The 61,699-nt window shown below is 39.8% G+C and overlaps 4 protein-coding genes across 6 annotated transcripts; 3 read left to right on the forward strand and 1 right to left on the reverse strand.

The window, feature by feature from the left end:
* The first annotated feature begins 9,929 nt into the window (after positions 1-9,929).
* Positions 9,930-16,437, forward strand: emc10 (ER membrane protein complex subunit 10). Of its 2 annotated transcripts, XM_085272049.1 has the most exons (8): positions 9,930-10,085; positions 10,221-10,287; positions 11,066-11,178; positions 11,785-11,898; positions 13,509-13,693; positions 13,933-14,026; positions 14,909-15,006; positions 16,128-16,437. In XM_085272049.1, exons 1-7 carry the CDS (start codon positions 9,996-9,998, stop codon positions 14,993-14,995), a joined length of 750 nt encoding a protein of 249 aa, XP_085128175.1. In that variant the 5' UTR covers positions 9,930-9,995; the 3' UTR covers positions 14,996-15,006; positions 16,128-16,437. The 2 variants fall into 2 exon arrangements, with proteins under 2 accessions (XP_085128175.1, XP_085128174.1); XM_085272048.1 differs by lacking the exon at positions 14,909-15,006.
* Positions 16,438-24,324: 7,887 nt separating this feature from the next.
* LOC146576634 (tripartite motif-containing protein 16) lies at positions 24,325-34,411 on the forward strand. The gene is made up of 5 exons (XM_085272051.1): positions 24,325-24,581; positions 28,879-28,905; positions 29,016-29,078; positions 33,110-33,249; positions 33,663-34,411. Exons 1-5 carry the CDS (start codon positions 24,341-24,343, stop codon positions 34,065-34,067), a joined length of 876 nt encoding a protein of 291 aa, XP_085128177.1. The 5' UTR covers positions 24,325-24,340; the 3' UTR covers positions 34,068-34,411.
* Positions 34,412-34,525: 114 nt separating this feature from the next.
* Positions 34,526-42,971, reverse strand: akt1s1 (AKT1 substrate 1 (proline-rich)). Its single transcript, XM_085272050.1, has 6 exons — positions 42,832-42,971; positions 40,735-41,476; positions 40,375-40,642; positions 39,050-39,133; positions 38,789-38,964; positions 34,526-36,656 (listed from the first exon to the last, which is right to left on the reverse strand). The coding sequence occupies exons 2-6, from the start codon at positions 41,125-41,127 to the stop codon at positions 36,519-36,521; spliced, it is 1,059 nt and encodes a 352-aa protein (XP_085128176.1). The 5' UTR covers positions 41,128-41,476; positions 42,832-42,971; the 3' UTR covers positions 34,526-36,518.
* Positions 42,972-46,619: 3,648 nt separating this feature from the next.
* Positions 46,620-58,016, forward strand: tbc1d17 (TBC1 domain family, member 17). 2 transcript variants are annotated; one of them, XM_085272053.1, is made up of 17 exons: positions 46,620-46,740; positions 48,384-48,479; positions 48,570-48,647; positions 48,742-48,853; positions 48,928-49,111; positions 49,267-49,378; positions 51,911-52,081; positions 52,172-52,297; positions 53,126-53,229; positions 53,657-53,751; positions 53,838-53,954; positions 55,044-55,144; positions 55,771-55,870; positions 56,519-56,616; positions 56,777-56,893; positions 56,978-57,064; positions 57,262-58,016. In XM_085272053.1, exons 1-17 carry the CDS (start codon positions 46,714-46,716, stop codon positions 57,421-57,423), a joined length of 1,887 nt encoding a protein of 628 aa, XP_085128179.1. In that variant the 5' UTR covers positions 46,620-46,713; the 3' UTR covers positions 57,424-58,016. The 2 variants fall into 2 exon arrangements, with proteins under 2 accessions (XP_085128179.1, XP_085128178.1); XM_085272052.1 differs by lacking the exon at positions 46,620-46,740 and adding an exon at positions 48,098-48,196.
* The last annotated feature ends 3,683 nt before the right edge of the window (positions 58,017-61,699 follow it).

Below are 61,699 nucleotides of genomic sequence, written 5' to 3' on the forward strand. Positions count from 1 at the left end.
CATCAAATGCATTTTATGATGCATCAACGCTGACGTGCATTTCTAAATACGGACTTTTGCAGACGCATGTCGCTTTCAGCAAAACGGCTTTTTTGGTCTGATCCACATGACTTTGAAAGAGCTCAATGAGTAAAACAGATATCGGAATTATATATCTGAGAAAATGGGAGTTCTGACTTTTACATAACAGCAGTGATATGGTGAACTTCATGCAGATTGGCGAATGGGGAGATTGATGCCAGCAGAGGAGACAGTGTAATAGAATGAGGGAGGCAATCAGGGTCAGATAGATAAGGTGTCTGAGGTGCAGAGATACGACGGCAAGGCAGTTACACCTGACTTGACAGAGGTCCCTCTAACAAATCATTCCCCTCATCTCTCCGCTTTTATCTGTTACCTCTTTCTTCCCTCGTGCCCTCCTTCACTCCTTCCCTCATGCATGCTCTCATTTCTCCCGCTTAGAGCTGCAAGATGATTTACAGTTTGAGGTTGTTGCTGACAAAGGCGGCGGAGCATATTTCAGACCCAGTGACTGATAGAAACATTACAGCATACACTACATCACAGTGCTGTGGTGATGTTTCAGCACTGAGATTACCAAATGTTATGCCACATGCATGGGAAGATTATCCGCTGGAACCACATACTTCCAGTTTATGGTGCAATGAAAGGGCTTATTATCAGTAATAAAAGAAGGCATTTACTGCCATTTACAGCCTCTGTTTTTCTTTTAATTAAATAACTTCAGTGTATATAAAATGTATGGAGTTTTGCATAATTATATGACACTGGATTTAGTGTAAAAACAAAGCGCATGCACTCTGTCTCTGTAATAAAACATAGTCACTTAAGATAATTGCATATGACGTGCATTTTCATCAGTTATAACTATGAAACTCACATCAGACGTCACTATAAGTTTGCCAACTTTTACCGTCTTGCTTTCTTCAGCTTAATTAAACGTCATGTATACAAAACACTTTTCCTATAAGAAAATACAAGTTCAAGCAGCTAAAGAGAATATATTTTTCTTTATCCATAACTTTGGATTGTTTTATTTTTGATTACCAACATTTAGGCAAAAAAAAACCCTAAGTGCATTTAACTCTGAAAGTATTTTTAAATATTTGTTTAGCTTTCATTGAACTCAGTTGCAGTTTCGCACTATACCTCAGAACAGTTGTTTGGGAAAGAGAAAGCAGCACAGTGATACCAAATGAAGGCATGCACCTATAAACCTAACACTCATGCCACAGATTATTAAACAGCTTTAATTTGCATGCCCACTAATAAATTGTAGTCTATATTAGGTCATTCATTACCAACGACATTATAAAACTCCTGATTTATTGTGATTGAAAAGATAATTTTATCAAGAATAAACACTAAGGGTTAAAATTAGTTAGAAGTGCCTTGATTTTTCTCTTCCCACACATCTGCTCCTTGCACAGAATCACTAGCTTCCACGTCTGTTTTTTTCTGTTCTAATCTCACAGGATGGACCAGCTTACCTGGGTTCTGGGGCTCAGGCATGACTGTGTCTGTTTACAGCGATTCCTCTGAAAGCGTCTTCGTCCCTGCTTGGCAGTGGCTCTGCCTGCATTTCCAACTCTTCCATCCCTTTTTATGACCTCCGCCACCCCCACCCATACCACCACTACCACCGCCTTATCCCCCTCATGCCCACCCAACACTTTTACTTTGTACCACTGCCATGCCCCCCCTTAACAAGCAGAACAAGGAAGGAGGAAGAGAGTGACAGAGATGTTGTCACTTGAAACCTTAGTGGTAGCTGCAGAGCCCTGAGGAGGCACTGAGACACCATGAGGGGTAAAAGTGGTTCAGAGCCATAAAGAATTCCAACCCATGGGAAAACCTGCCAGCTGATTAACTCATTAGGCCCTGTAGGCAGAACATTAATAAACTTACTGATGCTAATGAGCTCTGACTGACAATTTGACTGAGGGATGCCGCAGTGGTAAAACTCCACAGATGTTTTGTGTTATTAGAGGGGAGGATAATATGTTTTGCCACTTTAATGAGGGTTAGGAGGTTTAAAAAATGAAGAGTGAATCTTTTCCTTTTTTCCATGCCCTAAATCTATAATTAAGCATAGCTTAAGCTTGGGAAGGCCACAAAGTCAAGCTCAGCTGCAGTGCCAGAAGATCAGACGATCTCAGTCCCTGGCCACATCAGCTGATGGCTCAAAGGAAACCCCTCTACACTTCCAATTGACAAATAGGGCATGCTTTTTAAGAAGTTTTAGCTCGCTGACAGTCGCTGCACATCTGCAACCTCCTTTGCAACCCGTCTCCTCACTTCCTCCCGTATCAGACTTAATCAGTGTCATGTCTCTCAGTGATGCCTGCTCTTTTCTGTCTTCTTGCAGCTCTGCCTGCCTCCAGCTCTCCGTGTATGCACATGGAAGGGTTGTGGGAGAACTATGTCACCATGTATAAATCACTGCAAATGCAAGTATCAGCCTTGCTTTCACTAACGGTCTTGAAATTAAGGCTTCTGTGACTCTAATCTTTTTCACTAGCCAGCACTTGCCTCACTTTATTCCGTAGCACAACAGACTGATCATGTAGAATTAACTTGTTATATAATGCATGTTTACCACAAATATATGTTATGCTGTAGTGAATACCCATTTAGCATTGCTTAGCTACAAAATAAGGAGTATTTGGCAATTCTTTCTACTCCTAATGGGCTGTGTTGTTCCATTAACATAGGTTGTGTTGAAAAATTATTGTAAGAGGTGTTCCAGTATTTTTCTGTGTCATGAAAAGGGGTCTAAACTATATATCAATAACCCTGCGGAGGGTGTTGCTCTTCTGAAAAGCCTACCCTAAGGTTCTTCTCCCCCTCTTCCACCCAGTGATTTTTTCACTGTCCCCAGCTGACAAGAAAGGGAGAGGGGGAAGGAAATCAAAAATGAGAGCAAAACAGCGGCAGCCGTGCGTTCCTATAGGCAATGACAATCCCATTTGTTCTTTTGTAGGCATAGCTGTCAACTAGCTGTACTTTGTGAGAGAGGAAAGCTTCATGCAGGGATTTACGGAGCAAGGTCAGAATAGAGAGAGGTCACCTTATGAGTTCCTGAACTATGTATGCTCACACTAGGATTTGTTCTTCACATGTGTGACATATGACGTAATCAATATATTTACGAAAAAAAGACAGGATTTAAATGACAGAAAAAGGACAGTAAGCTCTTACTGTAGACCAAATTACAAACATCAGTGTTAAATTATGCATTTAATAAGCCTTTCACTTTCCATTTCTTCATCCATATGCAGTTCTCTTTTTTCCTTTGGTTTCTGCGCTCATTTTTTTTTGCTTTCAAAATTACTCAGGCAGCCCTAACCTTGCATAATAATACGTATTCTTTGAGACTTTAATTTTGGAGAGAGAACTTAAGCCAGAAAGAGAGGCAGAGATTGAAGAACAGCTATTTAAGGTAAGTGCAACTTAAGATTCATATGTTCAAGGAGAACAAAATACCCCAGAGGAAGATTATGGAGAGCTGTTTGAATAGGACATAAAAGGTCCTTGAGTCTGTTAGACTTACTGTATATCATAACTTTACATTACTTTACTTTAAAGCTGAATTATCTTCAATAAATCTTTTTTACGCATTCACAGGTCATCAGTTGCAATTTATAATGTGACTAAACTCTCTGAATGAGCTGAAATTATTCATATATTGTGGATTCAAAGTGGCTATAGAAGACTTACTATAGGTGTCCTAAATGATCCACTGATTCCCTACAGAGGATGACACCAGAGTTATTTAACGCTTGCATTAGTTAAGCCTCACTGAAAAACACTTAATGCCAGCTGAAGCAGGTCCCCTCCATTCTCACAGCAGCTTTCCCAAGACAGCGTCATAGCACTATATAGAGGTTAAAGCTTTTAATGGATGTCATTTAGCAATAATTTAAAAACAAATCTGTTAAGTAAATATATTTTATTGTGTTTGAGAAACTACATTCAGGGTGATATGAGAGTATTTTATGGAAAATGGCAGTAAAAAGACAGAAAATGGTCAGATGAGTATAGCTCACCAATAAACAAAGGAGTCTCTAAATGTCTCATCCTGGTGTGTCAAATACTGTCATTCTGTCAGATGCATGTAGTGTCCGCATAGGTTGAGTCAACAGCCACAACAAGTTTTCTTTTTAATATTGTAGGGTCTTTACCTTATGAAGCACCTTGATGCAACTGTTGTGATGAATTGGTGTTATATAAATAAAACTGAACTGAAAAACTGAACATGTGGTTGGATTTATAGTCTGGGCGACAGGTGCAGAGATTGCTCAGATGAAGATAAAAAAGCACAGAATTTGCCATCCACCACATCATACGAAACATTTTCAGAGGTGGAGCCAATGCAGTGTTAATTGCATAGTAATGGTCGCTAAGTAACTTATTTTCCTTACCAACTGGGAAATAGGAGGCCTAAATACAAATTTTGCTAATCAATAGCACTGAAGTTTCTAGCAACCAAATAAATTCAGTGGCTCCACTACTTAAAATTACTAATATGCTTTGGAAAATATTTGTGTTAAGGGTTTATCACTATGTTGGCAGTTCTGGCTCTATTTTGCACCCATCACAAAGACTACAGGAGGATATCCTGATATGAGCTAAAACACCTTCTTCCCAACAATAGTCCTACATATTTTAAATGTTATGTTTATTATGCAGACCTATGACACGTTTCCTTGATTTTTATTAGACAGAGGCAAACTTTGAAATAATAAGGTGTATGTACAAGTACTTCCGGTGAGCCACAGGTTCAGGGTCACTACTCTAAATCTTCAGTTTCTAGTAGACTTTTTCTTCTCTTGAATCTGTATAGTGCCAATAAGATTTATAGTATGTCATCTCAGGTACAGTGCTCTGTCTATGGGCACAAGAAGCACCACCCAACTGTTATTTTTAAGAGGTGGAACCAATTAGAAGAAAAAGCAGGATGATCTTAAAAGGAGCTAAAATAACTCCTTTCAGTAAATTAGTGAACCAAGGGTTTGCATCAAAGCCTAATATAAGATAAATAAGGATTATTCTGAACTGTAACTCAATCAAGTACAAAAATGTGGAGTTATTAATGAGCCCCCTTTAAGGGTGCACAGTGTGACGCCATAAGCATGTACTTTATAAGCATCCATAGCAGTGAGTGACAGCACATACACCAAAGGAAAACCTTATGCATAACTGTCAGATGCCAGTGGCTTTGACAAAACAGCAGTATTTGAAAAAACAAGCTAGTTATTTCACCTGTACAGATAACGGATTTCCTGGTATGGTGGTTAGTGCTGTTGCTTCACCGTAAGAAGGTCCTGGGTTCAAATCTGCAATCTGGCTAGTTTGTAGTGGTTTCTTTCTGGGTATTCTGGTTTCCTCCCACAGTTAAAAGTCATGCAGTTATTAGAGTTAGGTTTATTGGTGATTCTAAATTACCTGAGAATGTGAGTGCAAATGGTTGTTTGTCTCTATGTGATAGACTGGTGAGCTGTCCAGGGTGTACCCTGCCTCATAACTTATCACTTCAGGGTTATGCCCCAGCCCCCCCTGCAACCAGGATAAAGATAGGAGGATGGTAGTTGCTGTAGATCCATTCACTTTTTATGTTAGCCAGACTCTAGACTTTGTTGAACATTATGTAATATGAAGACAACATGTAGTATTTAAGTGACCAAGTAGTATTGGGGTAAAAGTTTGTCATGGTCCCCGTGCCTGCTCGGCTGGCCCTGTGTGGCTACATGTTATGTTTTGTCTATTCTCTCTCTCCTCTCTCTCTGCTCGCTGCCTGGGCGGAGCTCATTGTGAGCTCCCGGCCTCCACCACCTGTAGGCAATCACCTGTGGCTCCTCACCTTGTTTGCTCCCGCTACTTAAGGCAGTGACTGAGAGCACCTCACCGCTGGACTACTGAGTAACGCTCGTCAGTGCTACTTTAGCCTCAGCCAGTTTTGAGCTCTGTCCGTGAAAGTTCCGTGCTAACTCTTGTTCTCTGTATGCAGATTTCTCGTGCTTGGTTTGGGGACTCTGGATGCTTTTCCCGACTCCTCTCTGCACCCCTGGGAACCCTGGCCCCCTTCTCCTTCACCTGTATATAGTGCACCTGGAGTGTGTAAATAAACCTGTTTTTCTGAGATTTCAGTCTGCGCCGAGTCCTCCCTGCTCCTCCGTGACAAAGTTATTGAATAGTGTTGAAACAAAATGACAAAATTGTGAAGGATTCAAACATTCCAAGAGCTCAACTTACTTCATCTAAACATGTTTCAATCACGTTTATTGAACACAAATTGCACAGGTTTATTGAATATGAAAAAGTTGTGTTGATTTAACTCAGTTGTTTAAGTTTCTGCCAAAGCAAAACATTTGTGTGCAACCAATGTCCATTATTGAATTAAGTAAATCCAACATGGCCTTTTTTCAGTGTAGATAGAGCAGTGCTCATAAGTTTTAGACTGCTGTAGATTGCTGTAATATGTTTAATTTGCTATGTAGCCATGGGATGGATGGATGGTTGCATAAAATTCAGTTCTGGAATATTAGAATGAAAACCCCAACAATCAGTTGGCTCTCTATGAGAAACACTTGGCAACAGTGGGAACGAAAAACTTCCTCTTAGAACAAAGAGCCTCAGGCAGAACCAGCATAAAGGAAAATCTCACATGATCCTCGTGGTGTAACTCTACATGGAAGTCATACCTGCGCTGCACCACCCCGATGTAGGATCAGCTTGACAGCCTCTAAAAAATTGTCTAGCGCAGCCACACTCAGTAAACAGAGGAAAGAGGGATTCTTAGCACGGCGGTAAAAAACTGAAAACAATTCAATTTTAATTTCTATAATTATCTGATTTGTCTGATCAGTTGTAAACACTGCAGTATGAAAAATTTATTCACAAAGACTACACTGCTGAGGCTTGGAAGAAAATGTTTTCTTTAGTGAAACTGTGGTAACATATTTACAACTTTGGATGTTTTTTTCTTTTTCCTCACATCTTGTTCGCTTCCTCTCTCATTTGTCACCCTGCTCCATTTTTAACAGCCCGCAGGCAGACAGGACATGACAGTGTCTTCCTTCAAAGTGAAAGTCCTGTTGTCATTTCACATAAATATACATGCTTTCATATTTGACTAAGAATAGTAAGGTGACACCGTTGTTTAGGGCTGTGACAGAGAGTAATGGGCTCTCCCACTGGGGGGGGGGGATACTGTATAGGGCTGCATGGTTTCAAAGGCAAAGCCGGGGGGGAATCACATGCCACAGTCACCATATGTTCCATACTGAGCTCTGGCTCCTTTAAGCTGAAGACGAAGCCCAGAGAGACAGATCGTTTCCATCAACAGAAATGTAATAGCAGTATGTGCACATCTATAATTTATGATCAAATAACTGGTTTGAATACATCATAAATACAGTTCATACAATATATTAATATATTAATGTTGGCATATAAGATGTGGAAGGAATTTGTGTGTAAATTAAAGCAGGTTTCGAGCGAACTTTTAAGGAGATCCACACAACTGTTTTGGGACAGCAGGAAAATATCAATTTTGTAAATGTAGTAATTATTTAGCCATTTTTGCACATTATTTCTTCGTTTCAGCTTAATTGTAACTCTTATAAATGTCTGGAATAATAAAGGAATAGGCTTTTTTTAAACAAAAAAAAGAGTTCTGTTTCAAAGAGTTATATGAATAAATAAATAAGTTAAGATAAGTTGGATGTCCAAAAGTAACCTTGACTTCTTGGTATTCCAAACTTTAATGGATTAATGATGAATTCAAAACTCCTTTTCAGCACTTTGATGCTGAAATGTGAAGTTTAAAATGATTGATGCCTTTCACTTGTATCCACAGAGGGTTTATTGCATGTCAGCAGAACTCTTCAGCCAAGAATAAGCATTGAGAAATAAATCGCATCAATCACATTTGGCAGAAACGTGCAGCTGTTTTCTCTTTTCTCTGGTTTGATACTTTTATATTTGGCGGGTACCTCTAATCAGTCAAGTCACAGCTACAGTGCTTCTTGTACCTAACCCTTGGATTGTCCAACAGCATTTCAGCACCTTCAAGCCTAGTTAAATTAGCAGCTGGAGCCAGAATCCAGTGCTCACAGGCACAGAAAAGAGCAGCAACGATCCATAAATTCTGACTTGGAGGTGCCACATTTTGCAGCCTTTACTCACTGAGCCTATTGAGCTGAAGGAACACTGCTATGTGCTAACAAACTGAGGCAGGACCTCTGAGTTTATAGAGCACTCACAGAAAGCTGAGCCCTTCATAAAAGTCCCATTCAAAATTAAATCTAAATAAATGATTAAAATACTTCTAAATCTTATCATACGCAAGCAGCTCTAAATGTAGATGTCCAAACACCACCATGAAAACCCTAGGATTGAATACTTCATTCTGGGGAAAGAAGTGTGCATTCCTCCACCGAAAAAAAGAAAGTCAATATATGCATATTTTAAGTATTCATGTAGCCCCCTCTCTGTATTTGGTTTCTTTTAATTTAGCAGGAGCACAAGGGAAATAATTTGAAATGAGAGAAACACCGCTAAACAGAAACACTGTAACTGAATTGTCAGGCACTCAAACCCCTGCATCAGAGGGTTTGAGTGCCCATACCTGGCACTGGGCAAAGTACATACTACCAACTTTAATAATATTGAGAAGGTACTGGAGCCAGACTTAAGTCTTCAAATAGCCACTGCAATCCTCATTTCCAGTTTTTTTGGTGAGTTCTAATTGCAGTAGTCACAGTTTTGCAAAGATTAAAAAAAGGGAAAAAAAAGTCTAGCAGGGAAAAGAAATCTGATGATAAGAGGTCACTTGAGACACATTCCAGTGCCAGATGTGAACTGCTGCCAGTTATGACTTGATGTAAAACCCTGATCTAGCTCTTTAGATTAGTGCAGGAGCGGATCTAAAGAGCTTTATTTGTTTCATCAAAGACTTACCCCTAAGCAGGGCATTTACCTAAATAAAACTCTGGCTGAGGTAGAGCATGAAATGCTGACTAAAAGATGTAACACATGAATTACCCCTTAAATATTTATTATTCAGCTGATAAAAATTGCACTTTTCGGGGCACTTCTGTGGAAGTAATGGGGGTGAGAAGAAGGTCGAGGCAGTGTTTTATGATCTGTTAGCAGCCTCTGCTGGCGTTGGATGTGTCAGTACATGTTAATCTCACTCACAAGAGATCTCTATCATGTTTGTTTCAGTATTTCTGTTTTAGAATGCAAAGGAGAGTAAATTGGCATGTTTGGCATATTGTGACAGATATTAAACGTATATAAAATTGTTATTCCAATACTAATTATACCCTAAATAATGTCAGAAGTATACTCTGACATTAAATTAATATCTTAATTTAAATAGAAAAGATTTTGGGGGGTTGTTGGCTCATCTCTAAAGTAAATTTTCCATCTCTCATTGCACATGACAAAATATAAAGAAATACTAATTTAAAATGTTTACAGCACGAAATAGAAATTAAAACTCGTTTATGTGGTAAGAGGAATTCATTATTGCTGACATTACAAGGTATCACCAGAAATACAGACAGATTATTAGAAGCATTCTGTCAACAGGTGTGTGTGTGTGTGTGTGTGTGTGTGTGTGTGTGTGTGTGTGTGTGTGTGTGTGCAAGCAATGACGTTACCTACATATAGAGCACATGAAGGTCTCCAATCATTATTAGGAATGATGCAGACAACGTAGGATTACTTGATAATGATTAATTGATGGTAAGTAATTAAGCTGTCTAACAGCTTAAAGAAAAAAGAAAAAAAAACACTTGCATGTGATTACATTTTATGTTGTTTGTTAACCCTTTGTTTGAAATCGTAATTACTTTTTGAAAAAGAAAAGAAAAGAAAAGAAAAGGAGCTTTTGTTATGAAAATCGCCGGAAGTTAATGTGTTATGCCACTTGAGGCGTTCTTCCGGTGTCTGTTTCTGTCAAAATGGCTCGTGTGGTACAATCTAAGGTTGCTGTTGTTTCCACTGTTTTCTTCGTATGTTTACATTTCGCATGTTGTAATAACGGAAGAAGGGTAAGTGTGAAGTGTTATAACATAGACGACATCAATTTAAATGCAGTGAAGTGGATGCTGTACCTGTTAGCTATTTAGCATTAGCTGTGTATGACCGACTGAAAGGCTAACAGTGGATTTCATGTTCATTCTCAGGTTGGTGATGCCTTGGAGACTGAGTTCAGTGGTTTCTCTGTGCCTCTTGAACACTCATTTGAAGTTGGTGAGAAACATATTTAATTCTTTTCTTACTGTAACGTTGTATGATACGACATTGATTATGTTGGTAAGCTAACTAAGCTTAACGCAACAAGAAAATTGTCATGGTAAACGCCAGACTCCATTTAAAAATGTCTGTTTAATATGTTTTTGCATTTATTAATGAATGTACCTGATTTGCTACAAATGTACATATTTTTCAGAATTGTTTTTTTGCGTTTATAACAACCTATGAACGCCTACACTTCACACCTACAGGAGCTTTAATGACATCCATTCTAAATCCATTGGCATTAATAAGGAGTTGGTTCCCCCGTTAGCAGCTATAACAGTTTCCATTCTTCTCGGAAGGCTTTCTACGACATTTCTGTCTGTTTAAAATTAAATTATTCTCAATAATGCGTGCAGCTGGGATAAAGTCAGCTATAACAATACAAACAGTTAAAAGTCATTTCACAGCCCAGAATTAAACACCCTTTGAAATCATAGCATTTGGATGGGCAAATTCAGTATTTATTATACTCTCAAAATGCAAAATCAAAACATGCTGTCAATCAAATAAAAAAAGAAAACAGGCAGTTACAGTTTATTCCTTCATTTAACAATAATAAAACACTCTGCTTTGATGACAGACTTCTACCTTCATTTTATGGTTAACTATGAACTATGTAGAGGTACAATGTGTTGGTTCTTTTTTTTTTACCCAGATTTTTACAAGTCTCCAAGCAGGGAACGGTTTGTTATCATTTGTAATTTATTTATTTATTTATTTATTTTTCCAGATGATGTAGCAAAGTTTCAAGTGCGTGGAGCTCTGCTGTTAAAGCCTGGAAGAGAGCCGGGTGTCTCACTAAGTCAGAACCCGCTGTCAGATGAGGACAGGACCAAATTGAAGGTGAACCATGTTAACCATTGATTTAGTGATGTTTTCTACACATTTCCAAGATGGCCCAGTGATGGAGAGATTTCCCCTGTTTCAAATAAATATTTAGTTGGGGGGTTTTTGGGGGTTTTTTTGGGTGCCGGGGGGGGGGGGGACAAGTACTTGTCGGTACTTGCAGTGCACACTGCAGTCACCTATTCTCACGCTCACTCATTCATTCTGTTAGCTTCAGACATTTTTTACCTGTCACTTAATCACATATGAATCGAGGTAATTTGGGGTTCAGCATTTTTCCTGAAGAGCTGTAAATCAAATAAGCAGTCTTCATATAAGTAGACAACCTTCTTCTTGAGCCACCACCTCCTCATCTGTAGAATTACCTGTGACTGAAAGTCACCCAAAATGTTGGTACCAACGTGGGTAACATCACTCACTTGTTCCACTGGTGTAGGATGTGTTTGGATGTTTAGCCAAGTAAAACAATAGGTGAACTTTCCTAGATTTATACTACATTAACCATAGTATCAGTTCAGGATGTGTTAATGTATCCTCCTTATAATGTTTCTGTATGAACATGCGTTTCTAAATTACTTGTTTTTAACTTGGCTATCCCCACAGGAAGTGGCTGCAGTAGACGGTCTATACAGGATCAGAGTGCCTCGTGTTTTCCTGCAGGCTGACAGACAGACAGAGCGGCAGATGGAAGGCTACCTCACAGCATTCGTCAGAGCTGTGTGTATTTCCTTCAAATTCTCCAGAAATTACAGATAAGATTAAAAAACAACACCTCCTGTAAAATTGAGCACATGTTTATTGACGGCTTTTGAGGGTAGTTTTCACTGCATGGTTAAACTTAGCTTTTAGATGGAGACAGGAAAAAGGTAATGACTTGGAGAAAAGTGAGTAAAATCATAGGATGTAATGATAGGTTCTTAAAATATATTACTGTAACTTGATTCCAGCTCCTATTTCTCCTCGTTCTTTTGGCTGTTATTGGCAAATGTTCATGGGTGTTTAAAGCAAATTAATTCACATGATTATTGTGAGGCAAAATTTTGCTTTACTCACGAATCATGAAAATTACTCTAGACCGGCTCACCACAAAATATAGAAACTTTTTTCTTAATACAAAATTATATTAAACATTTTCTTCCAGCTATGAAAGAGCAGCTTTGAGCAAACATTTTGGCTCTGAATGAGGTTTTTTTATGATGTGGTTAATCTGATGTGTTTTCCCCCAAATAATTTACAGTCTAGTTGTTGCTTTTTTTGCTCTTCTATGCTGGAAAAAATACAGTTGGTTTAGAAATGTTATGTTTTTCCACAAAGGATAGAACAGAATATTTATACAGTTATATGTTATACATATTCTAATGTGAGTTCCTCGACCAATTTGACTTGATAAACTCGTCATAGTGGCCTTATCAAAGGCAGTAAAGTTAATGGAAGTTAACTTACTTGTGTTAAAGAACAAATTTCTCACAGCAGGAGGTCGGCCGTTGAAAGAAAAGAATTGAAATAAAATAAGATGAACCGACACAAGGAGTGGGCGAAGTAGCCTCAAAGTTATATCACCGTATTTCAAGGAATATGTGTAATGATATTTGACAATGACGTTTTATTGATGATTGCAGCGGGCAGCATTTATTAGTGCAAACAAAATAAATGGATTTTTCATGTTCGTGTACAATGAGCAATGATGATAGACTACCTAATTCCAAGTTTGAAGTTGTCAGCAGCAGCAATATAATACTACGTACAGTAATGGCACAGCAAGCACAAAAGTCACCTGGTTAGTGTTTTAAGTATAACAAAACTACTTAAAACTTAGCCTTGTAAGTTTTCATTAGACAAGTTTATTGTTTCCATCTTTAGCTATTTTTTTACATTTTGCAAAGTATTGCACATGTTGGAGGTCTGACTTCTTGTAGCCCAACTACTATTTGCATTCCATTGAAGTAGCCTCTTTTATAATTGCCACATGTTCATCTGAGGCTGGTGCGCTGCTCTCACTCTTAGACAGGAAAGGCGTGGTTCTTTTTAACATGTAAACATTTATACACAGATTATGTGATGTATCATATATGAATGTATGAAGTAGAGTCCCTCTATCAGTGGAAAGGTATTATGATAGTATAATATCATGAGTTACTTTGTGATCCTGTCAATAGAAATTAAGAAACAAAAACACATTCACACTTTAATAATATTGAGAAGCAATATTTGATCAGTGCTAGTTTTGACCTAAAGCTTCTCAAACGGTGTGTAATTAGTGTAAATTGTAAATATTTCTAAGCAATAAGCTGTTATATATTGTTTTAACATTCTCCTGTGATCCTCAGTGTGCCATGGTTGAGTCCCATCTGAGCGATGTGATCGCGCTCCACACTGACGTCTCCGGGTACCTCATCGGTGTCTCCATAGTGACGTTACCTGGGGCCTGCAGGGGCACTGAGGTCGAGGATGAGGTCGACCTTGAGATTTTCAACACCACTCTCAGCATAATGGCTCCAGTGAATGCACCTGGGTCAGTCACACTGCTTTTACCTGTGATTTTGTCCTTTTCTCCTTTACAGCTTCTTTACAATCTGACATTGTTTCAATCTCTACTTGTGGTTGTCTCTGCATAAGTCAAGGCCTCCTGCAGGTTTTTTCCACATCCTTTGGTTTAGCTTTTGCCTTGGCTTAGCAGCTCTATGTCAGTTGTCCTGGGTGGCACAAGTCTTTCTATACCTTTCACAACACTAATTGTCACCTTTCTTCCAGACCTGAGACGGCTTTCTTCCTTGAACGGATGGAACAGGAATCTGAGAAGAAAGGGAAGAACCCACAAGAACAGAAATCTTTCATCGCTAAATATGTAAGTACTTACACAGAAAACTGCTGATAGGCTAGAAGGGCCTAAAGATGTACAGGTAATAAATAAATGAAAATGACTGTTAAGCTCGTATTTTCTGTTCTCAGGCGCATCACATCTTTTCAAATATGTCTAGTATGTTTTAATATACACTGGAGACATCAGTGCTGTACTGCACTTTTGCTTCTATTTCATTTGCCAGGATTTATGGCAGAAAAGTGAAAATATCTCCCAAAAAGTCAAAATGGTTCCTGTTGTCCTGTTGAAAGGCTCTTTTCTACCTGCAGTTTGTGTCAAACTACGGGGGAAAAAGTTATTTGTCAGTACCTTTTAGGCACAGGTACACTTTTCAGTTTGTTTCTCTTACTCCGCTGAAAGCAGCGATGCGAGTCCTCCTCCTTTCCTTCTTCTTTGCAATGCAACTCTGTTAAAGACACTAGTAAAAAGAACTGGACTTGGTGGTCAAATGTAGATGGACAGTGTAATCAAACCCTTAATTCTGGAACAGATAGTCTTTATCTTTATGAGGCATATGAGTATGCAGACTTGTTTTTCATCTGATTTGTTTTCATACCAAAAACTGCTCCAGGCAGCTGGTCGCTTGCTAGAGGTCCCAGTTTCACGAATCCATGTGTTGCTAGTCGTCTAATATTAGTTTTCCCACAAAGTGCATAAGAACATAAAAAGTAATCCCTTAAACCCAGTGGTAAGGTTTTGTGTGTCTTCAGACTTTCTTAGCTTCGAGCTGTTTTTCCAGGCAGAATCCCGCCCTGTATCCTGTCTTAGTTTGCCTGAGCGCTGTTAAATCTGTCTTGTTTTGCTGTTCTGTGTGTTTCTTGCTGTGTTCACTGATCTGTGTTGAACTGATGCTGTACTGTGTTCCAGTGGTATTTGATTCTGGGTGGTGCAATCTTCCTCATGGTCACCAATTCGGCACAGCCCCCAGCAGGGGGAGGCAGAGAGCAGAGCTGAGTCCCACTGAAGTACAGTTTCCTTACTTGTCCCCTTCTTCAGTTTGTATTTAACCTTTAGTCAGCGTGACTAAATGAAACCCCGTCTCCTTTCTGTGTCCACTCATTCTGTCCTTCTGTCTTTTCATGGTCTCTTCAGGTCCAATGCCAAATACTTGCAATGGTGCTCCCTTTTGGGGTTGCCACAGTGGATCTTTAGCACCAACCCCCTGCATTTCCTCCTTGACTACATCCGTCAGCCTCCTCTGAGATCTTCCTATTTTCCTCTATCTTCAATATCCAGTGTTTCTCTTCTGCACATGCTCAAACCATCTCAGCCTTGCCTCTCTGACTTTGTCCCTCCTATACTCTTTTCTAATCTTGTTTGTGCTTGTCACTTCCAATGAAAATCTGAACACTTCCAGCTCCACCTTCTGTCTTTTTGTCAGTGTAATTGTCTCCAAACTGTACATCATAGCAGGTCTTAAAACCTTCTTTTTCACTCTTGCTGTTATCCATTCTGCATTTCTCTCGTGCACTGTCTGTCATTTGGGTTGGCCCAGGTATTTAAAGTAATTTTCTTTCCCTATCTCGACTACTTGCATTTTTAACATTCCACCTGCGTTTCTCTCATACATGTGTGATTGGGAGGAAAGGTGAAAATGCCAAAAACATGAATTACAGAGATCAAATTTGTTTTTACTCATCAGCTGTAAAAGGCTGATTGTGTATTGTCATCACTACGCTGGGCTGGCAGGCGACATCGACACCCAAGTTTGTGAATGTGATAACTCAGAACAAGGCGACATAGAATTTTGAAATTCATAGCATAGGGGTATCTACTAGGAGGCTTAGGGATACCACTGGCATCCACCAGTATGTATTATTGGGAGTCTACAGGATAAACCACCAGTATATCTGAAATTATTATTCTGGCTATATTTAGCATGTGTTTGGTGTTTGACCCCTGAGATCGTCACTCTATGGCCCTGTCACCCACTTATGCCTTTTCTTCTCTTCTGTTGTGAAAATGAACTGAAGCTAATCTGGGATGACCAATCAGGAGCCACTGATGCTAGATGATCACAGTTGATTTGTATGTTGAAACCAAAAATATTGCAGTATTTAGTTGCCCTTTTCTTCTTCTCTTCCAGTGGATGTACATTGTGCCTCTCGTTCTCTTCTTGATGATGTCTGGCGCTCAGGATCAGTCGGGAGCAGGAGCTGGCGGTGGAGCAGGCAATGGCGGTGGCCGATGATCAACAACACAACAATTTTTGTTTTGCTTTTGTTTTTTGTGAACTAAACAATACTTCTTGGGCAGTTTTTCATTGCTGTACATAATGCTGTTAATGGAAGATACACGTCGGTCACACACAACTTACCTCTTGTAGAAGAGATATAGTACCCTGCAGATGACTGCGTTTTTAATTCTAATGTGAAAATAAAGTATTTATTACTTGAGCTGTATTTGTTTTTTTTTGAGGGAAAGTTACTCAAGCTTATATTATTGCTCCTCTATTATACTATACTATAGGTCCTCTTTACTCCGATTTGTATTTAGTTGCACTAGTAGTATGCTTCCAAAACTTCATAGTCAGTGGAGATTAAAAAAAAAAAAAAAAACTACTGTGGTGAAAGAAAACGCAGGGAGAACATGCAAACTCCATGCAGAAATACCCCGGGCTGATGGTGGAATTGAACTCAGGACCTTCTTGCTGTGTGGCAACAGTGCTAACCACCGTGCCACCGTGCTGCCCTGTTTATCCATCTAAATAATAATGTTTTTTATTGTAGTTGCCTCATTTTGGAGGGTATGTGTTTTCTTAATGGAACTGAATGGCAGTTCATGTAGGAACTGTTGCTAAAACTGGACAACCTGCATTCAAACAGTCCAAATGGAAACTTGCACTTCAGGCTAGGAAATAAATCAACCAGTTTGACTCAATGTGTGCAAAAGTCCTCTCTTCTTCACAAAAACTGCAAATGGAAGAAGTATAAATTAAAATAAACTGCAGATAAGAAGTATAATAAGATCTAGAAAATGGGGTAACCAAATCTAATGTATGAGTGACATATACTTATTTTAAGATCTAGCCTTATTTTCAAAACTGTTACTTTAAATCTAGTTCTATCTGCTCTTGTATATTCCGGCTTTCTTCCTGTTTTCTTTCACTAATGGGTGAAGCAAGAATTGCCTCTGTGTCACTCCACCACATGTGAACTGGAAATCCTCCATTCAGCAGTTTAATCTTTTATAATACACCCAAGGGTTAACCCCGTGGGATTAGAGCAGCTGCTGCTTTCCCCCAGCAAGTGTCAACTGTTGTGACAGTTTATTCAGTAAGTGCTGCTTAAAAAACTGCACACACAGAAGGATATTTAAGGATATCCCTTTAAAAAAAAACTTCACTACATTTTATGATTTCTTATGTATGCAAGAAAATGGATGTTTGGGGAAACACTAAAAGTGCAAGAGAAGAATGCAACACACTGAACATCAAAATGTAAAAAGCAAAAAGGCTCTGCAACCTGCTTGGTTGGGGCCTTTTTCTATAGAGTTTTCATGTTCCTCCAACCTGGCCTAGATTATCCAGTTGGCATTCTCATTCTAGGCATTTGCTCAAGGATCCACACACCTGCCTGTCTGTTAGCCCTGTGATGAACTGGTGATCTGTCCAGCTTGTATCACATCTTTTTCTCCATCACAGCTGGATAGGCTCCAGAATAAATTACAGTCCTCATCAGAATCACATCACAGAGTCTCTTTAAATCAGTCAGATTCAGACTTGGCTCATCATAGAGGGTTTCAAGAAGCTAAGATAACGACAGCAAAATGCTCAGCTTAAGGCTTTACTAACCATGATTGAAAGCAAGGTGGCTATCACCATCCTTTATTTACAGTCTATGGTAGCCATACATTAATCAGCTGCAGCTGTGTGTGATCAATATAGATCACAGCTATGATAATTAATGAAAGGAAGAAAAAACTGTTATTCACTGAAGAGATTTTGTTAATGCTACTGATTTCAAAGGCATAATCCTAGAATAGTAAGCTATTACTTGCTTGGACAGCAGCCCAATCCAAATGAAAGCGGGACAACCCCTCTACCACGGATCCTCCAATCTGTGTATTTATAATTATGAGTCAAGGAGAGAGACCACAGCTTCGTGGCTTTAGTAACAGAATGTCCCAGAATCCCTGAGTCAACATTCATCAGCATATGTCAGTCACACTGGCTGTTTTGAGTCCGCATGTCCAACTGTGAGGGACATCCTCTTCTTTTGGGAGGTTAAATGTTGCGCCTCAAGACTTTGGTCCCCTTTGCCCTCTTCCACTCACCAACCAGACCTTTCTCAGAATCACACACACACACACACAGTCCTACTCTGTGACTGTTTTCAGCCACTGCCTGCGCTATCTTGATGAATAACATGAGGGATAAGGTGATAACAACAGCTGAGAGAAAGATGAGAGCTGGAATGAAATAAGCCATATGACAAAAGTAATCTATTTGTAAAGAGATCTGCTTCTGTCAGACAGCAGCAGAGCTTAGACTAGAGATGGTGATCAATCTGGGTTTTCGTGTAACATCAGCTAAATGAGCCGAGACTAAACTTGTTTTGAAATGTTTCCTGCCACACAGTTTAAAAACCAGAACTACAGCTACACACTTACGTAACTCACACACTAATAAATCCAGAGGGTCAGTAGGGGTTGTGATGTATGTCCCTGTACCAGGGAGCGGGGAGGGGGACCCTGACAGTGACACATTATTGTTGTGCTGATGTTTAGGAATGGAATCCAGTGTATTTGTGGTTACGCTGAGAGTACAGTCTCAGAAAATGGGAACAGAGACATTACAAGAGAGTTCTGAAATTAAATCTAAAGAGAGTTCAGCAAAAGCAAGTCTGGGTTGGAAAAAAAAACACTGTTGTTGGGGGAGAAATGAGCAAACCTTTTAAGTAGTTTTTAATCACATTTGGCTGGTGATCTAAGATATGATGGTTGTTATTTTTAAATGTTGCTATGATGACTGAAATTAAACTCAGCAGACAGTGATTTAAAATAAGTATCCAAAGGCGAGATCCCAAATTCCTCAGAGTGGCACGATCTGTGCCCTTGGAGTCTGCATCTTATTGAGAACAATTTAAACTGTGGTAAAGATTTTGAGTTTAAGTTAATGTAACATACAAAAATGACCCTTTTAGAAAAGTTGCAATTTTTTTTCATTTTATATAAATTCATTAACATTTTTAATGCAGTTTGTCTCTTTACCAACCACTCAGAAGAAACGTACACATATTTATCCCAAAGTCCAGAAATTAGCACGTGTATGTTTCAATACCATGAGACGCTAAAAGATGAATGACAGAAGCATTACAGTAGATAATACGATGGGAGAAAGCAGCAGGGTGAGGAGATCTCAAACAGGCTGCTTGTACTGCAGCATGTTGCTCACAAATGTCTCTGTGTTTGGAGAGCACCAATGTCAGCACGTCACTATGTGAGGAAGGACGCTCCAGCCTTCTTTCACCATGTTTTTAGTCTCATTATACTGTGTATAATAACAATAAAGGCTTTAATTCTCTCAGCTACAGCTACAGTGGTGTTTGATGCAGAGGTGTGGACTCGAGTCACATGACTTGGACTCGAGTCAGACTCGAGTCATTAATTTTATGACTTTAAACTTGACTTGAAAAAATGTTCTAAGACTTGTGACTTGACTTGGACTTTTACACCAATGACTTGGGACTTGAATTGGACTTGAACCGGTTTACTTGAAAAGACTTGATATTTTACCCCAAATATAAAATTTAACATGCATATTATATAGAGATTGAAATGTGACGTCATTCACGGGTAGAACCGCAAAGGATTCTGGGAACTCGTGGCAAGCGGTACTAGCGCAGCGATAAAAAGAAACACAAAAATGTCAAGAAGCTGTTGTATTATTAACTGCAATAGCCGGTCGCATGACAGCCACGGGAAGCCGACGGGTAAAGAGATCGGTTGTTATCGGATTACGTCGTTGAAGAGAAATTGTTCGAGCCATGTTTCCGAAGTAACAAAGAGGCGACTGGATTGCAGCCATTGAAAGACCAATTATAACGTCCCAGAACCCTCCAGCTCACAGGTTAGTCTGCTCCAAGCATTTACACAAAGGTCAGTCTGCTGTTGTAGTTAATACGTCATTTTTCTTAACATAATTGGTGATATAGGTTACAAGCAAGTCTGGCGCTGAACAGAAATTGTCGCGCTATGCTCCTTTATTTATTGTGCATAAATAGTGAATTGTCCTGACACAATATTGCGTTTCGCTTCTGTTATTATGGTACATTGACAAAAACATATACTTTTATTCACAGGATAAAACAGTTGTTTTGTATCACTAATTGCCCAGTACGATTACAGCATACAATATTATTGTCACTGCTACATTTCTGTGATGCTACCAGAAATTATTTCCACTACTAATTAATTACCATTGAGCTCAAAGGTCCTATTAATAAACGGTTAACGAATGTGTATTTATGACGACGATTTGTGAGACTGGTAAACTTATGATACGTACGATGGTCTTTACTTTCTACACGGTGCATTTCAAGGTCCTGCACCCATCCGTCGGTAAACTGTACCTGGGCTTGTTGCAGTGACCTGAAGTTACTAAACTTCATGAGTGTGTGCACTCACTCCAAGAACCGTATGATTATAAATATGCATATAAATATGCTAAGATGAGATAGCTGACTTCATCTAACTAGCAAATGTTTTCCAGGCTACGTTGGTGATGCAGTTTTTTTTTTAAATGATATTTTAAAAAAAATATCATTTATTTATGTATGATATTTTTGTCATGCAATTTTAAAGCCGGTCCTACAACCGCATCCAAGAATAACATGCAGCTTATCTCAGAACTGTCGGTGAAAATTATTCTTGGAGCTAGGTTTAATTGAGCTGCATTTTAAAGAGGTGCAATTTCACAATTTGTGTATATTTTCTAAGTTCACTATTTGTCATGTGTTGAGAAAAACACAGATTTAAAAATTACATGGTCTAATATTTACATTTAGCATATAACTGCAACATGCTTTTTTTCGTTTTTTTTTTTAAAGACTCGAAAGGACTTGAAATTCAAAATTTCAGACTTGTGACTTTACTTGGACTTTTACACCAGTGACTTGAGACTCGACTCTGACTTGCCTGACATTACTTGAGACTTGACTTGAGACTTGAGGATAAAGACTTGAGACTTACTTGAGACTTGCAAAACAATGACTTGGTCCCACCTCTGGTTTGATGATCTAAGAGTACAGATTAAATATAAAAACTTCTAAAAAATTCAAACATAGACTCATAAGCTGTGCTTCTTGTTTTGGCCTTGAAGACCCTGTCCACCCTATCTGTTCCCTCCTTTTGGTTGTTTGGCCTCTTTATTTATTTTTTGGTAATTATCACTCTCTAAATAAATGTTGAGTTCAGGAAGTTGTCATTTTTAATCCCCAAAAAAATACTTTTGATATGATTTATTTGAATGAATATTTCATAAATTGATTGTATATGTGTCGTGACCCTGAAGAAGGTTCCTGATCCCCTTGTTGGGTCTAAAATTACAGTATATGAAGTAAAATAGTCAAATCCTATAGACACATTAATGCTCTGCTGTCTTTGTTCTTTCTCACATCTTTCACTTTTGCTATATTTAATTAAATATATTCAATAACAGATTTAGATTGTGTACCTTTTGCATAAAAATGCGACTATGTTATTTATTTCTTCTCATTAAGTAGATTTAAATGGTTGCTGTGATCGTTTTCATGAAATATTTCTTTTTGTCACTTCTGTCAGTCTGGGATAAACACTCTTCATAGCATACATACTTAGAGCCAAATACTGTAAATGTGGACAAAACACTGAGAGGCCAGCACCTGCCTTGTCAATCAGAGAAAAGCTAAGAAAACTACAAGGGGAAGTCTTCACAGTCCTGGAAAAGCATCCCAGCAGGCCTCCGCAGATTACGGTCTCACACTCAATGAATCCCCAGCGACCAATTGTGCTATACATTTCACCACAGCCCCATCATGTTAACATGCAATGAAGTAACATGATCAGACACTTAACAGCCAGGTCGGGACTGGAATATTACATAGTGATTGCTGAGTGTATAATGTAGCACCCCTAAACACACATAGACCAAAGGTCATGGTACAATACTGGTTAGACGGCTCACTGGCAGCAGTAAGCAGCAGGTGCTGAAATTTGCTTTCATGGCTTACAGTGTGTATGTAGTATTACAGGAACCATCACTAAGCTTGCGCCTCATTAAAATTCCTCTTGTAATAACAGTGAGACGGAGTTATTTCCTCTTTGACTGTAATTATCAGGATGTGCCAATAAATTCAATACTAAGATGTTGCTTACAATTATATGTAAAAAAAAAAAAAAAAAAAAGTTCCTTTTACCAAACATTATTTCCCCAAAATTGTATATTTAAAAAAAAAAAAACAACCTTTTAGATTGTTAACGTTGTTTTCCACATAAAGTGAAATATTTCATGCTTTTGTCATTTTAATTTGAAGAATTATAATAAAATCAGATCTCTTGAGTCGGTGAGATCAGGTCCAGCTTCTAAAACTCCGTCACCATGTGGTCGGGGCTCCGTCACCATGGATTGTTGCATTGCTTTGAATTTTTTCCGTCCACTGAATGTGTGTTATCGTTGGTAATCAGGCCCATAGACAGAAGTCCAGGTTGCTTTGATAGCAACCCTCAGCTCATGTGTATTTTTGGGCCGGGCGTTCCTCATCTTCCTGTTGACAGTAGCCCATAGATTCCATGTCAGGTCAGGCATGTGTGCTGGCCAGTCAAGCTACAGTAATAACATGGACAGCAAGCCATTTGGTAGTAGCTGTGGCACTGTGTGCTAAGTCTTGCTAGAAAAAGAAATTGGCATCTCCATGAAGCTTGTCAGCACATGGAAAGCTGAAGGGCTCTAAAACTGGTTGCATTGACTTTGGACTTGATAAAACCACCAACCAACACCACCAACACCAGCTGATGATATGGTTGCAGATGTTGCAGAGCCTTCACAGATGGTGGAAACTTCACCCTGGACTTCAGACATCATGGATTCAAGGCCTCCCTACTTTCAATCTGTTTCTTTGGACCGATGATTAAGGTCCAGTTCTTTTTCTCCTTCCCCCAGGTAAGATGCTTCTGGATCAGGAGTGGGTTGATATTAGGACAGAACCTTTAAAAGGATGCCTGTGTATGGTGTTTACAACAGTATTAACATATAACTCCACAACACTGTAAAAATTTATCTTATCTTCAAACACAAAACAGTACATGTATGCTAATGTTATATTTAATTATTTAATATAACTGACAGTAAATGTGAGTAAAATCTGGACAAACAGACTAATTAGAAATTAGAAATTGCTATTTGCAAGCTTGAAGTGCAGCAGCATTTTTGATAAGCTTTGCTCCAAGTTCTTTGCCACGTGCGCTCAAAGCAACTGCAAATAGATGAGATTTTTGGGTTGACGACAGCTCCCCGGTGGGTAGACATCTCCCACTCGCTGTACAGAAAATAACCCCCTATAGCTTGAGTTAGTCAGTTTAAGCTGCAGTTTAAAAAGTCAGTCAAAGTTCATCGTGTTGCTGAGGTGACAGGACGAGTCCTTATTTGCAAAGGGTCCACACAGTGTATGGAGCTACACATGTGACTTGGCACAGATTTTTACACCAGATGCTTCCCGATGCAGCCCTTACAGGGATTTGTGTCTCCTCCTGGTCTTTCATGTATTAAGCAGATATGCTAATGACTCCTCTATGATGCCACTACAAGGCTAAGCACTGATATGCCGTGTGGATGTGAGCATATGCCAATTAGCCAAAACATTAAAACCGCTGACAGGCTGCATGAATAGCACTGAGTTTCATGTTGAAATGCAATGTTCTGGCAGAAAATTTGCACGTTTCCAAATTCATCTTGATGTCATTTTGACATGTTGACCTCACCACCGCCCTCCTACCATGGCAATGACACTCCCCAAAGGCAGTGGCTTCTACCAGAAAACAAACACAACAAAGTAGCAAAGATTTTGAGTTCCAGACCTGCCAAATCCAATAGATTGACAGAAGCCACATGAGGCAATCCACAGAACATAAAGTATCTGCTGCCAACGTCCCTGTTTGTCTACATCCATGACACAAAGAGGTTTGGGCACATTGCTATATTTTTTCCCCCATTCTTTAAACTAGATACTTAAATTTCTCAGTGCTAAATGCTATGTAAGCTCTGGGGTTTACCTCGTGCATGTGCTCAGTCCATGTGTACGCAGATAAGTTTGCATACTTGGGATGTATTGCTCATCTCCATCAAGCGATCCCAAGAAAGGATCAGGAGTTTCAAGTAACAGGACCATCCCGTTGGATGGCCGGTACATCCAACCCAAACTCGTGCACCTCCCCTCTCTACTGATTTGGAAGTTAATAAGAGTGACACTCCGGAGATGCACAGGCACTTTCACAGGACGTCGCCGATTGATGCCAAACTGTGCCGTGAGAAACACGAGAATCATGCCCGTACCCAGGAAAGCAGGTAAGAAATCAATCTCACCTGAGTCTTTATGAGCATCGTGTCTTCAATATGTCTTTCATGACATTTGAACTGTTGTAGTCAATATTCTAAAGCTCGAGTACATTATACTGTGATGCATTTAATGACAAATACGGCAGTTCAAATGTTTGACTTTCAAATGTAATGTGACCCAAATGTTTTTGTTTGATTGTTTTTTTGTATGTTTTAAATTAAGGTGGCTCAGGAGGTAGAGCAGATCATCTGCTAATTGTAAAGTTGGCGGTCTGATCTTTGGCTGCAGCAGTCTGCATGCCAAATTATCCTTGATACTGAAGCCTGGGCTGCTCAGTGTGATTGTTATATAGAATGCACTTGGGCAAAGAAAAAAGTGCTTTTGTGAATGAGTAAAAATGCATTATCTAAGAGGCAGTTCATTTACCATTCCTTATGGACTTTAAAAATCTTAATTACAGTTTGTCACAGTGTGTTATTACTGATTTATTATGTGTTTTATATGTTGTTTATTTGACGTTGTTAAGTTACCTCACGCTGACCATCCCTGGACATTAGCTGGGAGCCAGATATCCTTCCTCACCTTGGATTGTGCCAGTTTGGTCCATTAATCATGTCAACAAAGAGCCTCTCGCCGGGTGGTGATCGTTTCGTCAATGTCACAGCCTCGCCTGCAGTTTCAGTGCTCATATTTCTGTCTGTCTTTCTTGTTTCTGTCCCTAAGCAACGTGATACACCTGTCCAAACACGCCCACGTTGCTTCATTCTCTGTCTCCAGCTAGAGGAAGATATTTCATATAGATTCTCCATATCCTACCTGCTTCTTATGGATTTTTTCAGTCTTTCCAATTCCATAATAGCTTGCATAACCCAAGTCACCCGCTCTCCCTCCGTCTCCATCCTCAATTGTTGCTAATCCCTCCTCTGCTGCCACAGTAATGAAGTGTGAAATGCTGCACAGTAATTCAGGGACCAAAATGCAAACGCTCATCTTGGTGTTATTTATGGCTGTTTGATTTTGCCTTTATGTAACATATAGCACCCGCGGCTTCTGCAGTTTGTCGTCTCCTGGAGGAATTAGTGCCATTAAAAGTTTAATTTGTCACCATAATGTACATGAATGCAAGCGTAATGTGGCAAATCTAACTAATGTGATTAGCTAATCTTTGATGCATAAAAATACTCTAAAAATAATTAAATAATTCAAAATGGAAATTTGTTATGGGAGCCTACATACTTGTATTAGCCCTTCAAAAAGGCCTTTTCCTTCTGAGTGTACTTTATGTCCTTCCAATCTCCATCTCACATGTGCGCTCGTCACCCATAGGGCTTCTAGCCAGGAAGTTTTGACACTTGACAGGAACTAGAGGGATGATCCTGGATCTCCCTCCACCTCATCTCACTATCTTCTCATCTTGCTGTCTCAGTGGGATGCTCTGAACCTGATCTGTGCAGATAGCTCTGTCCCACTGAGAGAGGAATCTGGGGAGGGGGTGAAAAAAGAGGTTTACCTCGTGACACTCCAAAACAAACACTTCTTGTGAAACACTGTGAGAGTCGCCGTTGACCTTTCCAGCTGGACTGAGCTGAGCTCGAGCGCTTCCTTTCTGAAAGAGCTCAAAGGACGAGAGAGAGAAAGACCGATGAAGTGATCTGTCACCAGCGACTTTCTGCTCCCAGTTTCCAATGATGACTTCATGACCTTCACTATATCCTGCTTTGTCCTGCCAAATCTCTGTCTGCCCCATCCATCAATGGTGCAGCATTATGCGAACGCATCAGTCTATTAAAACGTTTGAGCTTGTGCATTGTAAACTGGCAGGCTTGCTGTTGAAGTCAATCATGACATGTGGACAATATCCAAACTCAAACCTCGTCTGTAACTGAATCCTACTCAGTACGGTTTAATTAATATGTCTGCATGCCCAGCCAATTATCAAATTCTCTGGCCTTAGTGATGTTGATCAGGTAATTGTTCTTGGCGTAATGAGCTCCTGCAAAACAATACCTCAGCCTATATTTAGGTTTTAATTAAAGCACCCAGTGAACATTACTTTACCTATTGAGGAAAAGCCAACACATTTAAAGTTGGCCCACTCCTCTTCTGGAAACCCTACCCTACCCTACCTCGGTGCATTAGCCACAGTAAAGAGAATTGCAAGCCAACACATTTCAGAGAAAGCAATGCCACCCCTTCAATTATATCTGATGTTTGCAGATGTTATGCCAGGCCATCATTTGTCCTTCTGGTTGTCACGCTGCTGGCATCCTCCCCAGTGGAGGGTCACACAGGTCGTAGAGGTAAAGTTTCCCCAGGCTGAGATACGTGCCGGATTCTCCTCTTCAGACATAGGGAAACCTCTATGGGCACAGAAGTCACCTTTCTAAAGACGCGGGATCCAGTGCATTTGCATTCCTGTTAATAATCAAAACTACACACAGGATAACCATTATAATCAAAAACAGCTTTAAAGAGTTTGTAGTTCATCCCATTAAATAATCTATACAACAAAAGAGGAAAAAAAAGAAAAACATAAGGACAATGATTAAAAAAAATAATAAATATAAAAATCAACTAAACCTGGAGATATATAAACTCAAAGTGAACAAGTATCAAGCTGAAGCATGAATTTATTCGATTTATCCTGTCAAGTTTATGTCCTTCCTCTGTTTAGGCTTCCAAAATGAGCTAATACTACCACTACAAATTCATGTTCAAAACATCTTTGTATTGTGTTTAAGAGATAGTAACTGACTGAAGGTTAACTCAGCCAAGCTATACTTTCATATGGTACCACAAGATGATGCAGCAAGTCAGTATCACCTTTATTTAAACAGGCAAAAGAACAAATGGTGGTGTGGGAAAACGCTGCCCCCTGTTGGTAAAACCTTTAGTTAAAATTGGCAGACGGAAACTACAAACAGTACCTTTAACAAATAAAGTTTACAGGTATATGAGGATTTTTATAAAACAGGATGCACTGTCGCTGCGTAAAACACCCAACAAATATTTAAAGGAGTTAAAATCAACTAATCAAATTACGTCATAATACTGAAGTTAAAAATACTCCTGCACTGGATGCTTTTATTTTTAATTCAAGACTTTTTATGAAGCCTGCAACTGGGACTGAATAAGTATACAACAAAGTAAAAGTAATGTAATTCTGGCCATTCAACAGATATTATACAGCTTTAATAAAAGCACAACTTTCAAATTAAGTTTTTATGTACTGACCCATACAAAGCCTCCACTCTGCAGGAAGTACTAGATCACTAAAAGCAACGACTTATACAATTATAATTTAACAATCAACCCTTAATCTACATGTCCTCACCAAATGGCCAAGCCTTAAATCTTTACTATCTTTTTTAGTGGAGATGAATGACAATCAGGGATTCGGTCATAATACTGCCATAAAACTATATTTCAGTCTGTTACAGCCTCTTATGGTATAAAAATGAGGGGAGGGAGAGCAGAGTTTAAGTAGGGTGAGGTTTAGTTTAATTAAATTGTCTTGATTTTTTCTTAAAAAGTGAAAGAAAGCATGTTTTATGACTTCTCATTAAATGAACACAGTTATACCCTCCATATAGGACGTCAGAAAAACGAGCCTGTTCTGTCTTATTTTGTTAGACAAATCAGATAAATACCGGGATGTAACAGTCTGTTAAATGAGCGTGAAGCATAAAATAATCGAATCGTTTTCTGTGTGAAATCTGAGAGATGGTAACTTGACATACGCAGAGGCATGATTGATGACCGGACGGTTGAGGGATCACAGTTTTCTCCGAATGTCAGAAGACGCAGTGACTCACAAACTGGAGGAAGAACAAACGGAGAGCCTGTGACACGATAAACACGCCCACAGCGGTGGGAAGAAAAAGCATCCCACAGAAAGTCAATTCTTAGAATCAGCTTCCTGTCATCAGTGGCCATGAACGGTGTTCCCAGCAAATGTATGCGGAGTCCCATACGTTGAAACCAGAACCTCGAAAAGCATGAGGGAACTCCATGAATCAGTGCTGAGCCGACATTTCACACATACCCCTATGTGATCTACAATGTGTTGAGAGCAGCAGGTGATTAACTGCAGCTGCAGTGCTGGCAGACACTATGAAGAAGGTGCAGCCTGTAGAGGAAGATGAAAAGGTTTAAAGTAACCGCCGCTGCCACCCTGGGCGTCGAGCGGTCAGCGTTTTGTCATATAAGCTCATGTGAGAAATCATGTCTGAGGACAGGCTGTAATTCCATATACAGTGTCTGTAGTAGACAGCAGTGAAATGATGCTCTCGTTTTCTTTTCCAGGGAGAAAAAACAGTAGTGCTACAGAAGGTAAAAACCAGCATGGAGTCCCGCTGTTGTGAAGGCTTTGCATGTGGATATTAATGCATTAAATTAAATCAATGTGTCATTATTTATCCACTTATTCCTCCTCTTTTCAGTAATACTGCCACCATATGAGCCCAATATCCCCGAACCAACCACCAGGGCCGACTTCATGAAATGTAAGGCTTTTTATTTTAATATGAAGCTCCTGAGTAAAGAAAAAAAGATGAATAATTAATAATTAAGTAATGTCACGCCATGCTATTTTTTTTTTAATTCAAAAGAATTATGGAGCAAACTTATTAAGATGATCAAAGATTAAAATAATAATGGTCAAAGTTTGTTCCACATAAAAAGGTTAATGAATAAAAATTTAGAAAGTAATCGTGGTGTAAGACTTAGATACCAGATCACTTAACACCAAATTCAATTAGTCTATTACACTTCCTAATATGTATTTAAATGGTTATTACATTTCCCAGAACCAGTCACTAACTACATTATTAAATAAATATGTAACAGCATATTCACAAATGTTATATCCCACAGGAACAGCGCACCACTTAAACGTCAAATGATTCAAAGTTGCCTCGTCACTTGCCAATAGTTGCTTCTAATTTTTATTATTATGCCTGTTTTTTTGGCTGCTGTTGTTTGGGGGGGGGGGGGGAGGGTTAGACCAGGCTGACTGTTAAAGTAAGGTCAGTAAATATTATTTACCCTGCTATACTCACTGCTCACACAGTAAGCAGCTGATTCTGAGAAAAACTGTAGGGGAACACTCTGCAGGGGGCTGACTCTCATATAGCCCAACTTTTTTTTTAAGCTTTTCCAACCCTGAGATTCATTCACTCACATTGCTGAGTTAGATTACATCATCAGGTTACTGATGTTGTCAGCAAACGTGTACTATAACATGATCCACATTGGAATAAATTATAAGTATAATACTGTATTTGCGCAGGTGTGTCCTCAAAGTGGGTGTCAGTCATACAGTGGGCCCACAGCATGCCTTAGTTTATCCTTTTTTATTTTTCTTTTACTCAAATGGGACAATAATTTACAAAATAACTGTGCTGAATGAAATAAGACTTTTAAAAAAATAGCAACTGAGACATTAAACTTTTCCCAGACATTTCTACACAAACCTCTTTCTGCAACCTTAGACGATGCCCCCTGCTGTCTGTTAGACAGAATAAAGGTTTATAGCACTGACTTTCTTTTTCAGACCCAGGAGTTAATCTTTACCAAACAAAGCTAGTAATGAGAAGCAATAATGAACGAAGGAAGGATGTTAAGGGTCATGAGGAGTTAAGAGAACTGGGAGTTCAGAGAATCTGACGGCACTGGCACTTCATGTTTGTTTGCTTGCTTGTTAAAGCATCGGCCTCAGCTTTAGCTGTTCTTCCTGAGGTCCGACCTACACACACACAAACAAGCTGGTTCTACTGGTTCACCTCCACCTGTAACTTACAATGTCATTGATCATCTAATGCACAGCTAATGTGGGTGATTTTACTCTGCAGGGTTGAAACTACAATGTCCCAAAAATGGATCCCAAAAACTGCCTCTTGAGTTGTTACCATGTTGTTTCATGCAGGCTGTATAAATGAGAACCACCCTCTGAAAAATATCACTTTAACACTAAGGAAATTAAAGAATGCCTGTCACACTGTCCACACACACTTGGGATGATCCAGTGTATCCACCTTCTTTTTTTTCTTTTTCTTTTTTTTTAAAGGCATTTTGTGGATAAAGTTAAATTAATTATGCTAAAAGGGTAAGGTGGGGTGGGTGGATAGGTAAGTAGGTAAACCTATGTTTGCAGTGTTCGTAGTTCACCTGCCAGTTTAACGTAGCCCGTCTTTGAAGGGTCACTTGTCACTAGGGATGGGTATCGTTTAGGTTTTATCCGATACCGGTGCCAAATCGGTACTTTTGAAACGGTGCCGGTGCTTAAACGGTGCTCGAACCGGTGCTTAAAGAATGGAGAACACAAACTTTGTCCAAAAACCTCTCATGTTCAGCTGTTTTTTTTTGTAAAAAGATAACAATGTGTGCCTTTTCTGCAGCTATGTGGCATATATGGTATCACTCTTGGCTGGAAGCAGTGCTTAAACAATGGAAAAAACACAAACTTTGTCCAAAACCTCTCATGTTTAACTGTTTCCCACTTTTTCTTTGGTCATTTTAGCCTTTTTGGCCAGGGTGAAGGGAGTATCTGCCATCAAACAAGAAGACAGCCGCATGTAGCTATGATGATGTTTGCTAGTTCACCTTACATGCATTAATGTAATAACGTGGTTAGCCTACTCAACGTAAATTACACACGAATTAAGCTACTCACGCAGAGAAGAACGGCTGCTGCTGCCATCATCATCCTCATCATTTCTGCTACACTGGCAGGGCTAGGGGCCAGGACTCTATTCTTCGGGTTTTTGGGGGATGTTGCTCCGGGTCCGATAACTGGCAACCCACCCGACGTGCACGGTGTGAGGTCTCGCAGCAAGCTACCAAATACGGCGCATTTCTCGGCTTTTAAAAAAACCGCTATGCATCGCCAGCTGTTTAATCGGATTCTTGGTGTTACCTCCTTTGACAGTATCACAGTATCAGCTTAAAGCACTTGTTGCAGGCTGCTGAGTTTGCATATTTTACGTACCTGGTCCCGCCCACTATCCTCGGAAACGTAAAATGATTGGCTAGAAGTGTATCACAGCTCAGGAAAAAAAAGCACCGAAATAAAGCACCGAAATGTGCGCTGCTTTTCGGTCTGGTTACTACCGTTTATGTCAGAACCGGTGCCATCGGTACCCATCCCTACTTGTCACATTAATCAAGTCTTTCCTCAACTCTCACTCTGAGTATCCCCCAAAATGAGAGAATTTTTCACATTTACCCAGGTGCTATTCATTAATATAAACTACTAATACTCCCAATAACACACTGGATTTGACAGAGCTACATGGTAATTCACAATATTTTTCAAATCCTAATCACTCCAGGAGCACTAAAATGAAGATTTTCTCTTATAAACAATCAAAAAACAGCTAAGTCAGCTATAAAAGCTTGTATGTAGAAACTCAACACAACAAAAATTTACACATGTTAGAAAATCTGTAATCACAGAAACAAAAAGAAAAGTGAAAAAGCAGTGGAGGAAGTAAACCGCGCAGCAGGGGTTGTGCTCCTAAATTGACATCATGGTCAATGTGCTGCTTGTACAGTTTAACTCTGAAAAATAGACTTACAAGTATTGCACAGGGGTGGTACTGGGCTTTTCACTGAAACTGGGAGGGAAGATCTTATGTGGCAGTTCAGGGAGTGTAAGAGACACTGCAAAACATCAGTGACAGAAAACTCTCGCTGGCTATTCGGAACAAAACAGCAGGAAGCACATTCTTCTGTCAGATGAAACCAAGATAAAGTTATTCGGCTCAGAAGGGGTCCGGCGTGTTTGGCAAGAACCTAGCCACGACTTTCACAATGAATGCATCACAGTGCTGACAGTGAAGCATCGAGGTGGTAGAGTGCCAAAGGTTCTGGGGACATAGCATTTCTAGATACCCTTGGATAAGATTCCAGGAGCCTGTCAGAAGAGGAACGGTCCAAAACAAAACAGTTTCTATATCATAAAAATATGACATTTAACATCTTTGGGTTACTTAACAGAAAAGTAAAACAAAGAAAAGCTGAACACAGCTGTCTATGAATAATGACAAACACCTGTCCAGATGTTTGGTGAGAAGGCCTGAATCTGTTTTAATAAAGGCAAAAGTAGTATTCAAGTATTCATGCAAGTACATGCACAAGGATGTACTTACGATGACAAAATAATGTTTATGTAGTGGAGGGGGGGAAATTACAATAATGTGGAATAAATGCAAAAATAGTTAATTAATATTACTATTTTAGGTTAGTGCCCCCAATTAAATCCAAAGATATCAGTTAAACATAATTTAAGCCAAAAATCAAACAGAAAAGTTGCACATTAATACTCTGAAAACTGCAACAACAGAAATTTAAGATCAAGGTTTTTGTTTTCTTTCTCAAAAATCTAATTTCTGAGTTGGATTCAGTAGATCTCGAAACTTAGACGTGCAATTTTAAAGTTGAAAGTCTTTAATTTTGGGTTACTCTGAAAGACAGCCACCAGTCCATCACCAGCCTCCCGGTCTCAGTTTGTATTTTTGCCCTCCCCTTTCCTCAGATTGGATCCCCCTCTCTTTCGATGACAGAACTGCAGAGAAACTGTTGTGGATTTCAGAGGGCGGCTCTAAGGTGGCTCGTACATCAGATGCAGTGTGCCCTTATCACCAGAGACCTGAGAGATACGACCACTCACCACAGGTAAGCTTGGAGTTAATCATCGTTCTGGGCATTATGGGAACAGGCTCAGGGGCCCATCAAAGAGGCAGGAAGTAAAACTAACAGGAACCAGAACTTTATTTAAACTTTTGGTCTTGGAACCAGCATGTTGGTGCTTTTTTCCTGTATGTTAAAATCAAAAATGACTAGAGTCTTCCAAGTTAATATCTTGATCTGACAACAACAATTAAGAATCCAAAGACAGTTTACCATAATTAAAGACAAGCAAATTTAAAAGGTTCAGAAGTGCATCTACTGGGAAAAAAATGTATTAGGAACATTACTTCATCAAATTGCCTGCAAATCAAATCAATAATTCTGCTCATCATTTAATTCTTGAAGCCATTTTTTTTGTTGCTAGCTTAATTTCCTACTATGGCTCGTCTAACCTTTAGGTGCTGTGCAAGGAAGGGCTGCTGGGCCATCGAGGGTACTGGGAGGTGGAATACGACGGCTGGGTGGTGATCGGGGTGGTCAGCGAGAGCTCACCCCGGAAGATGCAGGACGGACCCTGCGGCATCGGAGAGAACAAAACCTCCTGGGGTGCCGGCTGGTCTGGCTCCTGCTGTCAGATCTGGCACAATGCGGAGAACGTGGACATCCAGATGCCCCTGTCCTCCACCATGGGCGTCTACGTCGACCAGCCCGCAGGCATCATAAAGTTCCTCTTGGTGGAGGGAGAGGCTGAGAAGGAGGTGCGGCTGATTCACAAATTCAAAGAAAACCTCCAGGAGAAGGTCTTCCCTGGATTCTGGGTTGGTCCAAATTCATTCTGCCTTATTCGGAAAAAGGATCAGTGATACAGTAGAAGAAGCAAATCGGGGAAAAGGGAGGGAGGGTCACGTATCAATTTAAAAAGCAGGGGGAGATGGGGATCTTGTGATGTTTGGGGAACAAGTGCTGTAACCATTTCTGCTTTCTCTAGTGCATGAAGAAAGCTTATTGGTTTCAGACAGTCCCCAGAGATGCCCAAATGTCATACTAACAGGCATTTATCTGTGTTATTTAAACTTAGAAGAATGGGCATTTAATGGTATATTTCAATCCAGCTGGGACTTTTCATGAGCTAGACTGCCTGTTTTATTCAGTCTGGATGTTTTGTATGTGCCAAATGTAGTCAATAAACTCTCATATTGTGTAATAACACTGAGCTCTTCTATTATATCTGTGTGACTGCTGCCTAGCAGACTTAAACACAGAGCGCTGGTACACTCTAGAGGCCTTTTATAAGAATACATCTATAATGATACAGGAAGTCTTTTCTCTTGGTGTTGCTCCTTTATTTGAAACATAAAAGTAGTTAACGGAACATTTGTTTGTTTTTCGAAATGTCACACATGGACATTTATCTTTTCAGATCCACTCTACCTCTCTTTCACCCTCTCTCACACAGTCTTCTCATTCATTCAATCTTTTCAACAACATATCAGGAGCAAAAAAAAAAAGAAGAAAAAACCCATCTTCTACAAATCAGTTTTGATTTACAATCATTCTATCAGTCAGTCATTCATTGGCAAAAGTAAAAGTAAAAATAGACAAGTTACGACGAGGTGCTGGTGTCCTCTGCTCTCTGCTCACATTATCTAAAGCCACAAGCTTCATATCAAAGCAACCACTGGTTTCTACCCCTTAGAAGGAATAGACTGGTTTCTATTGGGGGCAACAGCAGGCCTCTTGGTCATCTTACCAGGTAAATGATGGGAGTATACAGAAGGGAAAAAAAAAACAAATGTGGCAACTTTAGCATGTTGAGCTAAATGACGGCGAGGCCCTGCAGTTAAATCTGACCTCGTCAATGATTAATGACCAACAGATGCAAACGTTTTCTGTATTTAAACCCACAGATCTGTGCGGATCTTATAGGATTTTTTTCATGGGAATGTTGGATTTATGTTTTCTCCGTAAAAGTTGAGACTCTCCCTGCTATTTTTAAACTTTAAAAGGACCAATTTGCCTATTTACCTTCTTTGAAACACGAATGCCTTTGCAGGTGTGAACTGAGAACCAGAGGTTAAATAGCACAGGGGCTGGCTCGCTCTTAAAAGTCACTGATTAACATGCATCTAATTTGTTTACAGCAACGATTTAAAGACAGTTTTGTGTGCATAGTAAAGTTACTAAGCACCACTACCTATTGCAAATCATTTAGACCCATGTTAGTTTCCTCCTGTAATTCTGGGGTGGAGGTAGGAACCATTTTTAGCACCATATGCTGGCGAATTTGTGTAAAGAACTACAGAACCTCTTATAAAATTTACACCATATGTAAGGGTACAGTTTCACAGTACAACTTCAAACAGTTTCACTGTAATGCTGACAGTGAAAAGAAACACCCCTGAACACTCCTAAGCTGAAATTATGGCCAATGTATCCATTTTTCCTTGTTTGTTGACATTTGTAAAGCTAGAAATGCTGCACAGTCGGGTGCTGCTGTGAAGGGCTGGATAAACTAGTTACAGGCCTAGATCCCTCTGTTGGTAAAGACGCAGGTTATAACATGTTAATTTTTAGCTTTGGTGGGGCTGATAGGTTGAACTGAGTCCATCTAGTTTGCGGTTTGCTTTCAGCTTTTCTGGTGTGCAAAGCTTTGCCAAACTGAGACGAGCTAAGCTAACAGTCTCCGGATTATGCCTCAACATTTAACAGACTTGAGAGTGGCATCGATCAAAAAAAAACAAAACTATTAACTACCACATATTGCCTCATCTTCATAATAAAGCTAATACAACTCAAAGTTGGAACTTAAGCACAAAGAAGCAGCATCTATGATGAAGCGGGTACAGGCAGCTCTTCCCCAAAGTCTCATCACTTCACAGGTAACCTGACCAAAAGGCAAACGTCCAAAAAACACCAGGTACATGTTTACACACCCTGTTTTAGTGACTTTTAGTTCAGTGCAGTGGGTCACTACACAAACATCTCGAGGTCCAATTGTAATGTAGTGTCGTGGAAGCTAGTATTGACGAAGTGGGAGGGGCAGGGGTAGTGTTGAAACGTTAGTGTTCATAACCACATTTCTTTAGGAAAGTTACTCCACAAAGCATGTGCCGTTAATTTTGGTTAGTGAGAAATAAATGGAGGTATTAGCTTTTACACTGTGTCACATACTGTACGTCACATTTGCCAGAAAATCCAGGGTTCCTCCTCTCACTCCTCTCCACATTTCCTCCTATCCCTTTACCACTCTCCCTCTTTGTACTTGCCTCACTCCCTTTCCTTCCCTCCCTACACCCTCTCCTTCCCCCCTTCACTCAGTGCTTGAGAGAGAAGTCCCCTGTGTTGAGACGGGGTCGAGGCAGGGCCCCAAACATTTCCGTCCCATCAGTGGCTCCAGGGGCCAGCAGAGCCTTCATACTGGCAGCGATGTGCTCCAGGTCAGCACAGCCCGACTAAGAGACAAACACAGGGAAAACGAGGGGTTAACAAGGGATATGGACTGAAACTGACCAGTATCAAATATTGCCTTTTCATGTTCATTTCCTGTACATTTCTGGTGTTCGACATTCCCAGCTCGACCGTAAACACTCTTTCTGTCAGTTGTGTTCGACAGTGCCGTCATGGCCATTAATGGGTGCAAATGAATAGCGTCTTTGTTTTAGTCTTCAGACAGCATGAAATATGTCAGGATGGACTGACACCAACGGGCATGAACGCTAAAAACAAAAGCCTGCTTAATTATCAAAATGTCATGACCCATTTCTTTTCAGGAGGTCCGTTTATCTATGCCCATCAAGCTGTTGGATCAGAGCATCTGAATTCTGTTTGCACATTTTTTTCCAGAATTTATTTTCAGGACTAAAAAAAAAAAAAAAATCCTTCAACTGTCTGTTCTTAAACAGATAATAACATTTGTGTTTAAACTACCAACCAGGCATTATGTCTGCATTCATTCTGAATCAGAAAACCTCATAATGACATTCTAACATTTAATACCATTGAAATTTGTTAGTTACAGATAGTACCACCAGATAAACCTCAGCTCAGCACTGAGTTTAACTCATGGTAAGTTATCCAACCAAAAAAAAAAAAAAAGTGAAATCTGACATGAAACGAGATCAAACCATAAAAAAATAATGTGTTTATTATTGTTTAAACCTTTTTAAAGGCATCACATGACTGCACTAACTATTCACGGCTGTTAAAACATTTCAGTGCTACTTGAATGTACCACATCTACATATTCCTAATTATATCTCCCACTATCCCCAACATTTAAAGAAGTAGTTAGAACCAGTCTGAACAGTATCAACCTACATAAGCACAACAAGACTGCAGCTGTAACTGTGCTGCTATATATTCAGGATATTCAAGATGAATTAATGAAATACGTTGAAATGACTCTTTAAAAACTGCAACGCTTGCACTTTTGGTGCAGCTCACATGCAAAGAATACATATCACAAACAACTATAAACTGAGCAGCCACCATCTCCCAAACAGATAGCTCTGGTGTTTCAGCTCAAGCAAAGCAGGCATCAATCATCTGCACAGTTGAGAGTTTCTCATATCTGACCTCTAATTTGTTCCCCCTCCTTTCATTTATGGCAATGAACAGGGGTTGTAAAACACGACACTCTCTGTGCAGCTCCTATCCACCATTTTTCGATGCATTATGCATTTACTTATGCAAACTATTATTTGTTTATGCATGACAGTGTGTGGAAAGAGGCATGCCTGAGTTTGGCCCAGCAGAAACTCCACTTTTTCCTGGACTTGCTCTCCCAGTTGCCGTTCTGTACTACATAACTTAGATTATCTAGTAAGTTAAAGGTATCAGCCTCCATTGTATGATCCATCACACTAACTTTACATTACATGAGTGCAGGCCATAGAGCTACAGTAGCAGACACCATCTGGCAAATTAAATTGTGGGGTGGCCTAGCATGTTATCTGTGATCGACACAGACGCACTACAAATAAATTCATGAGAGCTGCTGAACGTTGTTGTGATGCGATTTGATAACATTAGCACACAGATTAGTTTGATAAGAGCAGATGTGAGGTCACTGACGGGCAATCAAAAGGAAACGCATCATTAGATTTAATAAAATTGAATTCTCTTTGGAGTCGAATGTTATTGGACTGTTATTCAGGATTATGTAAGTATATTAGTGGGTCTACTGCATATTTATTAAACTGTATAATGCTGAAATGCTTAAAAAAAACAAAACATTCAAAATGGTTGAAAATGAAACACTGCAAAAGGCACCACTAATTCAAGCTACAATCCAAAGTTTCTGCTGGTTTATACTCTAAACTATCACTTTGCATTTTATGTAATGTTTTGGTCCCAGTAAGGATTCTAACAATTTTTCCAGTTACCCGACTGCTCAGTAGTCAGTGCTGCTGGCCCCTTTTGACCTGAGTCTGTATGTAACCAACCATGGTGATCAACACTTAGGAGAAGTTAAGAGTTAAAACTAGTTAGTCTGAGCTGTAAACGACTGACTGGCTGCCCACCGATCTCCATGTGTGACACAGAAGGTCAGATCATTTGGCCTCAGTGTCTGAGATGCGCTCACCCGTTCTCCACTGTTGCTGTCTCCCTGAGCAGCTCTGCCTCCTCTGCAGCCCCACACAGGCACAGATACAGGCAGGGAGCGGGCCAACGCCATGGGATGGGACTGACGGGATGAATACGCACCCTGACCCACAGCCATACCGCGCGATGGCGGAGGGGCATCCTCACTCAAGGAGCCTGAAACAAATTTAAAAATAAAGAAATTCAGCTCATGCACATATGTGTATGTGTACATATGATGCTCGGCATATTGAACGCTCACCATCCGTGCTCTCTTCCTCTCCATCAGATTCAAAGAACGGCTCACAGTCCCGAGAAACAGAGTCCTCATCCATAGAGAACACACCTGAAGCAGAAGGCATACTTTGAATTGGAATAAACACAACATATGCATTACAAATTGATTTCTCAAAATGTTTTTGCACCCATTTCAACAACATCAAAATGTTTTAAAACTCTTTGTTTTAACATTTCTGTTTCAGAAAGTGAAAACGGAACGAATGAAGCATTTTAATGATCAAAACACTGAAACAACCTGAATAATGAGCAACCTCCTCATTATCTAAAGTGTGTGTGGCTGGAAAATATGGCCAGCTCATAAAACTAGCAATTAAATAGTCCGAGGATGGAGAGTAATGGTGCCAGAGAGCCTGCAAGACTAAATGAGCAAATCACTACCAAGTCCCATGAAGATATTTTGGGTTTTCCCAGGGATTTTCCTTTTTTGGATGACAATTAGAGACTGATTGTAAAAATTAAAAAATGAATAATAATTATTATTATTATTTGACAAATGTCAAAGATCTCTCACACTGAAAGATTATCATGCATTATATCTGAGCATGGTTATGAAACTTTGATAAATACTGGAAAGGATGCACTGAGTTTACCAAAACACAGGATATCAACAAAAACACCTCACACCAACTGAGCACGGTGGTGGAGGAATGATGAATGATGCTTGTTTTGCACCATCATTTGCGGGACATGGGCACCGTGCAATCATTGAATCAAGCATGAACTCCTCTGTCTACCCAAGTATTCTACAGTCAAATGTGGGTCCATCTGTCCAGCAGCTAAAAATAGCTGAAACTGGATCGTGCAACAGGACAGTGATCTTAAGCACAACAGAAAATCTCCAACAGAATAGCTTGGAAAAACAAAAACAAAAAAGAACCAAGATTTCACAATGGCTCAGTCCAGCCCTCAACCTCACTGAAATGCTGTGGCGGGACCTTAAGAGAGCTGTGCATAAATGAATGGCCACAAACACCATCTTTAGGCCTACAAAACAGACTAGGTAAAAGCAACGTGTTGAATTTTTATTAAAATAATTCAGCAAACATAAAGTCAAACTACAACTGAATAAGTGTGGATGCTGACGTGGTTTTCATGTGTCCTTTTGTGAAACCGAGTGTAGTTTAATAGAACTTATATGTGGGCATATGTATTATAATAATTAAGGTTTTTTTTCTTAAATTAAAAAAAAAAAAAACAGAATACTTCAAGTCATCACGTTTCCAGTGATAACACAGTAAGAATCTGCATGGATCAGGGACAGCAACAGATTACAGTGTCGTTCCTCACCTGCACTTTCATTCCCATAGGGTCTCCTCTCATCCATGTCCTCTTCCTCTTCTTCATCCTCACCCTCTTCTTCTAAATCCTCAATCCCAGACCTCTGTCGACCTCGCTCGGCCTCCAACGCGCTCTTCTCACGTTCCCTCTCTCCGGTACCGTTCTGCCCGCCGCCCTGCCCGGGCACAGCTCCTGAGCTGTAGATCGACGGGTAGTTTTGGGAGTACAGTCTTCCACTAGGACTGACTCCTCCCACTACAACGTCACTTGTTAAGCTCTGCACCAACAACAGAGAATCAAACACATTACAGATGTGAACTTTCTGAATCAATACCGCAGTTTGCTATCTAAAGCAAACAGTTCACTCACCCCCCTGTTTCCAGGGTCAGAGGTCAAGTCAACCACTAGCTTGGTTCCTCCCTCTCCTCCAGCTTGGCGTGTGTGCTTTTGGGCTGTTAGCATGGTTGTGGAGTGCAGCACACCGATGTCATCCATGTAGCGACGTGCCGACTCAGCCAGAAATCCCTGACCCCATACATTATAAGAGAAATCGCACTCCCTGGAAAAGGCACTGCCGCTCTCCCGCTTCCTCCCCACTTCTCCTTCTCCAGTCACCGACCGGAACTTCTTACAGGCTGTGAGTATGGCCAGGTCGCAGCCAGACTTTTGGCAATACACTTCTGCTGCAGAAAGTAGTGCCAGCCAGCTCTCTTTGTGGTTGTCTGGGATTTCGAGCTCGGATGACTGCGTGATGGAGGCCATAATGGTGCTAAATGCTGTTTACAGATTTCTTTGATGAGCTGATTTGATGAGACAACTGAGTAATACTAAGAAGTGATGAAGAGCTTTGAGGACTTGGGGGCACCAAACTTAACAAAATACTGACTTTGGTAGCTGTGGCGTGTCTGACTTTGCTCAAATGGCTGAAAACTTACAGTTACTCACTTGCTGGTGTATGGATAGTTTTTGCACTGATGAAGATGAAGGGGAAGGGTAGGACCTATTAGGCAGAGAGGCACTGGGTGACTTTGAGATATGACATACAAGGTGGTGTCCTTACACACTGGAGAGCCAGGGGAGAGAAGAGGTGTTGTCAAGTTGCTGGTGATACCTAAAAAAATAGAAATAAATAGAGTTAGGTTAAATCACTGCTGTTTTTTTTTTCCATGTGAACAATAAAGACAAAAAGGTTGGAAGAACTTAAAAAAATGCAGACTCAATTTGTGAATTTGTGACTTCTCAAAGAACATTACAAAAAAACTTAAAAGTTCTTCAAGCACAATCCAAGACTGAGATCATAGTGGAATTGCCTCTAATTACATTGAACATCTGATGTTTAAAGACAATTAAAGGATTCCAATTATACTTTAACCCCTTTAACAGCCACCATCAAATAACGCAGGGGTTGAAAGAGTTGCATATTAGGCAACAGCCACCTAACACAGGACCCTGGAAAGATTACCTAAAATTCAGCTTCCACTGGATTGTAAGAAAATACATAAATCATACAGAGTACCAGTGCTTGTTCCTGTTACTGCATGTCACAGACATTAAAAACAGACTGATTTTGCAGGGGTTAGATGGGAACATTTCTCACGATTCACTAATTTTATATGGGTTTAGCTCCATAGTGTAGTGATTAACACATTCACTTGGCAAGCAAACGGTCAGTGGTTTCACTCTAGCCCGAAATACAAATCCCTTTGAGATATCAGCAGGAAAGGAAAACTCTTCCATATCAAAATAAGTGGTGATGCCATTTACAAGTACCTGTAAACTCCATAAAAAGGGAAAGATGACAACCTAACCCTACTGGCACCCAAAGACATTACAGCAGCTGAAATAGCATACCTTAGCTTCCCTTTATGCTTACACGCAGTTGTAACAATTGCATTCAAATAAACTGTTGTATATTTATTCTTCGTGTGATCGACCCCAAACCTTCAACCTGCGTAGTTTATTTTATTAAGTTAAATATAATAAAATACCACCCTAATGCCTTCCACACTGTTGCATGCAAACACGCTCTCTGACCCACATTTGGTTTTATGGGACCTGGTCTAATTTAGGTGTGTGCAGGTTAACGTGTAAACCTACATGAATTAGTCTGACTGTCGCAGCCCCCACCAGTTCTGTGGGCTGCATGACACCTACCGATGCTAACTACTATAGCTACTGCACCGCTTTCAAACCACTCTGCTCGCTCCTGCTTCCATTTGCTGCCACATCTGCACTGATCTATGTCTCATTTCTGAACTGCACGCTGTGGGCATTACTGCACGGTTGCCACCACTGCTGCTGTTGTTGTTGCTGCTGTTGTTGTTGTTGTCGCTGATCTTGTTGTTTAATCAGTGTTGTGTGCAACCTCCTCATGATGGAAGCACACTTCACCTCCATTTTCGGGCTTTAGTAGGAGTCAAGATTTGGAAAGATAAATTACAAAAACGAGGTGAGACCTTCACCTACCTTGTCAGTTTCTTTCTTCCACGCTGCCAGATGTTTATCGACCTTAAAGTTGTTTGAATCTTTCGTACTGTGCCTTCTACCACGGTTTCTCTCCCCTTGCTAGGCTCGACACCAGCGAGAGCAAGCTAGCAAGGATTAATAAGGCCTTTTCCGGTCAGGAATTTCGCAATAAAAGTCTGTTTCGTCAACATAACACGGCGTGCATTTTTTTTAAATTAAGTAAAATACAATTATTTAAAGTAAAATAATCTTGAACTCAAAGCTGTTGGTAAAAAATATTACTTTCGGAGAAAAAGTATTTTTTAAACTCTTACTTTACAGGAGAAAAATCAGTATACAGTTACCCATTGTTTTTTAAGGGGTTTTTAATCAATAAATTTAATACCTGCATTTTTTTAATCTCTCAGTGTGCATTTAAAGTGAATTTAGATTAAGTTTCAACATAACTTATCAAATAAGCGTCCTAGTGTTTCAAAGGCCAGATTTGCTTTAAATGATTTTTGTGTAAACTTGGATAACTTGTTTATTTACTTCCTAATAACTTCCAAAACTTGAAATTAATTAATTATAGGTAGTTACATACATTACTTGAGTTTATTGCCAGAGAGTCGCGTGGACATGTGTGGTCCTCAAAAGGAAATGTAAATCAGTTAATAAAATGTTAAAACATAATAATAATAATAATCCACTGGTCCTACTAAAGATTAAGTTGGGGTACTATTAAAATGACCTCACCCAGACTACATGATCACACTCCCATATCACTACACTCAACTTTTCTAGAAAGCTACAAAGCCATCGTAGTCCACTGGCCTAAGTGTGCGCACTAGCCGCCGGAAGTCCTAAAGAATACAGAAGAACTGAGGTCAATTAAAAATCCTAAACACAAACAGAACAAAGCAAGCCCTATACTGAAAGTACAACTCAATGAATGACAGAAATTCAACACCACGGAGCCCAGGTATTTGGGTATATGACTCCTGAGGAAATACTTTAAAACGAGTCTCTCTGGAGGAAAACCGATCCCCAGTTATTACTCAATCCGCTACAGTAACTCATTCAGGGAACAGTAGATCTACTGCACACATACAGATTAGAGTACTGTGTTGAATCAGCTTCCTTCTCTGAGCAAGACAAAGCGGCCTATTACACCTGGTCCTGTGCTACCTTAGCATCTCCCACAAACACAGTTCTTACAACTGCTGAATCTCCTAAGCACCAAAGGAATCCCTACACTACATATGCACTACATATTTACTAACTAAATGACAAAAAGATAAGCACTTGGGTTTAAGTTAGGTTTAGGTTAATAGCAATAAATTATTTATTTAATTTAAAAAAAAATGATAAACCATTTTATAATGCCGGGGTTTGTGTTATATATAGCATTTTACATTCACTTAATACGGCAAATGTCAAGGTGATGCTAATGTATTTAAGTGAATCAGTAAAGCCAGCTTGGATTCTGACCCGGTTTTTTATTTTATTTGTTTATTGAAATTGAGACGTATATGTAAGAAAGCCGTCCTAGAAACAAGTCTTTCCACTTCATCTAAATTAGTTTAAACTTTAATTGGAGAAAAGAAAGAAAGAAAAATACATGTATAGAAACACAAATCAAATCCCTGGGTAAAAAAAAAAAGTTTTAATTTTTTTAAAATATGCTTTGCCACATTTCTTTTACCACTATCTCTGCTCTTTGAACTCAGGACTCTCTCTCTCTGGCTCTTATCCGTTTTTTAACTCTGCCTAACTTGACGCCTCTCTGACGTCACCTGTTTACTGCCTTCCATTCGAGAGCACGTTTCACACGTGACAGACGTTTGGGGCCGGGCTCGTGCTCGCTCTGTTCTCGTGCACATGGAGCTGTCCCCCCTAGCCTCATCAAAGCCCACCTGCCCTACCAGCTACTCGGAAGTTATGGGCCTGCGTTGTTTCTGCAGTAAAAGCTGGATAGCTCCAGCAGCTGCCGTCCCTCCCTTTAAAGTGTCGTTAATGACGCAGCCCTCGGTGAACCAGCAGCCTGAGTGATTTTGGAGTTGTGTGTTTTCTGCCACCTGGCGGTCACAATGAGAGCTTGCAACAGCACACTTGGGTGCCGAATAAACATCTATCCAATGATCAGTATGAGCCGCTCGTATTGCTGTGATTATTACACTGCTATTTGGAAACACCTGAGAGTAGTGTAATTATGTTAGCTGTAGTCTAGCAGTTATATTGAGAAAAAGTGCAACATCACTGTCTGAAATTGCACAATAGTAAAAAAAAAAAAATGTGGGTCAGCAGCTCTAAATGTGGCATTTCTTCCTTTCTTTCTTGCGAGGCCAGAAGAAACTAATTGTCAGCACAGCCCTGATATCATCATCACGTTCAGTAGCTATAGATCAGCATGAATTTGGAGTCATGTTTCTCTCAGCTGGCGCTCGGCAGGGAGATGTGGTCCTTTTGTAGCTAGATGCTCTTTTGCACTCTCCTCAGGATCTTCCTTGAGCTTTATAAATCTGTGTTTATATATTTCCCAAATAGACATTAATGTTGACATTTATCCTTTTAATAAGTTGCAATCAAATAAATATTGATCATAGCAGCTCTTGGTCACAGTAAAATTTTTCTAAACACATAAAACGGTTGTAAATCAACGAATTATTTAAACCCCAATCAGCCACACTATTTTAGCAGCATAGGGCTATCATACAAAAACTCTATTATTTCTCTGTGATGGATATCTTCTGTTCTAATGTAATTATCTTGCTGGTGTAGAGGGGATGTAGGGATGCCTGAAACTGCGACTGCATCTGAAAGGTACCATCTGTTCATCCCCACCAAGATCAGTGCCAGAAATATTGTTTTTGAAATATCCCTGAAAGCAGCGAGTTTGTCTAAGGCCTGCCGATCTGCTCTGGTTATTCAGCTGCAATTTGACAGCCGAGTAACCCATTATGTTCAGAATATCAAAATTTAGATATTTTCATCTTTCCAGTAACTGTAGAGTTTTAGTATTAGTATTAGTGTGTAGTATTGTATTGATCATTCTGGTCATGTCAAGGCAAGATGATCAGATCCCACAAAGTTTGAGGCAAAGAGTGTTATATTTTGATGTAACTGTGAACAATATTTTATTTAAATGAAACTTTCCAAAAGCATAAAGGGAAGTTTAGGAATATTTTTATGGTCTTATGTGATATTCTTGAGCCACATTCACATTAAAATGCTGTGCATGCCCACATTTTTCTGTCTTTGAAACCAGTACATTTTGTAACATCCTTTCTTCTTCTTCCTTTAAGTGAGCTGAGTCATTGGTTTGTTTAAAAAAGAAAGTGCTGAAACCTAATTTTGAGTAGTCTAGAGTAGCTTTCATGTAATCATTTCCTCATTATTTTAGCTAAAGTTTACATCAAGTACTTAACACATGTACTGTGTGTTGGGATGTGCACAGTCTTTTGATGTAGGTGTTCATCCTAACTGTGAGGCACTTTGTAACTGTGTTTGTTGTTGTCGTTGTTGTTGTTTTAGACTACAACTAAAGTTTTTCTTTTTTCTTTTTCTAATCCATTGCTGTTTAGAGTCAGCGTTGTTTTCTGCCCTCTAGTGGTTGTCATGTGCATTACATAAAAATTTACATTAAGGTATTCAGACATAATAGGTCACTGCCTGTAGCTGACAATCAAATCAAATCAAATCAAATAATACCATAAACTCTTACATAAATATTGGCCTCTGTAATAATATTAAAGCGTTTAAAATATAATTTAAAAACAAAGCAGTACAAATTACGTTCTGATTGGGTGTTTTCTGACATGACGTTGCCATGGGCGGGGTTTTGCATTAGCAGGAAGCTTGACGTCACGTTTGTTTTGGGAGAACGACGGAGACGACAGGAAAATGGAGCAAAGCGCTGAGGATTATAAGGTACTCCTGAATTAAATGTTTAACACGTTTTCACTGGCTGTTTCTGTGAATGTTCGTAACTGTGCTGTTGAATATTGGGCAGAACTTCTGATAGCTGACTAATGGTAGCATCTAAAGCTAGCTGTGGATCTCCAGTACCGTTCGTTAAGCTCGAGCTGGGCTACGTGGTGCTTTAGCTCGATATAAGCTGGATATATTTTTTTGTATAGTTGTGTGTATAACCACACAGACATGAAAGCTTAAAGTGTGTTCAGAAAGTCGCGAACTTAATTCAACTTTTCCTGCTTGGCTGTCTCGCTTTCACCCACTGACCTGAGCAGAGCAGTGACTTTATAGTCATGTGATGTGAATGTGTCATTTACCAGTTCTTTGCTATGATTTACCTGCCGGGTCAGCTGTTTGACTGGTCACGTGGTGCACGGGCTCGTTAATCACATTTGGGCACTGGGTGGGCTACGTTTGCATTTATTTATTTTTTATTAGTATCATTTAGTTTTTAATTTTAGTTTGCTGTCCAGTTTTCCAAAAAGTTTTAGCCGTCGTCAATCATTTTTCAAATGAGGTTTAAAAATAACAGGAAAATACGTTAATCTTCTAAATAAGGTCTCGACGACCTCGTTTGCCATAACTATATGCTATTAAGGCGTTTGAGCTATTTCCTAGGAAATACCGAGCTGTCATTTAGCTTCCTGAGTTGAACCCACCATGGTTTTTGTGGGTTAATGCTTGTGGTGTTGACTGACAAAGACTGAAACTAAATGAGCTAATTTTATAGGTTGAGTGTTATCGTGTAAGTATTTCAGTTAGTTCTCATGATTTCTAAAGTTTACGTTATTTTTACAATGATCACGTTTTGTTTTTCTCACTTGACCTCAGATAACTACGAGTTAGTTTGTATCAGCTGTGTTTGACGTTAATTCTTGTTTCCATCTGCCATGTGATGAGTTTATTCCACGTGGATGTTTGTTTTTTTAACTGCAAGACAGTAAACTTTCTTTGTTTACAACCAACCTGCTGTCAGTGTGGTACCACCAATTAGCCCGAAGTCAGGAACACAGACCTGTTTGGCGACCACTGGTTCCTAAGGCAAAGTGGCTGCTGGAGGATTTTGGGTTGCCAGGAGGTCACTGACCAGTTTGTGTGTGTGACTGGGGCTGAAAAGACACGTTGGGCTATGGGAGGACGCCAGAGTACCTGGAGAGAACCCAATCAGGTGTATTGAGAACATGCAAATTCCACAATGATTGGGCAAAAACAGGGCTGGGCTAGCCTGAAATGCTGCTTAGATGTCACACAGAGTGCCTAGCCTTTGTGAAGAGGTGTGGACAACCTCTTTACCTTGAGAACACCAGTAGCGATAGGAATTCTGACTATGCACAGGTCATTAAATCCTTGCTCTTTGTATATGGTTCAAGTTCAACTTCTGAGAGAAACAAGTGGTGTTCAACCACACAAGGTATCAGTTATACTGTAGTTATTGATGACTGATTAAAATAATCTTTAGGCTAATTCTTATTATCTGCCTGTTTGAGTGACTGAAATTTGACACCAATAAAATAAAAAAAAAAACACCTTTAACTGCAAATACATTTTACACTTAATTTCTGCTACTTCATATTTATGTGGGGCTTTTTTCTCCTCAGCTGATATTTGAGAAGGAGGGGGTATACCTCCACACAAATGCCAAGAGGAGTAACCAGGACACTAGTATCCCAGGGTTCATCCGCATTGTGGAGCGGGTAAGAAAGTCTGTGTGAGCTAAGACTGTTTAGGTCAAAGGTATGATCAGGAAAGCACGGGGGTAACCTATCATGTCTTTATTTTTTCAGGCTGGGCTGCCAGCTCTAGAGTGGAGTCCACTGGAGGATGACGGTCGCAACGCTCCTGCTGTACTCTACAGCAAAAAGGTTGGGAACCATCTATTTGCTACATGCTGAAAAATAAAAAGTATTTGTTATTAGCTCGACTAGGATTCTCATCCAATAATCTCCACCTGATCAGGATGGTGATGGAGGGGAAGAGGATACAAACTTTGACCCGGGCTATGAGCCAGACTGGGCAGTTATAAGCACCGTGAAGAAAGAACGAGAACACGTCCCAGTCAAAAGTTCAGGTGCAGTCTGCTTTTCTGGTGATCCTAGCAAAGGCTCGTGCTCAGAAAACTAAAAACTCCTCTTTTTTCCACAGGTCAGTGGGCGTTCTCGCTGCCTCTCTCAGAGCTGTACTCTCTTCGGAGGTCTCGGTTCTCCTTGGGTCGAAACTTTCTCGTGCTGACTAGTAGAGGTGGCCACCCACTGCCTCCTTTGCACTTCCACAGAGGAGGAACCCGGGAACTGCTGAGGGCACTTCAGCGCTACATTATTCTGGACCCGTAAGCATCACTGCAATCATTTTAGCAGCAGATTTCTAATTACAGTGGAATGCCAGCATTGTTTACATGCTGGAGAAACCCAGATTAGTACCTCAGTTTCAGATGCCCTTTGCTTCTTTGTCAGCGTGTCATGTGGTTTCTGTTCTTGTTATCAGGTCACCACTTGACGGGCGGCTCTTCCTTGCCTACCCCCAGGACTCAGGCACGCTCCCTCAGTCCTTTGATAGGCTGCAGTTTCTTGATGATGGAGGCAATGATCTTGTCTCAGTAAGTAGAGTTTTTTGTTGTTATTTTTTTAGAGGATAGTGTATGTTGGATTTCTAATGAGTAATTTTCTTAAGTAATCTCACACTTAGTAATTCATAGATTTTAAAATGATTAACTTGTCCATTAACACCAGTGACCCAGTGATGAGGTCATCTTCCACCGAAGCAGCATCAGAACTTGAAAACAAAAGCTAATGTGGAAGTGCCAAAATCTCAATTTCCTCTAAAAGCAGCTTGAGCTATATAGATCCCCGATGTTAACACCTCCAACTGCAGAGTAGTAATAAACATGTTTATAGCATTTTTGCAGTTCAGAGTTTTTGGCCTCCAGAGCCAGTCTCCCCTCGGATGACTACTAAATTCCGAAACCAATTTCTGATGTTTTTATGTTTAAAGTAGGTTGCATTATTTGGGCATGGTCACATTGACAGTTGGATGCCATCACAGGCAGATTTGTCCAGTAGCTGTTTACCAGCCTTCACCTCAATTACCTGCACTAACTGTACTAATAGATCACACAAAACAGAAATTATTAGCAGGTTTCTGTATCTGTGCACTGCTCTCATACAGATTATGCATATAGAAAGCAAGATTACTGATACACTGGATAAAAAGAAATATGCAGTTGGTATTTTTGTTGATCTCAAAAAGGCCTTCGACACAATCAATCACTCAATTTTATTGGATAAATTGCAAAGATATGGTATTCGAGGGAAAGCTGGTAACTGGTTAAAAAGTTACCTAACGGGTCGGGAACAATATGTTAACATAGGGCATTACCATTCAGAGAAACTTGGTATTACATGTGGTGTTCCCCAAGGGTCAGTGTTGGGACCAAAACTTTTCAATGTATACATAAATGATATTTTTGATGTTTCTCAAGTACTTAAACTCATACTGTTCGCAGATGACACCAACATATTTTTCAGTAGCGATGATTATACTGATCTTGTAATGACCGTAAACAGGGAGCTAAAATTAATTAAAAAATGGATGGACATAAATAAATTATCATTAAATATAAATAAAACTAAAGCAATGTTTTTTGGTAATTTAAAATATAATATAGAATTACCAATTATCATTGAAGGTGTACCAACTGATAATGTGAGTGAAAACAAATTTTTGGGAGTCGTAATTGATAATAAAATTTCATGGAAACCCCACGTCAGACACATAAAAACCTAAATTTCCAGAAGCCTCGCAGTTTTGAACAAAGTGAAACAATTCCTTGATAAAGATGCACTTCGTACTCTGTACTGTACCCTGGTTCTTCCATATCTTACATATTGTGTGGAAGTGTGGGGAAATACATATAAAAATACAACTAATCCATTAGTCACAGTACAGAAACGAGCACTGCGTATTATTCACAAGGCTGGTTATCTAGATCATACTCACAAACTCTCTCTTCAGGCAAAGTTACTTAAATTCCAGGATCTGGTTAATTACAATACATCCATAATTTTGTATAAAGCTTTTACTGAACTTTTACCGGCAAATTTACAAACTAGATTTGAAATTCGAGAAAAGGTTTATAATGTGAGAGGCTTTGGAGAATTCAAATTACCCAGAACTCAAACAACCCGTAAAGGTTTTTGTGTGTCTGTATGTGGTGTGAAAATCTGGAACAGTCTGAGTTTACAACTTAAACAATGCAAAAATATTCATAGATTTAAATTCCTCTACAAACAGTTGGTCTGGTCACAGTATACTCAATGATGCTTTTAGTGTGCTCTGTAATGTCTGTCCTCTTACCATTGCTGGTATGGATTCCAAAAAAAAAAAAAAAGTGTGAGTATGTATGTACATATATGTACATGTGTGTGTAGATATATATGTATGTATATGTATGTGTGTTTGTTACTTGTAGTTATTACTGCCTGTTACCTGTGGTAATGGAATTTATAATTTATATATTCTGTATTCAGTTATGAAGGCTCTAATTGTTGTTTGCGAGCTGCCGTTTAGATGCTTGTATGTACCCGGGGCTGTTGATGGGTCTGTATGCAATGATGGGCGTAGCTGCGGGAAGTTTATTGTTTTGTTTTTTTTTTGTTGATGAGTGAGTATAGGGGTGGGATTTAATAAGTTTTCTTCGTCCCACTCCTTTTTCAGGCAATTTTTGTTTTTTGTTTTGTGCATTTTATGTTCAATATAGGTATTTGTTGTGCCTGAAAATGAACAAATAAATGAAATGAATGAAGATGGGATCGGCCAAAAACGAAACCATCAGAGCTTCAAACAGGTTCCACCAAGTCAAGTCAAGTCAAGTGGCATTTCATTTCAATCATATGCAGTGGTACAGTACACAGTGAAACGAGACAATGGTCCTCCAAGACCTTGGTGCTACATATAACATATAACAGACAATCAACACAGGACTACATGTGGTGGCAGCGACACAGTGGTTTCATCTGTCTTTTTTAATCATAGCCTTTGGTACCAGCTAACATTAGTGAAGGAAACATCATACTTAAAACGACAGGCCTTCATTTGCATAAACATTCTTTTTTTTTTTCACCTATAACAGAGATTTATCCATGACCCGTATGCCACTACATTTGGTGGATTCTCCAAAGTCACAAATTTCTTCAGGGCAGCACTTCGGCCTCCAGAGTCCCCCATCCACACACGTACTCCTCAGGATCCCAGTTTGCCTCCACAGCCTGATGAAGAGCCCGGATTCGAACTCATCACCTGCGTAAGAGAAAGATACAAAAAGATAATTTGAGCGCGGATAGATGGAATAAAAAATAAGTTATTAATGTTTGATTTTATTTCTTTCATCAAGGGTGTGGAACTTGGTCCCAAACCAGATGTAACAAGGGGACAGCCTCTGGATAAGTGGGAGGAGTTTTTGGACTCTGAGGGGCGAGTGACTTGCAAAGAAAAAATCAAAGAACTTGTGTTCAGAGGGGTAGGACAGTAAATAGAGTTAGGCTACGTTCACACTGCAGGTCTTAATGCTCAATTCCAATTTTTTGATCAAATCCGATTTTTTTTGTCTGCTTGTTCACACTACAAATAAAATGCGACAGCAAACGCGCTCTAGTGTGAACCCTCAAAGCGGCCCGCATGCGCAAAAGAAGACGTCACACACAACGCGCTCTGTTTAGACCAAGAGCAAACATTATTGTATGACTGATGGCCCTTAATATAAAGACTTCGGACTTTACGTTTCCCAATTTTTGCTTTAAGTTATTTTGTTATTTACATAATAATGTAAATAACCTAATAATGATCCTTATTGCTGTTTTAGAGAGGAGCGGTGCTTCAAAGGATAGTTGCAGATTTCTGTCAGAATCTGCAGATTATACAGTACAAATAAAATGTTCACGTTTCTCCAACGTTGTATTCCCAACAGTTTCACTGGATGGCCAGGAAGCGTTCGCGATGTCTTATCGGGCGCTTCTCCGGAGCTGATGATTGGCGTCTGTCTTGCGTCAGTGACGTAAAAGATGGATTTCATGCGACTTGACCGTTCAAACAGCAGTCGCTTTCTAAAACATCGGATATGTATCGGATTCAGTACCACATACGAAAGTGACCCAGATCGGATTTGAAAATATCGGATTTGTGCTGTTCACACTGTCATAGCATGATCGGATATGGGTCGCATAGGGTCAAAAAAGTCGGATTTGATGCACTTTCGCCTGCAGTGTGAACGTAGCCTTAGAGACAAACATGTGTTTCTTATGTTTAACCAGGTGTGTATTCTTTGATGGGGTTTTTGTGTATCTTGCAGGGCATCACACACTCACTGAGGAAGGAGATATGGAAATTCCTGCTGGGGTTTTATCCGTGGAACAGCACTGCCAAGGAAAGAGAGGACATTCTTCGGGTCAAAACGTTAGTAGAATTTTTTTTTCCTGTCATATCTTTATGATAATTTATTGAAGCTTTGGGAAACACTCTCATTGCCTTGCTTGGTAAATGGTAAATGGACTGGTTCTTATATAGCGCTTTTCTACTCCACCTGAGCGCTCAAAACACTTTATACAACTTGCCCTGTTCACACACATTTCCTACAAAAGTGCTTTCATAGCTAATATTCAAACACACATACACACACTCCGTTGGGTACATCAGAGAGTAACTTTGGGTTAGTAGCCAGGGTTCGAACCACCAACCTTCCAATTAGTAGATGACCTGCTCTCCCTCCCTCCTGAGCTAGCTGCAGACACTTTTTTTCTTTTTTAAGGCTTAGCAGCGAGCCAGTGTATTTCCTAAAATCTTGAACTATTCACTTGCTTTAACAACCCTTCTGCATGTGCAGGGATGAGTACTTCAGGATGAAGGTGCAGTGGAAGTCTGTCAGTGAAGAGCAGGAGATGAGAAACTCCCTCCTCAGAGGATACAGAAGCCTGATAGGTCAGTGCGTCTAATAACAGAAGATCTGTTCAGCGTTTAGTCAGCTGCCCGTCAGAAGTTAAACTGTCTTTGTTCTGTTGTGACAGAGAGAGACGTCAACAGGACAGACAGACACAACACTTTCTTCTCTGGGAATGACAATCCGGGACTGACCCTGCTTCACGACGTGCTGATGACTTACTGCATGTACAACTTTGATCTGGGTGTGTATTTATGAACCGCTGGTAAACAGATGTGCACTTCATAAATTGATCACCGGTACATGTGACTGCCAAAAAGACCACCTTTGGTAGTTTCCTGGTCTGGATCTTTCAGGTGTAATGCCACAATCTTCCCAGAAGTGGACGACCCAACAAATTCGCCCCAAGGTCACACCGTGCAAGGCGCATAGAAATAGCAGAAAACCCATGAGCTAAGTTCATGACAAGTATGGCTTGTTTGTATAAGTTGCCAGGAGAAAGCCCGTTCTCTCTAAAAAGAACATGGCACAGGTTTAGAAAGAGCAAACTACAAGACTTCAGGAACAATGAAACCAAAGTAGACGTGTTGGGCCATGAAGAACAGTGCCACGGCTTTGCAGTCACTGACTAGACCATGAACTCTTCTGTATACAAAAGTATTCCACAGTCAAATGTAAGGCTGTAGAAGAGCTAAAGCTTGGCCCAAATTGGGTCATCTAACAGGACATCCTCTCCCAAGCACAACAGCAAATCTACAACAGAATGTTTGAAAAAGAAAATAATCAAGGTGCTGCAAGGCCCCAGTTGAAGTGTAGACCTCAGCCTGATTGAAGTGCTGTGGTGGGACCTTAAGAGAGTAATTCCTTCAAAGCCCAATTAACTGAAGCAATGCTGTAAAGAAGAGTGGACCAAAACTCCTCCAGATACTGATGAAGTCATATAGAAACCCATCACGTCAACCTATTGCTGCTAAAATTGGTTCTCTAAGTACACCACGTGATTCAGTAGCTTACTTTCACATGACTTCATATTGTTTGTATATGAAAATAAAAGTTGAACAAGCATTACGGTGCCAGTACAAGTGGCGTCTGATGACCAGAAAGATTTGTAACAACAGGAGGAAACGTATTCTACGACTTCCTGTTACTTAACTGGCTAATTTTCTCTACTTCATTGTGTTCAGCAAACAACAAAATAAACAGTGAAACAACAGAGATGTCCATGATGTTTTAAGACCAATCAACAAAGGGTTTGGCAGCGATTAAAAGCGGTTTGAGTAAAGTATGTATGTAAATATGTTTGTAACACAGGTCTCCTTTTTCATCGGTGCAGGTTATGTGCAGGGGATGAGTGATCTTCTTTCTCCTATCCTGTTCGTCACCCAGAATGAGGTGGAGTCATTCTGGTGTCTGACAGGATTCATGGAGCTGGTGGTTAGTAAAAATATCTGTTCTCTTTTTTGTTATCGTCTGTCACAACCCGTGATCTTCTGTTGAGACACACAAGAGCTTTTAAAGCTGTTACTCTATATTTGAGTCGATTTCTGCTCCGAATGGAGAATAATTAACTCGGCAGCAGCACAAACATAACCTTTGAAAGTTTAAATGCACTTGGGCCAGTGAAGTGATTTTTGTGCAGTGACTTGAGACCTCATCAACATTTGATTTGAATGAATATAAAAAACGCCCACACTTAAAACTGCTTTGGATGTCTCTCAGTGTGCTCTTCGGCTAACTCGCCGCTGTCTCCAGTTGTGAAGCAACCACAAAAACACTCACTGGATTTTGGTTTGTAGCCTGAGGCTGTTTGCCAACAATCACAAGCATTACACCTTATTAAATGTTAAATAAATGCACATTCTCTCTCTTAAAAAAAATGTCATCTGGTTCTATGTTGTGCTGAAATGTGATATTAATCATTGAGATCTGGGGAAGCAGTGAAAGAAAAACAATAATGAAATTAGCGGAGTGTCAAAGCAGAAACATCCAAAAGATTGATGTATTTGTAAGAAGCCGTAGACTCCAGCTGAAGAACAGGTCTTTGTTTTTCTTTCCTGCAGCACCAGAACTTTGAAGAGTCTCAGGAGGCCATGAAGCAGCAGCTTCTTCAGCTCAGTATCCTGCTGAAGGCGCTGGACCCAGAGCTCTGTGACTTCCTGGGTAAGTGAGCTCCTATTTAGCCAGGCACATTAACAGTAGAAGTGAGAGTGTAAAATGAAACGTGCAAAGTAAAGCTGGGCAAGATAAAGAAGTTTTAAAGCTACCTCCTTCATTGTTGTGTTGATTTGCACCTCAGCACTAATTTCAGTTCCTATCTAACTTGTATACATGTGCTTCTGTCTAAAAGGAGCAACTTGTCAATTTGCATGGCATTTGGGGAAGAAGATAAAGTCACAGGGAGGGAAAATCTGGCAGCTAGGGCAGGTAGTGACCAAAGATTGTCATGTCACCACAGTTCCACTCATCCCAACTGATTGTTCTTACTCAGATGTTATAGTAGAACTCGGTTTGGAGAGGTTGTTCCTGGCGGATGAATTTACGGTTTGAGGTTGGGTCAGTTTGACACCGAAGGCAAAGTCGAACCTTAAATAGAGCAGCAATGCAGAAAGACGACCAGAGGTGCACAAAAGGAAGACATTACCGTGTTTTCTGTTGAATCTGACCTCTCACATATAAGTTTAGATATGCTGAAGGTGACATACATGCCACGCATATGTATGAAACTGAGAAAACTCTGGATGTGCAATAATAATTTCTTTTTTGTAAAGAGATAAAATTCCAGTTCTCCCTTCCTTGCATGTCCTTCAGACTCTCAGGACAGCGGCTCGCTTTGCTTCTGTTTCCGCTGGCTGCTCATCTGGTTCAAGAGAGAGTTTTCCTTTGAGGATATCCTCACACTGTGGGAGGTGAGTGCTTGACTGTACCAATTTAACATATTTGTGTCTTGAATTGATTTTTGTTATGAAACCGAATCCCACATTATTATTATTTTTTACAGTCTACAGTACGGATTGTTTGGGCTGCATCTTGACATCGCATTTTATGGCATCGTGTTTTCTTCCTCAGGTCCTCTGGACTCGTCTTCCATGTGAAAACTTTCACCTGCTGATCGCCTGTTCGATCCTCGAGTCCCAGCGAGAAGAACTGATAGGCTCGAACCATGACTTCAACACTATTCTGAAGGTGTGTGTCTGGATTAAAGATGAGTTTGTTTGTTTTTCTGTAATCATACAGATTTTCATCTTCTATAATGTTTTTCATCTGCAGCACATTAACGAGTTGACAATGAAGTTGGACCTGCAGAGCGTTCTGCGTGGAGCCGAGGCCATCTACCTACAGCTGTTTCTGTGCAAGGTAAGACACAGGGCCACTTCATACCTCATGATTCGACATACAGCCAGTAAAATATCTGTTGGTCCAAATCTGAGATTATTATTTTTTTATTAGTATTATCAGAATATAATAGGAAAACAATTTATCTTGTGCTATATTATGTTAACTGATAAATTAATAACTTGCTTCCCCTTTTTCCTCTTCCCTTTCCACCCCAGGAGCTTCCTGTTATGGTTAAGCAGGTCCTGGGCCTCTACGTCCCACCCAGCTCAGAGGAAGAGAGCCCAGACTCACAGGCCAGCGAGACACAGCGCCTCCTCAGCCAATCACAGGAAGGAGCTGCAGCTTCTAATTCAGCGTGTGGCCCCAGCTGCTCTTAAATCTGATTATCAGCTGGTGGACTGACACTCACTAAGAGATGTGTGAAAGACATTTATATATGAAATATGTACTAAATATTATCCCATGGTATGGAGTGAAGACTGTTGTTACTGATGGTCAGAGGCAGGGGGCACTGTGGAGGCTCTTTTCTCTCACTGTGTGTTCATGAAAGTTACAATCCAATGTGTTTAAACACTATAGCCGTACTTGCAGTGCTGTTTTTGTGTGTATGCTGTCCTCCTGTTTCCTTGTCACTTGTTTACATTTCCTGTTTTCATGACACTTTTGCTTCTGCTTTTACTTATTATTTAACTATATTAATTCGTTTATCCCTTGCTTACGTTTCAGTTTATTTTGTGTTTTCTTACGGTCCTCTCACCACTCCTCCTGTAAAGGGAAATAGACGAAGCATAAACTCACTGGCAGTATTTTGCTAGTACTGTAAGATGCCATTCCAGCCCTATGCAAAGGTTGTGCATGCCTTATAGGTTCCACATGCCACTTTGGTAATATTAAGCCTTGTAACTATATGTATGATGTTCTAGCATTTTCATCTCGTTATTACCAAATAAATGGTTGAATCATAACAAAACAGGGTATTTAAACTCTACTTTATCCATTTGTAAAAACTTAAGCAGAAGAAGTTCAAGATAACTGAACTTGATCCCCCTGTGGATAAGAATCAGGTGAGGAAGGAACAGACGATAACATCCTCCCCAAGACTTGAAAAGGATTCATTTATCAAATGGTGGAGGTGAGCGTCAGTGTGCAGGTCTGAGTTTACCTGCAGATCCACAGCAACAATAATACACGAGCCGACCGTGGGTCAGGGGGTTGGAAGCTCATCTTGTAAACCGTAAGGTTGCCGGTTCGATCCCCAGCTCTGTCTTGCTCGTTGTGTCCTTGGGCAAGACACTTCGCCTACTGGTGATAGCCAGAGGGGCCGTTGGCGCAATATGTCAGTCTGCCCCAGGGCAGCTGTGGCTACAACTGTAGCTGCCTCCACCAGTGTGTGAATGTGAGAGTGAATGAATAGTGGAATTGTAAAGTGCTTTGAGGGTCTCGAAAAGCACTATATAAATGCAATCCATTATTAATACACATATCATTGAGGAGTAACTTCACACCGGTCCTTGTCCTATAAAGTTACTTCTCATGCATAAACTCACCATAACAGGCGAGGTGTGTGGGTGTTCCTCGCCTCTCGCCCTGTGGTAGCTGGGATAGGCTTCAGTGTATATCAGTGTAAATATGTAAATATCTGTATATTTACATATTTAAAATATCTCCAGTTATATATCTTAAACTATCCAGATGCAAATGTTTTAGATTTAGTTTAAAAACTGAAAAAATGGGAAATAGTTGTTTGAATTTTACATGTAAATACATAAAGATAGAAATTGAAATGAAAAGCTGCAGGATGCAGGAATCTATAAGAAAGATTCCAGCTCAATCAATGAGCTGTTTTAACTCCTTCCTTTATTCTGATTGGTTGTCCCTTGCAAACAGCAGTTTTGAACAGCAGATGCATCTCAGGTCCAGCAGCCAACGCTGTGTACCTGAGATGACTACTTTAGGGATATCAGCTCTCACTGACATCATATAGAGCCAGAAGTAGAAAAGAAATACTTAAACTGAGTGTTTAGAGCACTCTGAGCTTTTTCCTCACAGGGATTAGCTGCACACCCTGTCATTTCATTATTTGAAACTTTGGCCATATTTAATACGACCATCAAACATCGTAACTGTTTATAACAGAGGTAATAGCTCCCCTTTAGTGTAACACCCAAATGCTGTCAAAAACTCAACTGATAGTCTCAAAATTGTGATAAATACATTGATTTAGTGAAGATGTTTCGCTACTCTGCGTCTGTGTAAAAATGATTCCAACGACTCGTTTACATTTGTCCGATAAATCTGAGGTCAAAGACTGACAGACTGTTACAGTAAACTGCACTTGTTTATGTCTTAACTTGTGAACTGGTTAAACTTTGCCCTCCCTAACCTCTCCTCCCCCACTGGCCAGCAGGTGTCTGTGTGAGGTGAATAGCTCAAGGGGAAAATAGGGCCTCTGTTCTCCACTGTCCTGGGAAATGAGCTGGAAAATGAGGGGCGGGCAGCCACACCCCCTTCTCAGGACCTGCTGCACTCCTCCTGTGGCTGGTGGCTGTCTTCGAGCCCCTCGATCCATTTTGTTTGAATACAGCTGCGGTGTATGAATTTAGCAGGGTGCTTAAACAGCCCGACGATCTGTCACTCTCGCCCTCTCGCCCTCCCACCGTCCCACCCCATCCTGACCTCACTTGACTGGCAGAGCCAAACTTACTCAGTCCTTCATTCAAACTCAATCTGCTTTCAGCCCTTTTCAAAGCCTGTTTATAGGCGAAGGCCTTGTCGACCGCTTTAAACCTAATATTCTCTCACTAATGCTACAATCGACTAAGAATTGCAGGATTATGTCTCTTCGTGTTGTCATTATGCAGAGTGTCTAAGAATAACCATCTCAGTTAGACAATGTGGCTGCTGATCTACTCCCTGTGCCTCAGATTCTCATCTATGATTTGTTTATTATGAATTCAGTTACTCAGGAAAATTGAATGAATCTGGTCTAGGCTTGGAACACTGGACACAGGATGCACTGGCATTGTTTTGTACAGGTTTAAACTTTAACCTTGCATGAATATTTTAAAGGGAAAACATTGTGCTCTTGTGTTAATTAGTTGTAAACTTTGGGTAAGTTCATGTACAAGCCCTGAAATACCCTAAAAGAACTCAGAATTGCAGTATAGATTCAATGCCTGCGTGTACATTCAAACATGTGTTATAATATGCTTTTAACCACTGATTCTGATTTGGAGGGGGGGGTGTATTAATTTTGGGTTTCAGTCTTTTTAATTACTATTGTGTGGATGCCATATATTAGACACAAGACTTGGGAAAATTACATCATGTATCATATTAAAAACACAGAACTTTTGAAAGCCTTCTTGTAATCATCCAAAGTCTCAATGAATACATCCACGTCAGAGTGTAGTTTCTATTTTTATTTTAGTTAATTAAAATGTTTTTAAACATCCAGTGTTAATTTTTTTTAGTTTAGCTTCAGTAACAACCATCATATGAAGAAGGAAAATGTTATGCATTTTCACAGAAAGTGGGACTGTTTAATCAGGTCTGCATTCTTGGGGGTTTTAGCTTTAGCTTGTTATGATATGGGTTTCAGGTTTTGGAATATTTTATGAGATTATGTTAAGTGGTTGTGATTATTTTTTATTTTCATGACTTTCATCAAAGTAGCTCGTGCTTACGTTTACAATAGCGAAATTTAATCAAGTGCTTTATCGGAACATTGCTCATAGTATAAGTACAGATTTCTTTTTCTTTTTTTTAATTCATATTTTTATTAAGGTTTCAAAAGCAGGCATTCACAGTATGTACATCATGTAAGCATTCTTCATACTTAGGTTATCTGCCTTAAATACTGAAATAGTATTTTAATTTACATCCAAGTCATAAGGGAAGAATACTTACAACGATAGAAGTAATTGAAACCATCACATAATCCGAAAATCAAAAAACAAAAAACAAAACTAACAAACCTAAGAAAAGAGAAAAAACAAAACAAAACAAAACAAAACAAAAAAAAGAAACAAAAAAAAAGAAACAAAAAAAAACACGGATGTGTTGGTATGGGGTGATCCTATAAATATATATACATACATCATAATTATTGGTTTGTAATAGTAAAATCTGGCCTATGAGGCGTGATATATTTAACCCAGTTTTCCCAATATGATGTAAATTTCTCCAGCTTGTGGTTAACAGAAGCTGTTATCTTTTCCATGTTATAAATTTCCATTGTGATTTCCATCCATGTACTTATGTTTGGGCTCTCTGGGGATAACCATTTTCTGGTGATATTCTTTTTACAGGCCACCAATAAAATATTTATTAAATGTTTATCATATTTAGGCCATTCCTGAGGTATATATCCAAAGAACATAGTCTTACTCTCGAGAGGTATTTCACGTTTAAAGATATCCTGTAAGGCATTATGTATTTCTCTCCAATAATCCCTCAAGATTGAGCAGTCCCAGAAAATATGGTAATGATTTGCACTTTGATTTCCACAGTTCCTCCAACAAGCAGGGGCGTTATCATCATAATGAGACTTCTGAGAAGGTGTTATAAAGTATCTAATTAGGCACTTCCAGCCAAATTCCCTCCACTTTTGTGAGCTGGTACACATCCACTGATATCTCCATATTGCCGTCC

Source organism: Mchenga conophoros, linkage group LG4 (genome assembly GCF_057382185.1).
Source record: "Mchenga conophoros isolate Kocher_MC1m ecotype Shallow Benthic linkage group LG4, M_conophoros_male_GT1.1, whole genome shotgun sequence".
Classification (NCBI taxonomy): domain Eukaryota; kingdom Metazoa; phylum Chordata; class Actinopteri; order Cichliformes; family Cichlidae; genus Mchenga; species Mchenga conophoros.

Bases quoted from the DNA above. Each gene is read 5' to 3' on its own strand.
- emc10 (XM_085272048.1), top strand. From the start codon at position 9,996: ATGGCTCGTGTGGTACAATCTAAGGTTGCTGTTGTTTCCACTGTTTTC. The intron at 11,179-11,784 runs GTGAACCATGTT...CTATCCCCACAG, and splicing joins AGGACAGGACCAAATTGAAG to GAAGTGGCTGCAGTAGACGG. The intron at 11,899-13,508 runs GTGTGTATTTCC...TGTGATCCTCAG, and splicing joins TCACAGCATTCGTCAGAGCT to TGTGCCATGGTTGAGTCCCA.
- LOC146576634 (XM_085272051.1), top strand. From the start codon at position 24,341: ATGTATTGCTCATCTCCATCAAGCGATCCCAAGAAAGGATCAGGAGTT. The intron at 28,906-29,015 runs GTAAAAACCAGC...TCCTCTTTTCAG, and splicing joins AAACAGTAGTGCTACAGAAG to TAATACTGCCACCATATGAG. The intron at 29,079-33,109 runs GTAAGGCTTTTT...CCCTTTCCTCAG, and splicing joins CAGGGCCGACTTCATGAAAT to ATTGGATCCCCCTCTCTTTC.
- akt1s1 (XM_085272050.1), bottom strand. From the start codon at position 41,127: ATGGCCTCCATCACGCAGTCATCCGAGCTCGAAATCCCAGACAACCAC. The intron at 39,134-40,374 runs GTGAGGAACGAC...CTTCTGCTTCAG, and splicing joins CTATGGGAATGAAAGTGCAG to GTGTGTTCTCTATGGATGAG. The intron at 36,657-38,788 runs GTGAGCGCATCT...TTTGTCTCTTAG, and splicing joins ACAGCAACAGTGGAGAACGG to TCGGGCTGTGCTGACCTGGA.
- tbc1d17 (XM_085272052.1), top strand. From the start codon at position 48,113: ATGCACAGGTCATTAAATCCTTGCTCTTTGTATATGGTTCAAGTTCAA. The intron at 48,197-48,383 runs GTATCAGTTATA...TTTTCTCCTCAG, and splicing joins GTGGTGTTCAACCACACAAG to CTGATATTTGAGAAGGAGGG. The intron at 52,082-52,171 runs GTAAGAGAAAGA...TCTTTCATCAAG, and splicing joins GATTCGAACTCATCACCTGC to GGTGTGGAACTTGGTCCCAA.